A 72089-nucleotide genomic window follows, 5' to 3' on the forward strand; every position below is an offset into this window, starting at 1 on the left:
GGGTTCATAAATCCACTTTCTAGATTTGACACGATGAAAACTTATAAGTTTCTCAAAAAGGCATATCAATCAATCTCTATAACGCGACATGGATTCTATTAACTAACTTATTATTTCACCAATATATATTACTCCCTCCGTCCCATTTTATGTGGCACCATTTCCTTTTCCGTTAATCCCAAAAAGAATGTCACATTTTCTTATAATATAAGTATTTAAACATACAACTCTTCTTTTACCCTTGTTAGTCCCACTTCATTTTAAACATAGTACTCTAATACATTTATGAGGAGAGAGAAAAGTGAATTTACTTTTTTGAAGGGAAATTTGGTAAACATTTCAAAGTCTTCCTTATTTGTTAAACTCCGTGCCCGGTCAAATGTTACCACATAAAATGAAACGGAGGGGGTATTATCATCCACTTACCTGGCATATTGACCCATCTCAAAATCTTGCATTTTAATAAATTAAAACGATAATTAATACTTACAGATCAAAATAGTTATATAAGGATTAAGAATATAAGTAAATTTGATAGTTTAGAGAATATGTTTTTGTCAGTCAATCTAAAAAAACTATGTCTACTCGGTCCTGTTCATTACATACAAAATGTACTAGCACAAGAAGTTAGAACTATAAATATTCTGATAATCAATCAAAATTACATATAATTTTGTGCTTCAATCATACCCGATGGCATGTCATATTTTTATCTTAGATTGTGAACAAAAAACTTTATACTTATAAGAACAGATGATTTAATGCTCTATGTATAGGATAAAACTCTACACACTAAATCATCAACTATATAAGTAAATAAACACCATAAACGAATATATGATCTATTAAAATTGAGAAAATATTTATTCTGTAATAAATACTATTTCTTAACATGAGGTTAATAGTATATATCCCAACACAAGAAACAATCCAAGATCATTTATAATAAGAACAAAATTGTAATGGACAAAAAGAGAACTATATCATATCAAAGAGCTAAAGATTTTAAATCTAAGAATCCATTCATTATATATTTTATGCAACCATCATATGTCTCCATACCATACCTTCTAGTAAGCTACAAGCTATAAACTCTGTAGACTTTCTATAATCTTTTCTCTATCCATATGGATGCATGTTGTTATACTCATGTAACATCTCGTAACTTGTAATAGCCAAGAATAAGAAAAGAGACAACAGTTTATCATTTTTTTCAAAAAAGGGAAAATCTGAAAAATTTCCTAAATGTAAAAAGTGAGTTTTTGGTCATTTTCAAACGACCATAATTCCTAATTCATTTTAAGCATTTATTAGGGGTAAATCAGAGCCTTAGGTAAGTTTTAGAAATTAGAATACGCTTAGGAATTGGGTGAAAAGAGAAGAGAAGAAGGAGAAAGTATAAAATGACAAGGTGAAGAATGGCAAGATAGTCGCGTGGAATTTGTCTGGGGTGATGCCTATTAAGGTATGTGGGATCTTTCGTGTTGGGATAATTCACCCACACACCAATTTATTTCAATTCAACAATTCAACAATTCACGGGTTGATTTCATGTTACATTTTTCTTAGTTTGGTTGTTGAAAGTCTTTCTAAGTTGCATTAAAATCTTCTAATGATTTTTATTACTTCAAATAATTTCTAAGCACATAGAAACACTAAAGAACTCAAGTCATAAACTTGAATCCATAATCTGTTCAAGGGAAGTTAAAGATTAAAGTCAAAGAAGTTAAGTGTCAAGTCTAAAGGTAAGAAGCTAGTCCAAAGCAAAGTTCAAAAAGGTTTCAAGAGTCTTTATTAAATATTTAAACTTCTTTTTAAGGCTCAAGTTTCAAGTTAAAGTGAAGAGTAAAAGTTCAAGTCTTTTCTTTAAATGATATATAAGGGAACTAAGTGTTTCATAAGAGTTGATTTAAGTTTCAATTTCTAGTTAAGAAAAAAGTAAAGAGTTAAGTTCATTTCTCAATAGTTATAAGGGAACTAAGTATTCCCTAAAAATTTATAAATGTTTTCACATTTAATTTAAGAGGAAAATAAGATTTCCCAACTGAGTTTTGGAAAAGAAAAGGGAAAATTGATTCCTAGAGGGCTTTATAAAGCTAAAAGGGTTGAAAAATTATCTCGACCAATAGGAAGGAAGTTATTTGAAAAGCATGAGCTAAAGTATATTTTTGGGGAAGTATTAAGAGTAGATATAGAGATGAGAGTTTATTTCAACTAAGGTCTCCATGTAAACCATGTAGTCATCATGTGTATCAACGAGTCATACATTTTAGATGATCACAGTTAAGCTAGTGGATCCACTAGGTTGAGGATGTTTTATGCGAATACAAAGTATAGGACAGTTTTGGCAGCATGAGCGAGACGTTGTATCACCACTTAAGATCATATTGGTTGTTGTTAGTTAGAGAAACTCCCACACAAAGTATTCTACTTTCATGTATAAGTAACGTTGAGTTTGTTTCTGCATTTCTTTAACGAACTAAGTTATTTTACTGTTTTACAATCTTTATTTATATTGCATGGGTTTTAAATTTGTTTATATACATACATCAAGTTGAGTAAATTCTTGAGTTGAGCAGAACCAAGGTAAGTTTATCTTATTCTCATCAAGCTTAAGTTGTTGTTAGCATTCCAACTTGCACACTTGTACGTCCAATGTACAGATGCCAGTTGGCCTATATCGTCTAATGATGCTGATGCAGGTAACTATGATTAGCATTTTAGCGCATTGTTGATCCAGAGAGCAACTCAGAGTCAGTTGGTGAGCCTCCCTTCATTCAGAGGACATCTTTACCATTAGTTAATTGTTTTTTCTAGCTTTCAGTTATTAGCTTTCAGTTATTTGGATGATTGGGGGTCCTGTCCCAACATCTAGCTTTATTTTAGAGTCTTCATAGATAGAAAATGTTAGTTTTATGTATTATTTTCATCTAATATGTAAACAATAAGACTTCAAGTTTCCATATTGGCTACGTATTACATTTAAAATTATTCTTGAGTTATTTCTTGAGTTCAAGTCTTCTGCTGAGTCAAGTAAGCTAGGCCAAGGTTCGTTCAAGACAAGAAATGGTCATTGGGTGTCGGCCACGTCCAGGGTGTAGGCTCGGGACATGACAAACTTGGTATCGGAGCAGAGAGTTCAAGAGTCCTACGGGGTGTATGAATTAATGTGTGTAGATTCCTAGTTTTCAGTGTGAAGCACACCACATCTATAATTAGAAGCATGCAACATTTAGAAATTTCTTCACTTTTTTATACTAATTTCGTGCGTTATAGTTTTATCTCGGAAAAAGTGCTAATTCGTGCCTGCATGTGTTTTCAGAGAATCATGCCTCCATGAAGAGAAGTTAGAGGTCATCCAGTTAGAAGTAATGTCGGAGAATGAAAGTTAGTGCAACTACAAGGAGAATTTACTAATGTTGAGTTTAGAGAGGTAATTAGGATGCTGAGTCAAGTTGTGACTAACCTGGTTTATCAACAAATAAGAGCTCGACAAGAGGGCTGACACTTAAAGGATTCATCAGTCTTGAGGATGAATCTCCCAAGTTTTACTAGTTCAAGCACTACTAAGGATCCAGAAAACTTTAATGAGGAACTGAAAAACGTATTCGAGGTGATGCATGTTGTTGACACTGAGAGAGTTGAGCTAGTTGCATATCAACTAAAGGGTGTTTCTAGGACTTGCTTTTATCAGTGGAAAGAGAATAGAGATGAAGATACAGTACTTGCTAATTGGGCTTGTTTTGAGGAGGCTTTCTTGGGGCATTTCTTCGCCCGGGAACTCAAAAAGGCTAAGTTATGAGAATTCCTCACACTTAAGCATGATTATCTAGGTGTTCATGAATATGGGTTAAAGTTCTCCAAACTATCTCGTAATGCAAGAGATGGTTAAAAACATGAGGAGTAGGAGGCCCGACTGCAATGCTTATTAGGGACATGGACATCTCAAGTTTAATGGTCTATGTGCAGCAGGTAGAGGAAGAGAACCTTAGGGATAGATAGGAGTTCAAAAATAAGAGGCCCAAGAAAGGGAATGAATTCGGGTAGCACAAGAGTTAGCATCGATCCATTTAGTATTCCATATTTTTGTGTTGAAGAAGTGTATGTGTGATCCTTCATTGATTATACCAACTGAGAATGTTGGGATTAAGGTATCTCATCCTACGAAGAGATTCTAGTTTAAACTTTGGATTGTCAATGTCACGACCTAAAGTACACATTAGAAGATTGAGCAAACTTTAAGTCATCACACGGCGTACTCAACCTCTCGGATGTCTTATACAAGGCCTTAAACAGCTTTCATTGCATAATTGTAATAAAAATAGCGGAAAATTTTAAAATCTATATAGCACATCATATACTAGAATCATTACTTCATATATAAACATATACATATATATATGTATATATATATATATATATATATATATATATATATATATATATATACATATATAAACATATATGTATACATATATATGAAGTAATGATTCTAGTATATGATGTGCTATGTAAAGTTTAAAATTTTCCACTATTTTTATTACAATTATGCAATGAAAGCTGTATAAGGCCTTGTATAAGATATCCAAGAGTTTGAGTACGCCGTGTGATGACTTAAAGTTTGCTCAATCTTCTAATGTGTACTTTAGGTCGTGACATTGACAATCCAAAATTTAAACTAGAATCTCTTCGTAGGATGAGATACCTTAATCCCAACATTCTCAGTTAGTACAATCAATGAAGGATCACCCATACACTTCTTCAACACAAAAATATGGAATACTAAATGGATAGATGCTAACTCTTGTGCTACCCGAATTCATTCCCTTTCTTGGGCCTCTTATTTTTGAACTCCTATCTATCCCTAAGTTTCTCTTCCTCTACCTGCTGCACATAGACAATTAAACTTGAGATGTCCATGTCCCTTATAAGCATTGCAGCCGGGCCTCCTACTCCTCATGTTTGTAACCATCTCTTGCATTACGAGATAGTTTGGCGAACTTTAACCCATATTCATGAACACCTAGATAATCATGCTTAAGTGTGAGGAATTCTCATAACTTAGCCCATATATGTATGTGTATATATATATATATGTGTGTGTGTGTATATATATATATATATATATATATATCTGTGTGTGTGTGTGTGTATATATATATATATACATATATGTGTAAATATATATGTATGTCTATATATGTATATATGTATATATATATATATGTGTGTGTGTGTGTGTGTGTGTGTGTATACATATATGTGTAGATATATATATATGTCTATATATGTATATATGTATATATATATACATAGGTATGTATGTATATATATATTCATACATACCTATGTATATGTATATATGTATATATATACATATATACATACATACATATATATATATACATACACACATAGATACATACATATATATATATATGTGTGTGTGTGTGTGCGTGTGTGTGTGTGTGTGTGTGTGCGTGTGTATATCTGTGCGTCTATGTGTGTGTATATATATATGTGTGTCTGTGTTTGTGTGTATATATAAATATAAACATCATAAGTACATAATTCGACTATAAGTCTCTTTGTCATCGTAAGACACAAATCAATATAATAGAATAGGGACACGACCTTTAAGAACATAAAATATAAGTCTGCTCTATTACATCAACATAATGAAACATCTTGACATAGGCAATCCTCGAATCATAAGGGTTCCTTTACTTGAATTTGGGAGATCTATCCAAGCTCTTGCATTATGAGAAATCCTCTAGCCATGAACACCTACACTTTGTGTAAAAAGATGAAGAAGAATGGTATTAGTACAAGAATGCACTATGTATGGCAACCATGCTTAAAAATTCATTTAAAGAGGACATTTCATTTGAAATCATGCAACATGTCTTTTTTAGTAAACTTCATAGGCTTAATAACCACAATATAGTTTACACACATTACATAGACATGAATACTACTGATATTAGCACATAGAGTCATTTATCATACTTTGTGGCATATTCAGTACATACAATACATTACTTCTCTTTTGTATTACTTCTTTCCTTAAGATATCTTCTAGTGTACTTAGAACAATGTATCACCTTGAGGTCACCTTACAATAGTCTTTCATAGATATACTTCATTAAAATTTCTACATATATTAATAAGTCTTAAGCACATCATACATATAACCTTCACATAAGAACCTTCACCTATGACACACTAGTGCAATATGTAAGTAGCATCCCATAATACTACTTCCACCACATGTACCTAAGAAGTCACCCTAGACTTGTCATATCATACTTAATAAGTCATAACACTTTCATTTATAACTAGACAAAACGTATGTAGTTCATAGTATCATATAAGGACTCTTTCATTTACTACAACCTTAGCCATAACTCACTTAGTTCATATCATAAGTAAACCACCCTCACAACCCCTTCAAAAGCTTACTTGTGCAATGCACACATGGAATCCCATAATCCCACATATACTAAGTAAACCCATTTAGAAGCCATAAGTGCAATTCACATACATAAGCATAATTCATGTCTTGACATGACAAAGTCACTTAACATGCATTCATACAATTCATACATAACATAAAATAATTCTTACTTTCATGGATATACTAATCTTATCCTTTGTTGAAGTTCACATGTGCAATGCATAGGTAGGGTCCACAGTCTGACCTATGTTGTGTAATCTTCTAAAGGAGTTATGATGAGAGTGCATATTCTTATCTTAGTTATTTCTTACTTTGAGAGACATAGTCATAACCAATATAGACCATGTGAGATACGTGGAATCCGGTGTTATCCTCCCACACTGAAAAGAGAGGGTAACAATTGCCAGAGGTGTAACAAATGATACATAGCTATCTAGGGAAAACCACAAGCTATAACCGGGGGGGGCACGTAGTTATGTAACATGGATATTGACTCTAGAAACCTTAACTTACTAGTGTGGAGGTTTTCATCTCATAGGACAACATCTATATTGACAACTCAGACTTACTTAACCAGAAGGTTCTTTTGTGGGAAGTCAGACTTACTAAATGTGAACACCCACTCTCATTTGTCATGTTCACTCGGTTCTAGGCTCAAACTCCCATTTTAAGTATATCTAAGACTTTGATGAATTAGTTCATAAGAATACTTTGGGATCTTAACGCTTCATACATTATATTGTTGAAGGGATTCTAATATGATAATGTCCTTTCATCATTGACTTTACTTTTTGTGGCAATGTCCTTTGACATATTCATACAATCATACTTCAATTGAGTGTATACAATGTGAGATCTACCTTCACATAAATACCTTTAATCACACATGTTTATTACTTAATTAACTTCACATGAATAGAAATAGGTAATTATGCATAGGAGAACTATTCTTTCCTTGGTCATCATGAATCTATCATATTGTAACACTCTGAAAGTCTAACAGCTAAGCTAGAGCCTTACATGTGGTTCTAAGGTTAGTAAAAATGTTTAAGGACCTAAAATAATTGTTATAATTCATACAGGAAGCTTTAGATTAAAGACGTCAAGAAATTTCCATGACATCCGGAAACTAGCGAAATTGGACTAGTAGACGTATCTATGTTGTGTTAAGGTTTAGGAGTGTCATATGAGGCATAAACTTATAAAAAGACTTTAAATAGGTAAAATATAGTATATAGGGTCCAACGTCTAGTAGCAACTCCCCAAGGATTGAAAGAAGGGTCCTTGAGAAGGACCCAAACCTTGGCAAGCAAGCTGCTGAAGCAGCTTGTGGTAGCCAAGATATGGAGGCCATTGCGCGTAGCGCAGCCAAATCGAAGAAGGAAAAAATTTTCCTCGCAAATAAGTGACTCAACGAGATCCACTGCTTTAACCTGTAATTTTTTAAAGAATTATATTAAATTACCCCCGCGATGAAGCAACCACTTCCCAAATTTGTTCATGTCGTTTTTAAGTCAATTTGACTTCACAAAAAGACCGAATTAAGTAAGGGGTATTTTGGTTAATTTAGGGAGAGTATATATTGGTTCTAGATCAATTTTAATCCATTTTAACTCACTCAAATCAAATTACAAAATCAAAACCCAAAAGCTCTCACCTCTCTGTACTTTCTCTCTCAATTCAACCTCCATTGAAGGATCAAGGAAGCTTGGAGAAGAAGACCAAGTTCTAAACTTTTATTCTCAAATTTTGTGTAAAAAGATTCATTAAGGTATGATTTCTTCACTCTTGGTATTCCTTTCTCCAAGAGGTCCTTTCAAAGTTGATTTTCAAATAACCCAATTCTAAAGGTTTCCCTCTTCTAATGGGTTTTCTTTTATACATGAAATTGATGGTTAATTGTGATTACATAAGGCTAATTGAGTGTATATTGTTGAGTAATTGATATTGATTATGGGAATTTCGTATGGATCATGTCCCTTTCCCCAATTTTTCCAAGCATTGGATCTTGCTTATAAATTGATAGGAATTGAATATGTTCTGATCATTATACTTGCTTTATCTATTATAATTTATTTAAGGACTTGAAAGGATAATAAATTGTTGGGATTGGATCAATTTCTTGATGAATTCACGATGAACCCTATTTCCTCTAACCATAGGTTGTGAGTTGATGTTAACTTGGGCAGTGATGATGCAACTAACGTAGTTATTGTGTTAATACCAATGATGATGGATATTCAAGGAGAATTGGTAATACTTTGTGATCTTAAACCTTTACATATATGGTGATGGCTTTTACTTGGTAATGAAGTTCAATTGAAGCATGCCTTATGATTGAATTGGATAGGTGTTGGTATTATGATGAAATTGAAATGTCTTGATTATGTGAATGTGAGATTATGCTTAATATGTAATTATATAAGGTTGGTTATGAATTGCCTATGTGCCTTATTATGACATGATGATGATGATAATGTGTTAATCTCACATATGAGGGTTGCATTGAAAGGACATTCTCATACAATTTCTATTGATCTAAATGAGTATGATATACAAGGGGTTAGTCTCTTATAGACTACACTAAGTTATTATGATTAATAAAGGTTTAAAAACATTTCAAAAAGGGACTCTAGCTTAGCACCAAGTGAACTAGTAGTGCTGAGTGTCCCTTCCCAAGTAGAGAAGGTAGGTTCACTATTTTACTCATGAGATTAGAGACAATAATGCAATGTGCATAAAGAGGGTCCCAAGCATATCTCCTAGTTCTTGAACTATGTTTCCGCCAAAGGAATACTAGATAGTGGATTCACCTAGAATGCTATGATCATAGTTTGGTACTACCTTCGCAAGTAGTCCACCTTCTTTCGGTGTAGGGTTTAATGTCACTGAATTTCATATTTAGCTCTTGTGGTCTATGTCAGTTAAGTCAAGTATTCCCAAAAGTAAAATGAAGTAAAAGAGTGAACACTCACTAGGGTCACTTAAGGGGTTTGACTTAGTATAGGTTGGGGTACGGGACTCTGCCTAGACATTGCACAGGTTGACTCCTAGTGGATCCCTAGGAGGTTGTTCTTATGTATAATGTTATGACATGTAATGATGTTTACTTTAAGATGATACTCTTACATGATGATGACTACATCTGATGAACATGATATTGGTCTAAAAATCTATATATACTGATGACTATTAATGATAATATGTGACATGCATCAAGGCTTTACTTATGATCTCTTATCTAGTTTACTTGATTGTGTGGGGTTATGGGATTTCAAATAAGCATTGCACTTGTACGCTTGGGATGATATTATTGGTAAGGTTCTTGTATGATTGATGCTATGAACTAATGACATGATATGTTGAGGTGACTTTATGATGATGTTGTCCTTATTTATGAATATGTCTTATGTTGTTGTAATTCCTTTTCATGTATATCTTATCTTGTATTTTCATTAAAGGCTTTCAAATTACTTAGCATGACTTCTAAAGCAAAAGTCCCTTTAATGCAAGTTTAAAATGTTTTATGTGCATATTCCTATACTTCGTACAAGTGATGTACTAACTCATGTTTCTATGTTTACTACAAAATGTAGGTTTTGGCCATTGTGTTTCTAGAAGGCCCTTGAATAATACTTGGATTCTCATTCTCCGAGTTCAGTAGGTCCTCACTCTTCGAGGACGATTCCACTCTCTTGGTACTTGATATTATTTAGTCTTAACCACCCTTTGGTTCATTCTCTTTCATTTAAAGACTAAGATTGGATATTCTTTCAATTTTGTACTCGTTCTAGATGGCTTTTAATATGAGATGTATACTAGACTTCTTATGAATCTGTATTGCTATCGTATGCATGTGAAATAAAAGTAGAAACCTATGCAGTGCTTCCTATGGGAGGAGTCTTTGTAAACTCTCTCTCTCTCTATATATAATGTGTATACGAGAGGTCTATATAAACCTCAATGTAAAAGTAATTAAAAAATTTTAAGTTTTCCGCAATTTAACATATGAAATGTATTGTCGAATGTTAGAAGGTTAGTCTTAGTCATTTCTGAGGACAACGACACCGGTTACGTTTGAGGCTGCTCCCCGGATGTGACAAGCTTGGTATCAGAGTATGAGGTTTAATATCTTTAGGATGGATATCTCATTAAACTACGTCTATGAAGATTCTTATTCATAATTATGAATGCGCCACACTTCTGAATGAGAGACTATTTGATGCTTAGAAAATTCTCATCTTTTGGTACTCCTATGTCGTGCCATTAGAGTCTACTACATGTGTGCTTTGACATAATACTTCGATTGTGGTTATAGGTATGAATACTTGAAGAGTAGTTGCATGAATTACCAATGAAGGGATCGGTAATGCGGAGGCTCAAGGCAACCAAGCTCCTACGAAAGACAATCAAGTCCCTCCACTTGAAGAAGTTTCTATGGGTGATCAAGTTCCAGTTGTTCCTCCATCAAAGACCGACGGAGCGATAAGGGAAACTTTTATCAATTTTTCTCAAGACATGACTTCAAAAGCCAATGTCGTCACTTCTCAAGTCCAAGCCATGACGACCCAAGTGGATTGGAATGTTGGACCCTGTGTGCCTTAACTTGCTAGTACTATGGCATCTTGTTTGAGAGACTTTAATAGGATGAAACCTCCTTTATTCTACGAGTTGAAAGCGGATAAAGAACCTCGAGATTTCCTAGATGAGGTCTATCCGATCCTATTTTCTATGGGTGTGACTATGGGTAAAAAGGCCGAGTTGGTCGCCTATCAACTCAAAGATATGACGCAAACTTGGTACACCAGAGATATAATAAGTCCGGTGACTTGGGAGATCTTCAATAGAGCTTTCCTTGATCTGTTCTATCCTAGAGAGTTCAGGGAAGCTAAGGTGGAAGAATTCATCAACCTTCGCCAAGGAGGTATGAGTGTACATGACTACTCCTTGAAGTTTATAAAATTGTCTAAGTATGCTCTATCCTTGGTGTCTAACCCAAGGGATGATATGTGTCATTTTTTATGGGAGTGTCCGATCATTTGGTGGAAAAATGTTGTTCGTCTATAGATCTTGATAATATGAATATTTCTCGTCTAATATTCATGCTAAACAAGTGGAACAAAGTAGGTTATGGAGGAAGAATAGAGAGGCCAAAAGGGCCAAGTCTTTTGGAAGTGGTTCTTCAGAAGGGAGGTTGGAAATTCAAGATAAGCCTAGATTTAAGAAGAGGTTCTCTAATCAAGTTTCTTGTAAGTTCCCTAAGGCTCGTGATGATAGGGTGCCTAACCCTTAGTCTCAAAATAGAAGAGGTATAACTTCACCAAGGAAGAACCCAACTAGTGGAAAGTATGGCATGAAACATTCGGGTGAGCACCTAGTTGGAAGCAAAAATTGTTTCAGATGTGGTAAAAGGTCACAAGGTTAGAGATTTCCCTAATGTGAAGAGATTTCCCAAATGTTGATGCTCTGAAAAAGAACTACTTTTATGCTCTACGTTCTAGGGGTGAACAAGAGAGTTCTCCCAATGTGGTGACTGGTATGTTACAAGTCTTCTCTTTAAATGTTTATGATTTACTTGATCCGGGTGCTACCTTGTCATTTGATACTCCTTTGGTAGCTAGAAAGTTTGATATTTTGCCTGATATCTTGAATGAACCTTTCATGGTGACTACCCTAGTAGGTAAGTTGTTGGTTGCAAAAAGGGTATATAGAAATTGTCCTATAATGTTGCTCAATAGAGTTACTCATGTTGAATAAGAAGAACTCAATATGGTTGATTTTGATGTTACTTTGGTTATGGATTGGTTGAATGCTTGTTTTGTTTCCATTGATTGTAGGACAAGAGTTCTCAAGTTTAACTTTCCTAATGAACCTGGCGTAGAGTGGAAGGGGGAAAGTTCTATACCTAGAGGTCATATTATTTATTGTCTATAATCTTTTAAAATGATCTCTAAAGGTGTCTATATAATATTGTAAGATTCAAAGATTTAGACTCTGAGGTTCCTACCATTGAGTTAGTCCCTGTAGTTAGGGAATTTCCAGAAGTCTTTCCTAATGATCTTCCTGGAATTCCTCCTGAACGGGAAATTAAATTTGGTATTGAATTGCTACCGGATAAGAATCCATTTCAATTCCTCCTTATCGGATGGCTCCGACCGAATTGAAAGAGTTGAAGACTCAACTCAAGGGTTTACTAGACAAAGGCTTCATTCAACCTAGTATTTTCCCATGTGGTGCTCCAATTTTATTTGTGAATAACAAGGATGGGTAGCTTAGGATGTGTATTGACTACGGACAACTCAATAAAGTGACCATTAAGAATAAGTATCCTCTCCCTTGGATTGGCGACTTGTTTAATCAACTCCAAGGGGCAAGATACTTTTCCAGAATTGACTTAAGGTTGAGATATCACCAACTTAGGTTTAGAGATGAAGATATTCCAAAAATGACCTTTCGAACCATATATGGTCACTATGAGTTTAGGGTGATGTCTTTTGGGTTGACTAATGCCCCAGCAGTATTCATGGACCTAAAAAATAGGGTGTTTCAAAACTAACTAGATTTTTTTCTCATTGTCTTCATTGACAATATCTTGGTGTATTAAAAAAATGAGGGTGATCATATAGGGCATTTAAGAGTGGTGTTACAAGTCTTGGAGGAACACCAACTATTTTCCAAGTATAGAAAGTGTGAGTTTTTGTTAAGGTAAGTGGAGTTTCATGGTTATATCATCTCTAGTGAGGGTGTAGAGGTTGATCCAAAGAAAATTGAGGCGGTTAGAAATTGACCTAGACTTTTGGATCCAACTAAAATAAGAGGTTTCTTGGGCCTATACGTGTATTATAGGAGGTATGTGGGTGGTTTTGCGTCCATTAAATTTCCTTTGACTACTTTGACCCTAAAGAATGTGAAATTTGAGTGGTCGAATGCGTGTGAAAGAAGCTTCCAAATCTTGAAAGGTAGTTTTACCACGACTCTAGTGTTGACTTTAGCAGAGGTTACTAAGGGTCTCATGGAATATTTCAATGCATCCCTGTTGGGATCAGGTTGCGTCCTTATGTAACACGGGAAGGTAATACGATATGCCTCTAGGCAACTCAAGGTTCATGAGAAGAACTACCCAACTTATGATCTCGAGTTAGCGGTCGTGGTGTTTGCCTTAAAATTTTTGAGGCATTACCTATATGGTGTTCATGTTGATGTGTATACCAACCACAAGAGACATTAATATGTGTTTACTCAAAAGGATTTGAATCTCCGACAATGAAGGTGGTTAATAATGTTGAAGTTTTACGACATGAGTATTCTCTACATCCACGGCAAGGCCAACATTGTTGTGGATGCTCTAAGTCGGACCATGGGTAGTGTGTCTCATGTTTAAGAGGGCAAGAAAGACCTAGTGAAAAATCTCCATAGGTTGGCTCATTTGGGTGTTAGATTGGAAAATTCTCCGAATGGTGGTTTTATTGTCCATAATAACTCTGAGTCATTTTAGGTGGTTGAGGTGAATACTAAGTAACACCTTGACAAATCATTGATGGAGTTAAAGAAATTTATTCTTGGCAAGCTCAATGAATTATTCTCCTTAGGAGGGATGGTGTTTTGAGGTGTACTAAGAGAGGTTATCTGTACCCAATATGCATGATTTGAGAAATCGGATCCTAGAGGAAGCTCAAGGTTTCTGTTATTCAATTCATTCGGGTTCTACGGAGATGTATCATGACCTTAGAGAAGTATTTTGGTGGAATGAATTAAAAGGACAAATAGCAGAATTTGTTGCAAAATGTATTGTCAACATGTGAAAGCTGACAACCTAAAGCCGAGTGGTTTACCTCAATAAATCCAAATTCTCACATGGGAGTGGGAAGTCATTAATATGTACTTCATAGTTGGTTTGCCTCGGACACGAAGGCAAAATGATTCTATATGGGTGGTTATTGATAGATTGACGAAATCAACTCACTTGATCTTTATTAAATCCACTTACTCAGTGGAGGATTACGTAAAGATCTATATAGATGAGATTGTGAGTGTTCATGGTATTACATTATCCATCATATCGGATAGGGGCACAATTCAAATCTACATTTTGGAGGTCATTTAAAAAAGGCCTTGGTATAAGAGTAAGGTTAGGCACCACTTTTCATCCAAAAACGGATGGTTAAGGGAGCATACTATTCAAACTCTTGAGGATATGCTTAGATCCTGTGTCATCGACTTCAAGGGGAGTTGGCATGAGCACTTGCATTTGGTGTAGTTCTATTATAACAATAGTTACCATTCGTCTATATCCATGGCTCCTTTCGAAGCTTTGTATGATAGGAGATACAGATCTCCGGTGGGATCATTTGAGGCTGGAGAGTCTTTACTTTTTGGTCCCAAATTTGTCTATGATGCTTTGAAAAGAGTTTGTATCATAAGGAACTGATTGAAAACAGACTATAGCCATCAAAAGTCTTACGTGGATAATAATAGAAGAGAATTAGGATTTGAGGAAGGTAATAAAGTGTATTTGGAAATTTCACTCATTAAAGGGGTGGTGAGATTTGGCAAGAAAGGGAAGTTAAGTCCTTTTTATTTGGGTCCCTGTGAAATTTTTCAAAGTGTTGACAAGGTTGCATAGGAATTGAGATTACTTAGTGATATAGCTTCAGTTCACCCGACATTCCATGTCCATGCTTAAGAAGTGCATTGATGACACCAACTCCATTCTTCATATTGAAGGTGTAGGAGTGGATAGAAACCTCTCTTATGAAGAGGTTCTGGTGGAAATCCTTGATCGACAAGTGAAGAAGTCCAAGAACAAGAAGGTGTCGTCCGTAAAAGTGTTATGGAAGAACCAATTAGTTGAGGGAGCAACATGGGAGGTAGAGGCCGACATGAACTCCCTATATCCTCATCTATTTGATAATTAAGGTTATTTTTTCCTACTAATAACTAAAATAATGAGTAAAATTGAATTTGACTTGTTTTACAAAGATATGCATATTTATGATAAGAGTCTATGTCAAAATGACTTTTTATGGAAAAATTCTCTTTTAATTGACTTACACTTATTTGGTGTATTTGGTATGTTGTTTACTTCATGAAATGATAATGATCATGTTGCTGTGTGTTGAAAGGAAATTTTGGCATAAGTGACTCTATATTTTTTATCGAGCTCATGTTATTGTCGAAAAGGAAAAATCCTCATGTTGTGATGTTCAGCTCTTGTATGTGGAAGTTGATTCTTTGAGTTTCTATATGTAAATGCCATGTTATGTTGATTTGAGTTGTAACTCCTGTTGTGATATGTTGTTGTTTGTTGGGCTTCTAATATTGAGTCTATCCTTTCCCTTCAAAAGATTTTAGTGTCTTTCAGGGAAATACTCCTAAGGGGAGGATAATGTAAAACTACGAAAGTATAATACCTAAGCTAGAGACCTACATGTAGGTCTAAATTTGGTAACAAAGTTTTATGACCTAAAATAACGGTTATAAGTCATTTAGGAAGTTTTTGAGTTAATACGTCAAGAAACCTCAATGACGTCTGGAAACTAGCAACATTGAGCTAGTAGACGTCTCTATGTTGTGTGAAGGTTCGGGACTGTCATATGAGGTCTAAAACTTGTAAAAAAACTCTAAATAGGTAAAATATAGTATATAGAGTGCAAACGTCTAGTAACAACTACCCAAGGACCGCCCAAAGGGTCCTTGAGGAGGACCCAAACCTTGGAGAGCAAGCTGCCGAAGCAGCTTGTGGCAGCAAAGAGATGAAGGCCACTGCGCGTGGCGCACACAAGGAAGGCAAAAATTTTCATCACAACGTGGGTTCTCCATGATGTTAACTGCCTCAACACGGATTTTCAAAACAAAATAACGAAATTGTCCCCACGCTGCGCAGCCATTTCCCATATTTGTTGGCGTCGTTTTTATGTCAATTTGATTTCTTAAAAAGACCCAGTTAAGTGAGCGGTCTTTTGGTTAATTTCAGCGACAAGTATACATTGGTTTTAAATCAGTTTTAAGACACTTTCACTCGATCAAATCAACTCCGCAAATCAAAACCCAAAAAGTCTCACCTCTCTCTACTTTCTCTTTCAACTCAACCTCCATTGAAGGATTAAGAAAGCTTGGAGAAGAAGACCATGTTCTTAAATTTTATTCTCAAATTTTGTGTATTAAGCTTCATTAAGGTTTGGGTCATTCACTCTTGGGATTCCTTTCCCCAAGAGGTCCTTTCAAAGTTTATTTCCAAATCACCCAATTCCAAGGGTTTTCCTCTTCTAATGGGTTCTCTTTTAAACTTGAAATTGATGGTTAAGTGTGATGAATTGTAATTGCCTAAGGCTAATTGAGTGTATATTATTGAGTAATTGATTTGATTATGGAATTTTGTATGGATCGTGTCCCTTCCCTAAATTTCCCAAACCTTGGATTTTGTTTATGAATTGATTGGAATTGAAGATGGATTGATTGTTAGACTTGTTTTATCTATTATAATTCGTTCATGGACTGCCTAGGATTATATATTTTTAATATTGGATCAATTTCTTGACGAATTCATGATGAACCCTATTTTCCCTAACCCTAGGTTGTGAGTTGATGTTAACTTGGGTAGTGATGATGTAATCGACCTAGTTCTTGTATTAATTACGATTATATGATGTTATTACACCTATTAATGGATAAAATTGAATTGGTTGAGGGTAATACCAATGATTATGGCTTTTGAAGGAAAATTGGCAAGACATTGTGATCTTAAACCTTACTTAAGTTGTGATGGCTTTTACTTGGTTATGAAGTTTAATTGAAGCATGTCTTCTGATTGAAATGGATAGGTGATGATATGATGATGAAATTGAAATATATAGGTTATCTGATTGTTAGATTATTCTTAAGATGTAATGATATAAGGTTGGTTATGAATTTCCTATATTCCTTATTATGACATGATGATGATGATGATGATGTGCTAATCTCACATATATGGGTTACATTGAAACGACATTCTCATGCAATTCATAATGATCTAAATGGTTATGATATACAAGGGGTTCATCTCCTATGGACTATACTAATTTATCATGATGAATAAAGGCTTAAAGACATTTTAAAAAAGGATTCTAGCTTAGCACCGAAGGAACTAGTAGTGAGGAGTGTCCCTTTATAAGTAAGGAAGGTTCACTATTATACTCATGATATTGGAGATAATAATGCAATGTGCATAAAGAGGATCCTAAGCATATCTCATAGTTCTTGAACTATGTTACCATCATAGGAATACTAGCTAGTGGATCCACATAGAATGCTATGTTCATGTTTTTGTACTACCTTGACAAGTAGTCCACTTCTTTTAGTGTAGCATTTCATGACACTGGATTCCAAATTTAGCTATTGTGGTCTATTTCGGTTAAAGAAGGTGTTCTTTAAAGTAAAATGAAGTAACAAAGTGAACACTAACTAGGGTGACTTAAGGGGTTTGACTTAGTATAGGTTGGGGTATGGGACTCTACCTAAACATTGAAGAAGTTTACTCTAAGAGGAGTCCTAGGAAGTTGTCATTATGTTTGATGTTGACTTTTATGATTATACTTTACATGATGATGACTATATTAATGAACATGATGTTGGTCTAAATTGCTATATGTAGTGATAACTGTCTATGATGATATGTGATGTGAAGATAGGATTTATTTATGATCTCCTATCTTTTTTACTTGATTTTATGGGGTTATGGAGCTTCACATGAGTATTGCACTTGTAGGCTTGGGATGGGATTGTTGGTAAGGTTCTTGTATGATTAATGATATAAACTAATGAACATGATATGTTAAGGTGACTTTATGATAATGTTGTCCTTATTTATGAACATGCCTTATGTTGTTGTGATTCCTTTTCTTGTATATGCTATCTTGTATGTGCATTAAAGGCTTTCAAATGACTTAACATGCCTTCTAAAGTAAATGTCCCTTTTTCATGCATGTTTCAAATATTTTATGTGCATATGCCTATACTTAGTACAACTGATTTACTAACCCATTTATTTATGTTTACTACAAAATATAGGTTACCTCCATTGAGTTTCTAGAAGGCCATTGAAGAAGACTTGGATTCTTATTCTGCTAGTTCGATAGGTCCTCACTTTTTGAGGACGATGTCACTATCTTGCTATTGGATATTTTTTAGTCTTATAGACACTTTTGTTCATTATCTTTCATTTAAAGACTAAAATTGTACATGCCTATATGTCATTTTTATTGTAATGATGTATAGGCTACGCCTGATATACCGTGGTTTCACAGTATTTTTAATGTTTTTTCCTTAATTTTAGTGTATGTCCAAAAGCCTTTTTCTATTGATCTTTATATAAGTTTCTCTTTATTTGCAGGAAATCTGTCTAAAGATGAACACGAATGTTTTTGAGCAAGAAATGCAGAAAATTTACCACCTATGGAGGTTTTGACGTCCCGTCGAGCTTGTGACGGTCCGTAGGTGGCATCGTAGTGAAGCTGCAGAAGGAAGATGGGAAAGTCTGACCTAAGTGTGGGATTACGAAGTTCATGACGGACCGTCATTGCCATGACGGTCCATCCTACTGGTTCGTTGTGATGATAAGAGAGTAGTCCCAAGATCCAAATTCCAAGAAGTTTAAGTGTTATGAAACGGAGACCCTCCACAGACCGCCGTGCTTGGAACGGTCCGTCATACCTGTCATTGAGGGTAATGAAGAGAGCAGCAGAAGAATCTGCAAAGAATGGGACGACGGAGGCCATGACGACCCGTCATAAGCGTGATGGTCTGTCACGAGGTCTGTAGACCCAGCCGCATTTTTGCAGATTTTCAACAATTAGAGTCCCTCTTTTATTAGCTTTTTGTTTTTTATAAATAGTTGTAAAAACCTCATTTTTGGAGTTAGACTCTTTGATTGTTAGACTCTATTATAGTTAGACTTTTGGTGGTTTATGTTAGATTCTTTATTAGTAGATTATTTTGGATATTAGACTTTGGATTGTTACACTTTTCTATGGAATTGATTGTTCGTGATTTTATCGATTAATCAAATAAATTTCTAGATTTTTTTCTTTCTCATTGAACTAAGTGCATGAATTCTTATATTACATATATGAATATTGTGATTATGACTATGGGTAACTAAACTCCATAACCAGGGTTGTGGGAACCATAGGATAATAATAAGGTAAAATCTAACTAAAATAACAATTCTAGAATAGTATCTTCCATGTATTGATAATTCTTTCGTTTAGAAGTTTTTTTAATGGATGGCCAACGTTAGAACTCGCCTTAATGCTACATGGAGGACCAAGGATTTAGAAATGCATAACTTATGACTTTGCATGCAAGATACTAGGAAAGAATTATTATAGTTAGAATTATCAAGTCAGGAACCTGTGGGGAACACTTAAGCCCTAGTTACTTTTATTAATTGATTAAACTCCAATATTTGATTATGTTAGTTAATTATTTTAATTTAGTTAGTATTTTTTCATTCATCAAGAAATATAAAAAAAACCCTTTTATTGTTTTTTGGTTTTCTAAGGAAATAATTGATTAAATTATAGTAATAATAGATTAAACTAAATTTGAACTATTTTCCTCATGGGAACGATCCCAACCTCATTAGTTGGGTTCTTTACTTGATACGACCGCTTTACTTCTTATTTGAAAAGTAAGTTTGAGAGTATCCAATTTTGGCGTAGCTGTCGGGGGGAAGTAGCTTTTAGATTAACTTAAACTTATTACTAAAGTTTAGTCAATATTTTCTTGATATTACTTTTGAATTGTTTTTTATTCTTGCAGAGCTATCTTCCTTGTATTCCAAAGTACACGAAGAGGAAGAGTACCCTTGTTTCCCTACGATCACGATTTAGAACATACACTACGCAATATGAATCGAAACTTGGGTATTAATGATGATGATCAAAACCAGAACATCCCTGCTCCGGTTGATGTTCATGGTCAGTTATTACTCGATGCTCTGGGTGAAAATCAACAGAGGGGATAAAGTCCCGCTCCATGTCCTCAAGAATACTACGGAGGTTATCACAATATAGAAGACTCCGATGGGCCACTTGTCTTTCCCCCTCTACCACCTGGCCACACCTTTGTGGTAACTAATAGCCTGATGCTAATTCTCACTGCCAGAGGTTTATTTTCAGGGCTACCTTCAGAGAATCCACATTCTCATATAGCTAAGGTAAGGGTAGTGTGTAAAAGTTGTGTAGGGTGGCCTGATTTGGATTTGGATGTAATAAGGATACGAGTATTTCCTTCTCTCACTGATGGGGGAGGATGCTATTTGGTTAATTCAGCTTTCTTATAACTCAATTTTCACTTGGAACCAACTAAGGGATGTTTTCTTAGCACGTTACTACCCGGTCTCCAAGAAACTAAACCACAAAGACAGAATGAAGAACTTTGTGGCACTACAAGGAGAGTCAGTTAGTAGTTCTTGGAATAGATTCACCTCATTTTTTAGAAGCGTCCCCAATCACCGTATAGATGATGAGTCACTAAAGGAATACTTTTATTGGGGACAGGATGATAATAATAAAGCGGTGTTGGATACTATAGCGGGTTGTTCTTATGGGGAATGTCCTTATGCTGAGATTGCCGAAAAGTTAGAGAAATTCTCCCGGAACAATAAAGCTTTGAGTACTAGGAAGTCAGATACTGGGATATATACCTTCGCAGTGCAATCCACTCACAACCCAGCCACAGATGAGATTTGTGAAGAGATGGATCAGATGAGAACTGAGATTGGGTTTGGTATTAAAACATTTTAGTGGGGGTGAAGAATAGAAAAATGCAGTTAACTACTTGTCTAATCCACCACCACCAAATGATGAATGTTATTATGAGGAGAATTCCTATGCGGTAAATGAATAGGCGAGGGTTTCCGACCTAGTGCTCAAGGCTAAAATCAGGAGAATTGGCGCCTAGGTCAAGGAAACCAAGGTCGGATCTATGGTAACTAAAACCCTGAGGGTCATTATGTCTGAGATGGAAACTCCATACCGCGACAACACCTTCAACAGGGGTAACTATGGTAACAAAAATGATAGGAATGGGCCCTATGTCCCTCCTCAAAATCGTGAAGTTACTCCTAGGGATGGTGGAGATAGTACGGCGCGAGTTGAGGATATGTTACACAAAATGATGAGGAGGTTCGATGCTATTGATTAGCACACTAAAGACTTAAGGAGTGATTTAGCAGGTATTGGGCAGAAAGTCGATACACATGCAATATCGTTTAAGATGATTGAATTGCAAATGGTCCAATTATCTGCGACTGCGAACACATGACAATAGGGCACTCTTCCTAGCAACATTATCCAAAATCTGAAAAATGATGGACATTGTATGGCAATCACTACTCGTGGTGGTAAGAAAACCATTGACCCATCTATGCCATTTAATGAGAAAAAGGTGAAAAAAGATGATGATAAGGTGGTAAAGGGTAGTGGTGAAGCAGAAGAGAGCACTAGAAAAGATATATAAGTCCCTATGAAGGTAATTCTCATGCCTAAACCAGCACCACCCTTCCCTCAGAGATTGGTGAAAAAGACCAAGGATGGTAAATATCGGTGTTTTATAACAATGTTGAAGCATCTTTATATCAATATCCCTTTGGTAGAAGCTCTAGAACAAATGCCAGTTATGCCAAGTTTATGAAAGATCTGGTTACAAAGAAAAGATCGGTCACTTTTGAGGATGATGAATTGAATGCAGCATTGTAGTGCTATTGCTACAAGATCTCTTTTACAAAAGAACGAAGATCCGGGTGCGTTCACTATTCCTTGTACAGTTAGGTCATTATATTTTGCAAAAGCGTTATGCGATCTGGGGGCAAGCATAAATCTCATGCCCCTCTCGATTTACAAGAAGTTGGGTTCGGGTGAACCAAAACCCACTGCAATGCGGTACTGATGGTTGATTGAACAGTGAAAAGGCCTATAGGGATACTCCACGATGTGCTAGTAAAAGTGGAGTTGTTCATATTTCCGGCAGATTTTTGTTATTCTTAATTGTGAAGTCAATTGTGAAGTGCCTATTATTCTTGGGAGGCCATTTCTTGATACAGGTAGAGCCTTAGTTGATATGGAAAATGGGCAGATGACATTTTGGTTGAACAATAAAGAAATGACCTTCAACATTTGTAGGTCCATGAGGCAGAGTGGTGAGCTCCAATCGGTATCTGCTATATCCTACAAAGAAAAGATGAAGAAGAACCATGAACTAAAAAGTGAAAAACGAGAGTTTATGGTTGGGGATTTGGTTCTTTTAGACAATTCTAGGTTGCGTTGGTTTCCGGGCAAGCCCAAGTCCAAATGGACTGGCCCTTACTTGATTACTTAACTATTCCCTCATGGAGAAATTAAGTTAGAAAACAAGGAGGGTGTAATGTTTAAGGCAAATGTACAACGAAAAAAATTTATTTTGGGCATACTGAATTTGTGAATGAAGTGATAGAGACATAACATCTTGATGAAAGCTGAGTAATCAAGTGTCTTCAGTCGTGCGCGACGTTAAATCAGGAGCTAGTTGGGAGACAACCCAATACTTATAGTTTTCTTTCTAGTAATGGTAGCATTTTCTACTAATGGGTTTTAAATTTGCAGACACATCACCAGGAAATTCTGTAGAAAATCACACTGCAACAATCACTGACAAACACATCGATGGACCGTCATGCACCCGATGGACTGTTGCATGAATCCGTCGAACCAGGTACGTCTTTCATTTATTTTCAAAACTAGGGCACACATGATTGAACTTACGACGGACTTCCGCATCTGCACGGACCATCATCAGGGACTCGTTGCGTCATTAATGAAATTAGTAACATCTAAAAAACCCACCCCTTCATTTCACCCATTTACTTCCCTCTTTATCCCATTCCCCCTCCCCCCCAACTTCCAACTTCCTACCTTTCTTCTCTATCAACTGATCACTTCCTCAGTTCCCCAAATTCCTAAAATCTACTCTCTACTAGTCGGATTCTGCTGTTGTGGTTCTGTTCTTGCTAACCAAGTGCCTCACTTGCTTGTCTTTCTCCTGTTATGAGGTATGTGTCTCTAATTTCTACCCATTTACATTGCATTTTTGTTTATCAATTAGTATTAGCCTATTTCTTATTGATGGGTCTTCATTCTTTAATCCAATTTCGTCTGACCTAGGTTGAGAATCCTCAAATTGCCTTGTCAAAACTCTAGAAATAGGCGCTTCAGCATTACTAGTTTACTAGGTATTTGTGTTACAAACATATAGGTTATCACTAAGTATTCCATCTGAATCACAGAGGATGAATGTGGCATCCTCAGATCTATCACTGATTCACCGAACGAGACCCCGATGACGGACCATCATACCCATGACAGACTGTCATAAGGTTCGTTCCAACACCCCAACCACCTCACTGTCCAATTTTCTCCAAGTGTCCCTCAACGGACACATGCGACGGACCGTTAATCCTACGACGGTCCGTCCTGCACAACCGTTCTGGTTGTTAGAGACCCTATTCCCAAACTTTTCTAAGTGTCCTCTTACGTACATTTACGACGGAACGTCATACCCTCGATGGTCCGTCCTGCATAACAATCATGACGGTCAGAGATACCTCTCGTTAGGGTCTTCATACTTTTTTCTAAGTAACCCACGATGGACATTGACAACGGACCATCATTATCACGACGGTCCGTTCTGCTTAACCGTCACACTTGTCAGAGACTTTCCTTCAGGGGTCTCCACATTAACATAGTTGAAGTAAGACATGACGAACCCCATGACGATCCATCGTACTCATGAAGAGCCATCACCTGATCCATCGTGTTTTGCTGCTACTACAGAAATGTCATTACAGCTTAGCTCTTATATTTATTTTGTTTTGTTTTTGCTCGTCTTGTTTGTTCCTTCAAATACTAATATTGACTTTTTACGTGTACTATCTCTTATGGCACCAAAACAAGATCAATTTTACGCACGTGGGCATTCAAAGTCTATCGCCCCATCTTCCCGCCTCGTCATAGACTCTGATGATGAGTATGACCCCGAGTACGTGATCCAGGCACTGCAACTCCATCACACGCTGCAAGTGCTACCAGAGCTACGCCAAAAAAGGTTGTGTCCGGCGTAGTCACTGCCTCCCAGTCTGATGAGGAGCACACACTCACCGGCACGCCTTCTGGGTCATCTACACATGAAGAAGGAGCGTCTGTCTCCTTAGGAGTTTTGTGGTCGGAGGAAGACTCAGGGTCCGCTGAAGTCCCTACACCCGCCACAGCTGCACAGTCTACCTCTTATGATGAGGCTGACAGTTCTGATTCCACTCCTGGCTCACCAACACGTGCTCTCACCCCGATTTTCGACCAGTCCAACCGGTGTTGTATTGATAGGAAATATAAAGTTTATTAAGACACAAAGTGTCTAGATGATAAAGGAGTCATGACACGGACCCTTACACTGGAAAGGCGGGTCCTTACGGGAAGTGTCCCTACCATGCCAAAGATCCACAATTTCTTCACCAGACACCGACTAGAGTGGATAGCTCATGTTGTGGGCCGCTACTGTGAGGAGATGGTTCGAGATTTCTACGCCTCTTATGTGGTAACTCTCAGATCACAGAGATATAGGAGGGTTTCCCCTGCCAAACAGACCCCACTTGAGCATGTCCGAGTACGTCGCATTTAGGTTGATATCTCCCTGCCTGCGATCTGCCGCTATCTATACGGCGAGGATGTTGATGCCAATCGGACCCCTCTCACCGCTGAGTTCGACTAACATTGGAAAATTGTAAAAGATTGCCAATTCTTGTGTGAGCCATTCCTTAGAGAAACAACGAAGAGGTGGATGGCCCTGCACTTGTCTGTTGATGGAGAGGGTGCCGAATGAGTAATGGAACCGAAGGGATTCATCAAGAAGGATAACTTGACCTTCATGGCTAAGTTATTATGGTTTATTATCCGCCACTGCCTTTCCCCCACGGCCGCTGATAATATAGTAACATGGGATCGTGCATTTCTGATGGCGGCGATGATAGTCGAGTTTGAGGTGTACTTCGCTTGGCTTCTACAGGCGGTCATGCACGAGAGGGCTTTCCAAGTGAAAACTACTTACCCTTTTCCGTGCATGATATTTACCCTATGTAGGTCCGCAGGTGTCCCATCTGGCACATTGATCAGCTCAAGACTCAGTTGGGCACTGTTGATATCGGCCTCATCAGGGATGAGCCCAATGAGTTGGCTCTACGCAGAGGGCCCCATCAAGAGTTTCCTCCACTTGGTGAAAATCTGGCTGATACAGTAGCACATGCTCGCACGGCTACGCAGGCTCCTTTTAAAATACTAACACTACCCTGGTCGAGTCTATCCTTGGTAGTAGCACTGCCCCGAGCTCCTCTCGCTCGGCCCCTTTCCTCGCTCTGGTCCAGCTTGCTAGGGTCCAGAAACTAGAAGAACAGATGGCTACACTTCGGCATCACATCCAGCCTTGATTGCAGCGGTCTATTGCTGAGGCAGAAGAGCACTTGGAGTGAAAAATGGTCCAGCACACCGAGCGGAAGATCGCTGAGGTTCATCAGTGCTTGGACGCTTTTGAGTTCTGGGTGCTAAACCGGCCAGACACTAAGGTGTACATTTTGACCCTTCAGGCTGTGGTCGAGAGTCTTTGAGTGAACATTAATATAATCCTAGAGGCTAGGGTTCCTGAGTTTGAGGCCCTCTGTGCAGATCCTGCTGAGGACACAGTGATGGCGGCCTTATTCGCCACTTCAGAGATTCCACAACCTCCCCCTCGAGAGCATTCCAAGAGGCGCAAGGGTTGAAAAGAGGATTATTCTAGAGCACGGAAGAAGGAGCATCGTGAGATGGAGGTTGCAAGGACAACCTCGCTTGCTGATGAGGAGGCGCGTCGGATCAGGGCTTTAGAGTCAGCTGCTGGGGCATCTAGCTCCAGAGATGTGGCGATAGCAGGAGGCACTTCTGATAGTGTTGTTGCTTATGAGTAACTACTGAGGGTGTCCAGACTATAAAAGTAGTGGGTTCCGGGGAACCAGACCCACTAGCTTGCTGATCGTCAACACTTTGCGCCCCAGGTTTGCTTCACCTACCACTCTCGTATTTCAATTTTTTTATGCATTGGGGACAATTGCATGTCTTTTTGTTAGGGGTGGGGTAAATGGAAAGTGAGTGCTAGGGTGAAGTCTGAGTAGCCAAATTCACTATCCTCTTTTGGGGTTTTCTTGCCTGTGTTCTTTTTCCTCAAGAGACTGATTATTTTTATTGTTGAACCGGCATGTCTGTATCTTGTGTACATTGTTTAACTCTGAATCATGATGGCTAAAATTATATCCTAATGAAATGAAAATGATGCATGACTAGGCATAGTAATTGATAAATGTGTGGCTCCAAGCATGACATAGAGATATACCACTGAATGAACCTAAGTGTAAAATTTGAACTAGGTGTCTGATAATCTAGTGGAGTAATGAGATGTCAAGTGAGTGTGAGGAAGATTTGAATAGTCCACTATTTGTACTGAGTTAGAACTTGCCTGGTTAGTCCTGCTAAAAGTAAGTTGTAATAGACAATTAGGAAAGGATCATAGGCCCTTGTTCAATATAGCCAATTTTTAGCCTAAATAAAAAACCGAATGAAATTAATCCCTCTTTGATTCAAATGATTTGAGCTTAAAATAGACCTTTCTTTTTCGCCACAACTGATCTTTTTTGGGAATAATGTGTTGGCCCTGGTCCTTCCTTGGGCATGTGCACATCAGTTTAAGCCAAAAGCATAAGTTAAGGGTGGCTAATACAGTAAATAACATTTTTATGGCCCTGACCCAACTTTGGGTATTATATACTTTGACTCATGGCAAAGCCATGAGTTGAGGGTGGCTATTATGAGGAATGCTCTGGAAAGTGGGGTTGAAAGAACAAAGAGAGAGAAAGAATAAAAGTAAAGTGACTCAAGAACCGGTTGGAAGAAAAGTGAAATAATAAAAAATAAAAAAAATGCAATAAATAAAAGCAAGAAAAAAAGAAAGTCACTTGCACAAATGAAGAAAGAAGGAAAAATAGCAAGGTGAAAGAATATGAGAAATTGGGCGAAATAAAATGATAAAAGGTGGTATGTTTAGTCGATATGTCAAGGAGGGAAAAAGTCACTAAAGTGTACCTAAATATACCCTACTTGATCCTAAGCCTTTGTTACAAGCTAAGAAAGTCCTATCGTGATCCTAAAAGTTGTATAGGAAACTTAAAGCAGTGAAAATAAGGGCAAGCTTATGGCAATATGTATGAATGAGTTGTGAATTTATTCTGAGAGTGAGTTTTGAAAAGTAATCCTTATATTCAAAGTTAAATCATTGTGTGAAATATGAGGATGTTGTTTTGAAGTGAGGACACTAGTTGCAATACCAGAAATATTAGCACCTCGGTGAATTGAAGAGGTAGGTGTTACTGCGTGGTGAGTGTATGTCATGGTATGATTCCACATAATTCAAGCCTAATAATGATAAAATGCATAAACATGATGAGACTAATCGGGATTGATAGCCAAATGATTGTGAAAGCTAACACATGGATACAATTGTACAAAGATTGTGTACTGAGTCATAGTCCGTCGCTTGAGGACAAACAACAAATTTAAGTTGAGGGTGTTGATGTACCGTGGTTTCACAGTACTTTTAATGCTTTTTTCTTAAGTTTAGCGTCTGTCCAAAAGCCTTTTTGTATTGATTTTTATGTAAGTTTCTCCTTATTTGCAGGAAATCTGTCGCAACATGAACGCGGAAGTTTTTGAGCAAGAAATGCAGAAAAGACCACCTACAGAGCTTATGAAGGTCTGTCGCATCTGTGACGGTTCGTGGGTAACATCGTAGTGAGGAGAGAAGCTACTGAAGGAAGATAGGGAAGTCTGACCTAGTGTGGGATTACGGTAGTCCATGACGGACTGTCATAGCCACGACGGTCCATCCTACTTGTTCGTCGTAATGATCAGAGAGTAGGGGACCCAAATTCCAAGAAGTTAAAGTACTATGGAACGGATACCCTCGACAGACCATAGTGCTTGGAAGAGGTTCCGGTGGAAATCCTTGATCGACAAGTGAAGAAGTTCAGGAACAAGAAGTTGGCTTCCGTAAAAGTGTTATGGAAGAACCAACTAGTTGAGGGAGCAACATTGGAGGTAGAGGCCGACATGAAATCTCGATATCCTCATCTCTTTGATAATTAAGGTTATTTGTTCCTACTAATAACTAAAATAATGAGTAAAATTGAATTTGACTTGTTTTGCAAAGATATGCATATTTACGATTAAAGTCTATGTTAAAATGACTTTTTTTATGGAAAAATTCTCTTTTACTTGGCTTGCATTTATTTGGTGTATTTGGTATGTTGTTTCCTTAATGAATGGATAATGATCATGTTGATGAGTGTTAAAAGGATATTTTGGCATAAGTGACTCTATATTTTTATGAAGCTCATGTTATTGTTGAGAAGGAAAAATCCTCATGTTGTGATGTTGAGATCTTGTATGTGGAAGTTGATGCTTTAAGTTTTTATATGTAAATGCCATGTTATGTTGATTTGATTTGTAACTCCTATTGTGATATGTTGTTGTTCGTATGGCTTCTAATATTGAGTCTATCCTTTCCCTTCAAAAGATTTTAGTGTCACTCGGGGACGAATACTCCTAAGGGGAGGATAATGTATAACTCCGAAAGTATAATACCTAAGCTAGAGACTTAGATGTAGGTCTAAATTTGGTAACAAAGTTTTAGGACCTAAAATAACGGTTATAAGTCATTTAGGAAGTTTTTGAGTTAATACGTCAAGAAATCTAAATGACATCCGTAAACTAGCAACATTGAGCTAGTAGACGTCTCTATGTTGTGAAGGTTTGGCAGTGTCATATGAGGTCTTAAATTTGTAAAAAACTTTAAATATGTAAAAATATAGTATATACAGTGCAGACGACTTTTTTTAATGCTTTTTGCTTAAGTTTAGTGTGTCCAAAAGCCATTTTGTATTGATTTTTATGTAAGTTTCTCTTTATTTGCAGGAAATCTGTCTAAAGATGAACGCGGATGTTTTTGAGCAAGAAATGCAGAAAAGTTACCACCTATGGAGTTTGTTACGGGCCGTCAAGCTTTGTGACGGTCCGTATGTGGCATCTTAGTGAAGTTGCTAAAGGAAAATGGGGAAGTCTAACCTAAGTCTGGGATTACGAAGTTCATGACGGACCGTCATAGCCACGAAGGTCCGTCCTAGATGGTTCGTCGTGATAATCAGAGAGTAGTCCCAGTATCAAGATTCCAAGAAGTTTAAGTATTATGGAACGGAGACCCTTGATGGACTGTCCTGCTTGGAACGGTCGTTATACCTGCCATCGAGGGTAATGTAGAGAGAAGCAGAAGAATCTACAAAGTATGGCATGACGGAGGCCATGACGGTCCATCATAACTGCGATAGTCCGTCACGAGGTCTGTCCACCCAGCCGCGTTTTCGCAGATTCTCAGCAATTAGAGTCCTTCTTTTATTAGGTTTTTGTTTTTTATAAATAGTTGTAAAAACCTCGTTTTTTGGGTTAGACTCTTTGGTTATTAGACTCTATTATAGTTAGACTTTTGGTGGTTAGAAACTTTTATGTTAGAGTCTTTGTTTGTAGATTATTTGGATATTAGACTTTGGATTATTACACTTTTCTCTAGAGTTGATTGTTCGTGATTTTGTCGACTAATCAAGTAAATTTCTGGATATTATTCTTTCTCATTGATGTAAGTGCATGAATTCTTATATTACATATAAGAATATTGTGATTATGACTATGGTTAACTAAACTCCATAAGTAGGGTTGTGAAAACCATAGGTGAATAATAAGGTAAAATCTAACTAAAATAACAATTCTAGAATAGTATCTTGCATGGATTGATAATTTTTTCATTTAGAAGTTATTTTAACGGATGACCAATGTTAGAACTCGCCTTAATGCTATTTAGTGGACCAAGGAGGTAGATAATAGGAAAAGAATTATCAACATAGATTTAGTGTATACTATCTAATAGGCTAGTAGTGGTTGGTACGAGGTAATAACTTAGCCAAATATCGAATAGAATGTTTAATATGAGGTAACGATAAGGGTTAGTATAGCAACACACGAAGCCGGTCCAAGGTGCGGAGTGAAATTTTCTATAAGTCGGACCAAGTATTTAGAAATACATAACTTATCACTTTGCATGCAAGATACTAGGGAAGAATTGTAATAGTTAAAATTATTAAGTTAGGAACCTGTAGGGAACACTTAAACCCTAGTTACTTTTATTAATTGAATTAACTCCAATATTTGATTCTGTTAGTTGGTCATTTTAATTTAGTTAGTCTTTTTCATTCATCTAGAAATAAAGAAACCCCTTTTATTGTTTTTTTGTTTTCTAAGGAAATAATTGATTAAGTAATAGTAATAATTGATTAAAGTTAAGTCTGAACTATTTTCCTCATGGGAACGATCCCAACCTCACTAGTTGGGTTCTTTACTTGATACGACCGCTTTACTTCTTATTTTAGAAGTAAGTTTGAGCGTATAAACACCCAATGTTGTACTCGTTATAGATTGTTTTTAATATGAGACGTATCCTAGACTTCTTATGAATCTATATTTTTATATTATGTATGTGAAATAAAAGTAGAAGCCTCTGTAGTGCTTCCTATGCGATAAGTCTATGTCAAGTCTTTATGTATATATTATGTGCGTGCGAGAGGTCAACGTAAACCTTGATGTAAAAGTAATTTAAAAGTTTTAAATTTTTCGCTATTTAACCTATGAAATGTAATGATGAATGCTAAGAGGTTGGTCTTAGTCGTCTTCAAGAAAGACAACACCAGTTACCTTTAGGGGTTTCTCCAAGGATGTGACACATATTCATAGTCATGCATGAAATACGTGCACACATTGGTTAAAATGATCACACAATGGCTATAACATAACCTTCAGGAAGCCACCCTCTAAAGATCACAAAACATGTACAACATTCCTCAAGTCTCAAGTCATACACACATATAGAGTATTAAGGACTATAGACTACACAGAATCATATTACATCATAAAAGACAAGAGCATATTCAACATTCGACTAGAAGATTCTTAGCACACTTTGCTCACATGCTACACGAATATTCATCATTATTAGCAATTTATACCAAACTAACCCTAACATGATCATCAAATATACACAACATCAACCACACACCTAAATCATGCAACTAGTGTGGAAGACTATTTATATACTTCACATGGCATCAATTGACTTAGAACATGATATAAGGATCAAGGCTAAATCCTTCAACTTCCTAAACATGGAAATCATCATATCAATTAATCTTGCATATAATGCCTTCAAATTCATGATCATAATACATAAACATGTATAATAATGTAAACACCATCATCATAAGTGGATCATACCAATCATCACTATTTTAATGTACATTATAAGCTAATTAGAATAATAAGGTCAACTTACCAAATCTCCAAGCTAATGATCATTTTTATCAATTCTTAACAATTCATAATCAATTGAGATAAAGGAATATAGAACTAAGTAATTCATTATAATCTAAGAATAATATAATCATCATATCATCAATATCAAAAGACCCGCATTATAGGTCAATTAGAGGAATTAGGAGGATTATAGGTTATTCATGAAGTTGTATTGAAATTCATAATTAAAATAGTAATTAAACGTAAACCCATCATTAGAATATCTTTGAAATCAATTTGACAATGAATCCATGGCTAGATTGAAAATAGGGAATTTTGGTCTTCGAATCACTTTTAAAAATTATTGATTGAACTCCTTAAATGGAATATTAAATAAGGATAAATGATTAACATACCTTATTTATTGAAGACCCATGAAAATTGGATAGGGAACCATAGAAATCCAGCCCCTAGATTGAACATGAGTTTTGGTCTCCAATGGAAGTTTTGGGGTTTTGGGAGAGAAAAGGGTTTTGGGATTTTTTATTTTTCTTATTGGGTGTTGGGGTTTTAAATTGGTAAAGGGTTTAAAATAGGTCTTAAAAAAGTTTACGACCGCCTCCCAAAATACCAAAAACACCCCCATACTTATTTGAACTTTAAGACATGTCAAACTTAACTTTCATTTTCAGAATCTTCATCGGAGAACAAGTCCACTTTGCAGAGCTGTTTCCACATGATTTTTGGAATTAGTTCTTGGGAAAGTATAGTCTGTGTTGCGTCCGCCATGCGGAACAAACTTTATGTCTATGAAGTAAACAGTCCGTGATGTGGACATGTTTCATGCAAGAATAAAAAGCTTGGCTTGGGCAGCTTGTTGGCCCAACATTGGGTCCTCCTCGAAGACCCCTAGGTCAGTCCTTGGGGATTCATGCCCATACATTTTGATTCTAAATAGGTTCATTTATATGTTAGGGTCATCCCCACTGACTTTAGACTCCAAAAAACATATAAAACATATAAAGGCACACTAGAATACACTAGTACGACTAAAGACTAAATTTTGAACGTCTTGGACGTTTGACCTCCAAACTTCTTCAAATTAACTATACAAGATTTAAAAAATTTATTGACATGATAATAACCGCTTTAGGCACATGTGAGGCTCTAGACACCTTAGATCATTTTGAGGGTCTTGACTGTCAAGTTCGCAAGTTAAGAACAAAGTAAGTTGCATTAGTTAAAGTCCATTAGAGGAATCAAATTGTTGAAGAAGAAACATGGGAAGATGAGGATCGTATGAATATAAGATATCCACTTCTCTTTGAATATATATATAATGCAGATAAAGGTACGAAATTATCTTCTTAGCACTTTATAAGACTATGTGTAAGCAAGTCATTACTTGTTTTTATTTGTTGAGTACTGAAATGATTTTACTATCCTTACCTTAGTGAAGAGTTATCATTTGATGAATAAGGTTCCCAAGGGGGAGATGATGTAACATCTCATAACCCATAATATCCAAAAACAATCGAAGACACTAGTGTTTATCATTTTTGGAAAAAATAAAAAAAATATGGAAAAATTCCTTAGTGTAAACAGTGAGTTTTTATCCATTTTTAAACTAAGATAACTCATATATCACAATAAGTTAGAGTAAATATTTGTATGGTTGGAAATCACTTGGATAGATATTTAAAACACTTCCTAGTTTGCGCATTTTCGATATCATATGAGGGAGATACACCAAGATAAGGTCAATGATTCATCAAGAACACCATGATCGGCACGTGGAATTAATCGTGGGTTGTCCTTATTAACGTATTTGATCGTTCATGTTGGGCTTATTCTCTCGCACATTTGTTTCGATTTAGCAATTCATGAGTTGATTTCATGTTAGAAGTTGAGTTCTTGACAGAAAGTTTTGATTTTTTTGTTGATTGAATTTTTGGCAGCCATTGTTGGTTGAACTCTTGTTTCTCTAGGTTACTTTTGAGTTGAATTTGATAGTTATGAAGAGTATCAATAGTCCCAGGGGTTCGGTGAAGGACTTGGAAGGTTTGGAGGATTTAGAGATGCAAAACAAATTCAAAAATTTGTCATACTTACCTGTGTAGAAGAAGGCACAGCGCGCCTACACTGCGCCAAAATTTGTCGCAACCAATTGAGGCCTGATGCGGCGCGCCACTAGTGCACCCAGTTCGATGTTTTTTGCCCATTTTTCGTAATTTAGTTGTCGAAGTCCTTCTAAGGTGCATTAACACCTTCTGATGATTCTAATTACTTTAAATGATTTCTAAACACCTAGGTATCACTAAAAAACTCAAGTCATAACCTTGAATCCAGAATCCATTTAAGGAAAGTTAAAGATCAAAGTCAAAAAATTAAGATTCAAGTTTAAAGCTACGAAGTTAGTCTAAAGGAAAGTTTAAAAACGTTTTAAGAGTCTTTATTAAACATTTTAACTTCGTTTTAAGGATCAAGTTTTAAGTTAAAGTGAAGAGTAAAAGTGGAAGTCTTTTCTTCAAATGAGATGTAACGGAACTAGGTATTTATTAATAGTTGATATAAGATTCAAGTTCAAGTTAAGAAAAGAGTAAAGAGTTAAGTTCATTTCTCAACAGTTATAATTAAAAATTCCCTAAAAGTTTATAAATGTCTTCACATTTTAGTTAAGAGGAAACTAAGATTCCACAACTGAGTTATAAACTAGAAAAGTTTTAGCAAATTATCTCAACCAAGAGGAAGGAAGTTATTTGAAAAGAATGAGCTAATATATATGTTTGGAAAAGTATTGAGCATCGATGTGTGTATGAGAGTTCATTTTAACTCAAGTCTCCATGTAAACCATGTAGCCATAATGGTTATTAACGGGTCATACATCACGTAAGTAAAGTCAGTGGATCCACTAGGTTGAGGATGTTCTATGTGACGGCAAAGTATAGGACAGTTTTGGCAGCGTGGGTGAGGCGTTGTATCACCACTCATAGTGGTGATTGTAGATTAGAAAACCTCCCACAAAAACTATATTACTTGTATATGTATGTAAAGTTCAGTTTTTTATTGCATTTCTGTAACGAACTAAGTTATTTTACTGTTTCCAAGCTTTATATATATCGCATGTGTTTTAAATTTCTTTGTATACATACATTGAGTTGAGTAAATTCCTGAGTTGAGTAGAGACAACGTAAGTTCATGTTATTCTCATCAAGCTTAAGTTGTTATGAGCATTTTAACTTGCATACTCATACAATCAATGTACCGATGCCAGTTTGCAGAAATCATCTTATGAAGCAGACACAGGTAACTAGGATCAGCATTTCGACGCATTGTTGATCCAGTGAGAAACTCAAACTCATTTGGTGAGTCTGATACACTCAAATTATACTCCCCTAAAAATGTATAAGTGGTCGTATCAAGTAGAGAACCCAATTGTTAGGTTGGGGTCGATCCCTGGAGGAAAATCGTTTAGACTTAACTTTAGTCTACAATTACGTCTATTTAGTCATGTCCTTTCCGAAAACAGTTAATTAAAGGAGGGGTTTGTGAACTAGAAGTGTTCAATTATTTCTAAGTAAAACAAATAGCAAAACTAAAACTTTGGTTTTTATCAAGTGATGAGAAAAACTAGGGTATAAGTGTTCCGCATAGGTTCATAACGTGGTAATGCTAGTTATAGCAATTCTTTTCTAGTGTCTTGCATGCAAAGGGGTAAGTGAGGTATCTCTAATTCCTTAGTATAGCAACTAGATATTTTCACCCTGCACCTTGGTCCACCTATGTGTGTCTAATTTACTAAACTTTACCTTTATCTCATATTAAGCATCATATTCAATGTATGGCTAAGTTACTACTTCGCATCAATTGAAACTAGCCTATTAGATAGTGTCCACTAAATCTTTATTGATAATTTCTTTCCTATTAACTACCCCCTTGGTCAGGCAAGTAGAGATATGGCAATTTCTAATGCGTGCACTTGTTAAAATCACTTCTAAACAAAAGAATTATCAATACATGCAAAAATCTATCCTGAAATTGTTATTTAGCTAGTTTTACCTTGTTAATAACCCATGGTTCCCACAACCCTAGTTGTGGATTTAGTTACCCATGCCTAAAAATACATAATTTGTGGTTCTTAAACAATTATTCATGTACTACTTTGATAAGTTTGAAGAAAATCCAGTAATAACACTTAAAATAGCAAAATTCACATGTAATTAATTCCAGATATTTGATATAATTGCCCAAGTTGCAAAATCAATTCCAAAGAAATAAAGTATGAAAAATAATAAAAAGTCTAACCCCAAAACCAAGGTTTTTAACTCTTTTTATAATAAGAAAGTCCTAAATTAAAAGGAGTTCAAAATAAAGAAAGTTTGTCCAGAAACACGTCTTCAATCGATGACTCCACTAACGGTTCGTTGATTGAAGGACAAACCGTCGAATACCTCCGTTGGTGCATACTTAGCATCTTTCATCCTTCATCCTTGCATCTTCTCTGATCCAATCGACAAACCAACCGGACGGCCCGTCGATACACTTACGGTTTGTCGATGCCTTCGTCGTTCCATACTTAGTTATTTCTTCAACACCGGGTATTGGAACTAATCTCTGATCTGCTCGAGGGTTTGGTGATATACCGTGGTTTCATGGTATTATTAATACTTTTTCTTAAGTTTAGTGTGTCCAAAAGACTTTTTGTGCTAATTTTTATATAAGTTTCTCTTTGTTTTGCAGGAAATCTGTTCAAAGCTGAATGCGGAGATTTTGAGCGAATAAATACAAAAGAGACCACCTACGGAGCTTGTGACGGTCCGTCATGCTTGTGACGGTCCGTCGTGCTTGTGACGGTCCGTAGGTGGCAGCGTAGTGCAGCTGCTGAAGGAAAATGGGGAAGTCTGACCAAGTGTGGGATTATGAAGCTTGTGACGGTCCGTCGTGGCTCTGACGGTCCGTCCTGCAGGTTCGTCGTGAAGATCAGAGAAGTGATCGCAGTACCTTGATTCCAAGAGTTGAAGTGTTTTAGAACGAAGACCCTCGACGGACCGTTGTGCCTATGACAGTCTGTCATACTTGCCGTCGAGGGGAATGATGAGAGCAGCAGAATAAAGTGCACAAGTATGGGACGACGGAGTCCACGACGGTCCGTCGCGACCACGACGGTCCGTCGCGACCACGACGGTCCGTCGCGACCACGACGGTCCGTCGCGACCACGACGGTCCGTCGCGAGATCCGTCAACCCAGCCGCGTTTTGGTAGATTTCCAGCAATTAGAATCCTTGTTTAATTAGGTTTTTGTTTTTTTATAAATAATTCGAAAAACCTCATTTTTGGGGTTAGACACCATATAGTTAGACTCCGTATTATTAGACTTTGTGTATTATTGTTAGATTTTGAGATTCTTGCAAGTGATTTTTGGAGATTAATCAAGCAAACTTTGGATTTTATTCTTTCTCATTGAAGTAAGTACATGAATTCATATTTAATATATTTGAATATTGTGTTTATGGCTAAGAGTAACTAAACTCCATAACTAGGGTTGTGGGAACCATAGGCAAATAATGAGATAAACCCTAACTAAAATAACAATTCTAGATTAGTGTCTTGCATGTATTAATTATTCTTTCGCTTAAAAGTCTTTTTAACGGAAGGCCAACGTTAGAACTCGCCTTAATGCTATTTGCCGGACCAAGCAGGTAGATAATAGGAAAAGAATTATTAACATAGATTTAGTGTATACTATCTAATAGGCTAGTAGTGATTGGTACGAGGTAATAACTTCGTCAAATATCGAATATGAGGCTTAATATGAGGTAAGGATAAGGGTTAGGATAGCAACACATGTAGCTAGACCAAGGTGCGGAGTGAGATTTTCTAGATGCCGGACCAAGGATTTAGAAATACATAACTTATCACTTTGCATGCAAGATACTAGGAAAGAATTGTTATAGTTAGAATTTTCAAGTTATGAACCTGTGGGAACACGTAACCCTAGTTACTTCGATTAATTGATTAAAACCCAACATTCAAAGTTGTTAAGTGTCTCTCTTAAGTTCGTTATTTATTTTCACTCGTTTAAAAATAGAAACCCCCCTTTTTGTTTTTTACTTTCCAAGGAAGTCATTGACCAAACAATAGTAATAACAGGTTGAAGTTAAGTCTAGACTATTTTCCTCGTGGGAACGATCCCAACCTAACTAGTTGGGTTATTTACTTGACTCGACCGCTTTACTTCTTATATAAGAAGTAAGTTTGAGCGTATCAAATTTTGGCGCCACTGCTGGGGAATCTAGATTTTAGATTAACATAAAATTTATTACTATAGTTTAGTTGATATATTCTTGATTTTACTTTGTTTTATTGTTTTTGATTTCTTTTCAGAACTATCCTCCTTGTATGCCAAAATATACGGAGAGGAAGAGAACCCTTGTTTCCCTACTATCACGAGCTAGAGCGTACATTGTGCAATATGAATCAAAACTTGGGAATAAATGATGAGGATCCGACCAGAACATCCCAGATCCAGTGGATGTTCATGGTCAGATGTTACCCGACGCTTCGGGTGAACATCAGCATAGGGGACAGAATCCAGTTCCATGGCCCCAAGCATACTACAGAGGGTATGATAACATAGTAGACTCAGATGGGCCACTTGTCTTGCCCCCTCTACCCACAGGCCACACTTTTGTGGTAACTAGTAGCCTGATGCAAATGCTCACTGCCAGAGGTTTGTTTTCAGGGCTACCTTCTGAGGATCCACATGCCCATATAGGAAAGGTAAGGGCAGTGTGAAAAAAGTTTTGTGGGGAGGCCTGATTTGGATCTAGATGTAATAAGTCACAGATGGTTTCCTCTCTCACTGACGGGAGAGGCTGCTATGTTGTTCACTGAGCTCCCATACAACTCCATCTTCACTTGGAACCAACTAAGGGATGTCTTCTTAGCATGCTACTATCCGGTCTCCAAGAAATTAAACCACAAAGACAGAGTGAACAACTTTGTGGCACTACCAGGAGAGTCAGTTAGTAGTTCTTGGGATAGATTCACCTCATTCTTGAGAATTGTTCCAAATCACTGTATAGATGATGAGTCACTGAATGAATACTTCTATTCGGGACAGGATGATAACAATAAAGCGGTGTTGGACACTATAGCAGATGGATCTGATGGAGAATGCCCTTATGCTGAGATTGCAGAAAAATTAGAGAAAATCTCCCGAAATAACAAAGCTTGGAGTACTAGAAAGTCCGATACAAGGAGAAACACCTTCACAGTGCAGACCACTCATAACCCAGCCACAGATGAGATTCGTGAAGAAATGGCTCAGATGAGAACTGAGCTTGGGTTGGTACTAAAACATGTCACTGGGGTGCAAAAAAGATAAATGCAGTCAACTACTTGGCTAAACCACCACCTCCAAACGATGAGTGTTATTATGAGGAGGATTCCTATGCAGTAAATGAATAGATGGGGGGTTTCCGACCAAGTGCCCAAGGCTCTAATCAGTAGAATTGGCACCAAGGTCAAGGGAACCAAGGTCGGAACTATGGTAACTACAATCGTGAGGGTCATTATGTCCGAGATGGAAACTACAATCGCGACAACAACTTCAACAGGGGTAACAATGGTAATAGAAACGACAGGAATGGACCCTATGTTCCTCCTCAAAATCGTGAAGTTACTCCTAGGGATGTTGGAGATAGTATGTCGCGAGTTGAGGATATGTTGCATAAAATGATGAGGAGGTTCGATGCTAGTGATGAGCACAATAAAGAGTTGAGGAATGATTTAGCGGGTATTGGGCAAAAAAAATGATACACATGCAATATCGATTAAGCAACTTGAATAACAATTGGCCCAATTATCTGCAACTGTGAACACACGGCAACCAGGCACTCTTCCTAGCAACACTGTCCAAAGTCAAAAAAATGATGGACATTGTATGGCATTACTACTCGCATTGGAAAGCAAACCATTGATCCACCTATGCCATCTAATGAGAAAAAGGTGACAAAAGATACTGATAAAGTGGTAGGTGTTGATGCTGAATTAGAGGATAACACCGAGAAAGATGCTGAAGTGGCTAGAAAGGTCAGTCCTATGCCTAGGTCACCACCCCCATTTCCTTAAAGATTATTGAAAAAAACTGATGATGGCAAATATCGGCGTTTTATAACAATGTTGTCAATGTCCCTTTGGTAGAAGCTTAAGAACAAATGTCCAGTTAAGCCAAGTTTATGAAAGATTTAGTCACAAAGAAAAGATCAGTCACTTTTGAAGATGATGATAAAATGAAGCATTGTAGTGCTATTGCTACAACATCTCTGGTCCAAGTGCTTTCACTATTCCTTTACAATCGGGCTATTACATTTTGTGAAAGCATTATGTGATCTGGGGGCAAGCATAAATCTCATGCCCCTCTCAATTTACAAGAAGTTGGGCTTGGGTGACCCAAAACCCACTGCAATGTGGCTACTAATGGCTGATCGAACAGTAAAACGGCCCATAGGGATACTTCATGATGTGCTAGTAAAAGTGGAGTCATTCATCTTTCCAGCTGATTTTGTTATTCTTGATTGTGAGGTTGATTTTAAAGTGCCTATTATCCTTGGGAGGCCATTCCTAGCTACAGGTAGAGCCTTAGTCGACATGGAAAAGGGGCAGATGAAATTTTGGTTGAACAATAAAGAAGTGACCTTTAATATTTGTAGGTTCATGAGGCAGAGTGGTAAGCTCCAATCAGCATCTGCTATATCCTACAACATGGGTGAGACATTTGAGACACAAATAGAAGAACGTCTAGGTGTCGAAGCATTAGCGGCAGTGATAATGAACTTTGATAGCGATTGCATTGAAGAGTATGAGTCATTAGTCGCGGCTCTCGACCGAGGTGATGTTCGGTTTAAACCGAAGAAATTTGAGCTTGATATGAAAAATCACGAGTCCCCACCCGCGAAACCATCTATAGAGAAGGCCCCAAAAGTTGAACTAAAAGCTCTCCCACCTCATCTTAGGTATGAATTCTTAGGAAATGGTGACACGTTGCCAGTAATCATTGCATCAGATCTGGATGAACAACAGGTTCAGAGTTTGGTGAAAGTACTAAACGGGTTCAAAAGAGCTATTGGATGGACTATTGCGGATATTATTGGGATCCCTCCTGGTATCTGCTCTCATAAAATCCAACTCATGCCTGATCATAAGTCGATTATTGAGCACCAGAGACGCTTTAATCCTCCTATGCAAGAGGTTGTGAAGAAGGAAATCATTAAGTGGTTGGATGCCGGAGTAATCTATCCAATCGCCGATAGTAGTTGGGTATGCCCGGTTCAGTGTGTACCTAAGAAAGGGGGAATGACTGTGGTCCCCAACGAAAGAAATGAACTTGTTCAAATGAGACCGGTTACTGGATGGAGGGTGTGTATGGATTACCATAAACTGAACTCACGGACTGAAAAAGACCATTTTCCTATGCCCTTCATGGATCAGATGTTGGATAGACTTGCCAGAAAAGGGTGGTATTGTTTTCTTGATGGATATTCGGGGTATAATCAGATTTCTATTGCACCAGAAGATCAAGAGAAAACCACTTTCACTTGTCCATATGGGACCTTTGCGTTCAAAAGAATATCGTTTGGGTTGTGCAATGCACCTGCAACATTTCAGAGATGTATGATGTCAATATTTTCTGACATGGTGGAGGATACTATAGAAGTTTTTATGGATGATTTTTCTGTGGTTGGTGATTCATTCGAGCGGTGTTTGACCAATTTATCTGAGGTCCTTAAGAGATGTGAAGACTCCAATTTAGTACTAAACTGGGAAAAGTGTCATTTCATGGTGAAAGAGGGTATTGTGTTGGGTCATCGCATTTCAGAAAAGGGTATAGAGGTTGATCGAGCTAAAGTCGAGGTAATAGAGAGACTTCCCCCACCGATCTCTGTGAAAGGTGTGAGAAGCTTTCTTGGGCATGCAGGTTTTTACCGGAGATTCATCAAACACTTTTCAAAGATTGCACACCCATTGTGCAAACTGCTGGAGAAAGATTGTAAATTTTGTTTTGATGAATCTGGTCTTAAAGCATTCGGTGAGCTAAAAGAAAAGTTAGTGCCTGCGCCTATCAGTATTTCTCCGGATTGGAACAGTCCATTTGAAGTAATGTGCGATGCTAGTGGGGTGTCTCTTGGTGTAGTATTGGGACAGAAAAAAAAAATCCTTCACCCAATTTACTATGCTAGTAAAGCCTTAAATGATACTCAGAAGAACTACACAGTGACTGAGCAAGAACTCCTTGCAGTAGCCTTTGCTTTTGAGAAATTTTTCTCCTATTTTCTAGGCACTAGAGTTATAGTGCATACTGACCACTCAGCATTGAGATATTTGATGGCGTAGAAGGATGCGAAACCTAGGCTGATTCCTTGGGTATTACTGCTACAAGAATTTGACTTTGAAGTGGTGGATAGAAAAGGAACTGAAAATCAAGTTGTTGATCACTTGTCTCGTCTAGAGGATGAAGCTATGAGAGAGTTAGGGGATAATACTGACATTGATGATACTTTCCCCGATGAACATGTATTGGCTGCTTCACAAGACTTGATTCCATGGTTCGCAGATTTTTGCAAACTATTTGGCTAGTGATATTGTTCCATCAGACTTGTCCTTTAATCAAAGGAAAAAGTTCATGTACAATGTGAAGAAGTTCTTTTGGGATGAACCATACTTGTATAGGAGTTGTGCCGACAGGCTTATTCGGCGTTGTGTGCCAGAATGTGAAATGTTGAGTGTGTTGGAGGCATGCCATTCCTCACCCTTGGTGGACATCACAGTGGTATCCGAACCGCGCATAATATATTACAATGTGGTTACTATTGCCCAACTCTTCATCAAGATGCTCATGGGTTTGCTAAAGTATGTGACAGATGTCAACGAGATGGTGGTATTTCAAGAAAGCAAGAGCTCCCTCTAAACCCCATTCTTGTGATTGAGTTATTTCATGTTTGGGGTATTGACTTTGTGGTCCCCTTTTGTGAGTTCTCATGGCATGAAGTACATTCTAGTAGCAGTCGATTATGTATCTAAATGGGTCGAATCCATAGCCCTCGCAAACAATGAAGGGAAGAGTGTCACTGCATTCTTGAAAAAGAATATATTCTCTCGTTTTGTCACCCCAAGGGCCATTATTAGTGATGAGGGCTCCCATTTCTGCAACAGATTGTTCAAGGGGTTATTGGAGAAGTACGGGGTTCGCCATAATGTGGCCACTCCTTACCACCCTCAAACTAGTGGGCAAGTTGAAGTGTCTAATCGGGAAATAAAACAGATGATGTCAAAAACAGTGAATGCTAGTAGAACAGATTTGTCAAGGAGGCTTGATGATGCTCTTTGGGCCTACTGGACAGCATATAAGACTCCCATAGGTATGTCTCCATACCAACTTGTATATGGGAAAGCTTGTCATCTTCCAGTTGAGTTAGAGCATAGAGCCATTTGGGCTATGAAAAAGTTAAAAATGGATTGGAGCGAAGCTGCAGAGCAACGGTTAAATGGGTTGAATGAACTCGATGAATTTCGCCTAAAAGCCTATGAAAGCTCAGCATTATACAAAGAAAAGATGAAGAATTACCATGACAACAAAATTGAAAAGCGAAATTTTTTGTTGGGGATTTGGTGCTGTTATTCAATTCCAGGTTGCCCTTGTTTCCGGGCAAGCTCAAGTCCAAATGGACTGGTCCTTACTTGGTTATCCAACTATTCCTTCATGGAGCAGTTGAGTTGGAAACTAAGGAGGGTGTGCGGTTCAAGGTTAATGGACAGCACATAAAAATTTATTTCGGGCATGCTGAATCGGCAAATGAAGTGACAGAGGCATACCATCTTGATGAAGTCTGAGTAATCAAGTGTCCCCAGTCGTGCCGCGACATTAAATCAGGCGCTTGTTTGGAGGCAACCCAATACTTATCATCTTTTTAGTAATGGTAGCATTTTTCTACTAATGGGTTTTAAATTTGTAGGAACATCACCAGGAAACTTTGTAGAAAACTACCCTGCAGCAGTCACTGACGGATATATCGACGGACCGTTGCGCTTGCGACGGACCGTTGTATGCATCCGTCGTACCAGGTTCGTTTTTTCTGTTACTTTGAAAGTAGGGCACACACGATCGAACCAACGATGGGTCGTCACAACAGCGATAGACCGTCGTCAGGGAACCGTCCCGTGATTAATGAGTATACCCGACCCGACCCGGCTGGACCCTTTTTCAAAATCAGACTGTTTAAACTCCCAACCCCTCATTTCACCCCCATTACTTCATTATTTCTCCCATTACTCTTCCCTTCTCAACTTCCACAACCTATTCCTCTACCAACCACCGATCAGTGCCCTCTCACAATTCTCCAAAGCCCTGAAGTGTTATCTACTAGTTGAAACTGCTGCTGTGAGTGTCTATCTTGCCATCGAATACTTGTGCATCTGTTTTTCTCTATTTCTAAGGTATGTGTCTCAAATTTATACTCATTTATCTTGAATTTTTGTTTACTAGTTAGTATTAATCTTAGTTCCTCATCGTATTTTGTTTACTTTATATGATTCTTTCTAACCTAGGGTACAAATGTTAGAAATTGTCATGTTTACCACCCTAGACATAGGTGCTTTTGCATTGCTAGTTCCCTAGGTAGTTGGGTTAGACACATGTAGGTCCAAAACAATACAAGGTTGATACGGGTTCATCGGGGATGCTTAGAGTATCCTTACTTCTGTCACTGTCATTCAGAACGAGATCCCGATGACGGACCGTCTTAGGGTCCGTTGCAAAAGCCCTAGCACCTGTCCCGACGGCCACATGTGACGGATCGTCGTACTCACGACGGTCCGTCCTGCACAACCGTTTTGGTTGTCAGAGACCCTGATTCTAAGGGTATCTCATTTTTTTCCCAAGTGTTCCCCAATGGACACATGTGACGGACCGTCGTCTTCACGACGGTCTGTACTGCACAACCGTTCTGGATGTCAGAGACCCTGTTTCTATGGGTCTCACTTCTTCTATGTGTCCTTCAATGGACCAACGTGACGGACCGTCGTACCCACGACGGCCGTCTTACAAGACCGTCATGATGGTCAGAGACCCCTCTCTTAAGGTTCTCCATATTTTTTTTCTCAAGTATCCTACGACGAACGTTTACGACGGACCGTAGTACGTGTGACGGTCCGTCCTGCACACACCATCATGCTATTGAGCGACTCTCCTTAGGGTTCTCTATGTATACATAGTCTATGTAGAACACGACGGACCTCAAGACGGTTCGTCGTAGTCACGATGAGCCGTCACCAGGCCCGTCGTGTGTCATTATTTCTACAGCAATTACATATTATTTTCACTATTTTATTTTGTATGGTTTCGCTTGTCTTGTTGGCCACTACTTGTACTAATAGTGATCCTTTGTAGGTACTATCTACTATGGCACCCAAGCAAGACCGAACCTACACACGCGGACGATCAAAGTCTGTCGCCCCGTCTGCACGCATGATCATCGGCTCTGATGATGAGCAGGACCCTGAGTATGTGCCCCCAGGCACTTCCACACCTTCCCATGCTGCATGTGCTCCCAGAGCCACACCCAAAAAGGTGGCGTCCGGCGTAGTCACTGCCTCCCAGTCTGATGAGGAGCGCACACTGATCATCGGCTCCAGCCACTGACCAGCCCAACCGGTGGTGTGTCGATGGGCAGTTTCAAGTCTACTCCGACGCCAAGTTCCTGACTGATAAAGGAGTGATGACTCGAACACTCACTTTGGATTGGCGGGTACTTACAGGGAGTCTCCCAACAATGCCGGAGATCCACAACCTCTTCACTAGGCATCGCTTGGAGTGGACAGCACGTCTGTTGGGGCGATACATCGAGGAAATGGTCCGAGAGTTCTACGCATCTTACGTAGCGACTCTCCGATCACAGATCGATAGGCGGGATGCCCCCGCTAAACAAGCCCCACTGGAGAAGGTCCAAGTCCAGGGTGTGCAGGTTGACATTTCCCTGCCAACCATCCACCGGTTTCTATACGGCGAGAGTATTGATGCTACTCTGACCCCTCTCACTGCTGAGTTTGACTACCGCTGGCAGATAGTCAAGGATGGCCAGTTCTTGCGCGAGCCAGCACTGAGAGAGACCACCAATAGGGGGATGGCCCTGCACCTTTCAGTAGATGGAGAGGGTGCCGATTGGGTCACTGAGCCGAAGGGGGCCATCAAGAAGGAAAACCTCACGTTCACAGCAAAGTTCTTTTGGCTGCTCGTCCGTCACTACCTTTCCCCCGCAACTGCTGATAACATCGTTACCTGGGATCGAGCAGTGTTGATGGAGGCGATGATAGCCGGATTCGAGGTGGACTTCGCATGGCTTCTCCAAGCAGTCATACACGAGAGGGCATTCAAGGTCACTACTACCTACCCCTTCCCGTGCATGATCTTTGCCCTTGCAGGTTTGCAGGTGTGCCCATATGGCACGTAGATTAGCTTAAGACCCCGCAGGGCACTGTAGACGTCGGCCTCATCAGATACGAGGCCAATGAGTTGGATCCACGCAGAGGGCCCCATCCAGAGCTGCCCCCACTTGCTGATGATCTTGCTGACACGGTAGCCCAGGCCCGCACAGCTACACAGGCGTCCACTGACACTACCCCGGTCGAGTCTATCCCGGGTAGTAGCACAGCACCAAGCTCCTCCCACACAGCCCCTCTACCGATACTGGTCCCGCTTGCAAGGGTCCAAAAACTAGAGGCACAAATGGCCACTCTTCTGCATCATATCCAACCGTGGATGCAAAAGTCGATTACTGAGTCCGCAGAGCGTCTAGAGAGGAAGATGATGCAGTTTACAAAGCGGAAGATCGCTGAGGTTAACCAGCACCTGGACGCCTTTAAGTTTAGAGTGCTAGCCCGACCAGCCCCTCCAGTGGATATGTCGACTCTTCAGGCTGCAGTCGATAGTCTTCGTGCAGACATTGACACGATGTTAGAGGCTAGGTTGCCGGAGTCTGAGGCCCCTTCTGTCGAGCCTGCTGAGGACACCGTGTTGGCGGCCCGTTTTGCTACCTCTGAAATTCCACCACCTCCTCCTCGAGAGAGTGCCAAGAGGCGTAGGGGTCGAGCAGAAGACGAGGCGCGAGCACGGAAGAAGGAGAGTCGTGATATAGAGGCTGCAAGGAGAGCCTCCCTTGTTGAGGAGGAGGCACACCGACTGAGAGCATCTGAGTTAGCGGCTGGGGCGTCTAGCTCCCGCACTGTGGAGATAGCAGGAGGCACTACTGATGGTGCGGATGTTGCTGAGGACACCACTGAGGGTGTCCAGATTGCAGAGGACGTGGGTTCCGGGGAACCGAACCCACCATCTTGCTGATCGACGGTGCTTTGCGCCACATGTTTGCTTCACCTACCACTCTTGTATTTACATTTTTATGCATTGGGGACAATTGCATGCCTTTTTGTTGGGGGTGGGGTAAATGGATAGTGAGTGTTAGGGTGAAGTCTGAGTAGCCCAAATTCACTATCCTTTGGGGTTTTCTTGCCTGTGTTCTTTTTCCCCAAAAGACTGATTACTTTTTATGTTGAACCGGCATGTTTATATCTTTTGTACATAGTTTAAGTCTGAAGCATGATGGCTAAAATGATATCCTGATAAACTGGAAAATAATGCATGACTAGGCATAGTAATTGATAATTGTGTAGCTCTAAGCATGAAATAGAGTTACACCATTGCATTACCCTAAGTCTCAAATTCGAACTAGGTGTCTGATAATCTGGTATAGTGATGAGATGTGAAGTGAGTGTGAGGAAATTTGAATAGTCCACTATTGGTGCTGAGCTAGAACTCGTCTGGTTAGTCGTGCTAAAAGTAAGTTGTAATAGACAAATAGGAAATGATCATAGGCCCTTATTCAATGTAGCCCATTTCTAGCCTAAATAAAAGAAACCAAATGAAATTTATCCTTCTTTGATCCAAATAATCTGAGCTTAAAATTAGACCTTTCTTTTTCACCCCAACTGATCTTTACTGGGAACAATGTGTTGGCCCTGGTCCCTCCTTGGACATGTGCACCTCAGCTTATGCCAAAAGCATTAGTTGAGGGTGGCTAATGCATAAACAACCTTCGTTATGGCCCTGACCCAACATTGGGTATTGTGTACATTGACTCATGGCAAAGCCATGAGTTGAAGGTGGCTACTATGAGGAATGCTCTGGAAAGTGGGGTTGAAAAACAAAGAGAGAGAAAGAACAAAAGTAAAGTGACTCAAGGATTAGATGAAAATAAAAGTAAATAAAAAGAAAAATCCACAAGAAATAAAAGCAAGAAAAGAAGAGAGTCACTTACACAAATGAAGAAAGAAAAGAAAATAGCAAGGTGAAAGAATATGAGAAACTGGGTGAGATAAACTGAGAGACAGTGCAAGGTTTAGCCGATATGTCAAGGAGGGCAAAAATTCACTAAAGTATACCAAAATATACCTTACCTAACCCCGAGCCTATGTTACTAGCTAAAAAAGTCCTATCGTGATCCTAAGGGTTGTACAGCGAACTTAAGGTTGTGAAAATAAGGGCAAGCTTATGGCAAAACGTATGAATGAGTGTGACTTTGTTTTGAGAGTGAGTGTTTAAAAGTAATCCTTATACTCAAACTGAAATCATTGTGTGAAAAAGGAGGATTTTGATTTAAAGTGAGGACACTAATTGTAATACCAGAATTGTTAGCACCTCAGTGAGAAATTGAAGAGGATAGGTGTTAGTGCATGGTGAGTCTGTATCATGTTCTGATCCCACAATATTCAAGCCTAATAGTGATAGCATGCTTAGATTTGATGATATTAATCGGGATTGATAGCCACATGATTGCAAAGGATAAAACATGGATACTATTGTAGAAAGAGTGTGTAGTGAGTCATAGTGCGTCGCTTGAGGACAAACAATGAATTTAAGTTGAGGGTGTTGATATACCGTGGTTTCACAGTATTATTAATACTTTTTCCTTAAGTTTAGTGTGTCGAAAAGCCTTTTTGTGCTAATTTTTATATAAGTTTCTCTTTGTTTTGCAGGAAATCTATCCAAAGCTGAATGCGGAGATTTTGAGCGAAGAAATGCAGAAGAGACCACCTACGGAGCTTGTGACGGTCCGTCGTGCTTTTGACGGTCCGTAGGTGGCAGCGTAGTGCAGCTGCTGAACAAAGATGGGGAAGTCTGACCAAGTGTGGGATTACAAAGCTTGTGACGGTCCGTCGTGGCTCTGACGGTCCGTCCTGCAGGTTCGTCGTGAAGATCAGAGAAGTGATCCCAATACCCAGATTCCAAGAGTTGAAGTGTTTTAGAACGAAAACCCTCGACGGACCGTTGTGCCTATGACGGTCCATCATACTTGCCATCGAGGGGAATGAAGAGAGCAGCAGAATAAAGTGCACAAGTATGGGACGATGGAGTCCACAACTGTCTGTCGCAACCACGACGATCCGTCGCGAGATCCGTCGACCCAGCCGCGTTTTGGGAGATTTCCAGCAAGTAGAATCCTTGTTTAATTAGGTTTGTGTTTTTTTATAAATATTTCTAAAAAACTCATTTTTGGGGTTAGACACCAGATAGTTAGACTCCGTATTATTAGACTTTGTGTATTATTGTTAGATTTTGAGATTCTTGCAAGTGATTTCTTAAGATTAATCAAGCAAACTTTGGATTTTATTCTTTCTCATTGAAGTAAGTACATGAATTTGTATTTAATATATTTGAATATGGTGTTTATGGCTATGAGTAACTAAACTCCATAACTAGGATTGTGGGAACCATAGGCAAATAATGAGATAAACCCTAACTAAAATAACAATTCTAGATTAGTGTCTTGCATGTATTAATAATTCTTTCGCTTAAAAGTCTTTTTAACGGAAGGCCAACGTTAGAACTCGCCTTAATGCTACTTGCCGGACCAAGGAGGTAGGTAGTAGGAAAAGAATTATTAACATAGACTTAGTGTATACTATCTAATAGGCTAGTATTGATTGGTACGAGGTAATAACTTAGTCAAATATCGAATACGAGGCATAGTATGAGGTAAGTATAAGGGTTAGGATAGCAACACACGTAGCCGGACCAAGGTGCGGAGTGAGATTTTCTAGATCCCGAATTAAGGATTTAGAAATACATAACTTATCACTTTGCATGCAAGATACTAGGAAAGAATTGTTATTGTTAGAATTATCAAGTTATGAACCTGTGGGGAACACGTAACCCTAGTTACTTCGATTAATTGATTAAAACCCAACATCCAAAGCTGTTAAGTGTCTCTCTTAAGTTCGCTATTTATTTTCACTCATTTAGAAATAGAAACCTTCCTTTATTGTTTTTACTTTCCTAGAAAGTCATTGACCAAATAATAGTAATAACAGGTTGAAGTTAAGTCTAGACTATTTTCCTCGTGGGAACGATCCCAACCTCACTAGTTGGGTTATTTACTTGACACGACCGCTTTACTTCTTATTTAAGAAGTAAGTTTGAGTGTATGATTTTGCAGGACGGTCCGTCAATCAGTCAACGGATCATCGATCCTTCAGTAGCCCCACAATTGGTCAGAATTCCTCGAGTTGCTTTCAGATGTTCGAACCTTCAGACGACATTGCTACCTATGGTCCATCGATGGCTTGAGGAAAAAGCATTGAAAGTACCGTGAAACCACGGTATATCAACACCCTCAACTTAAATTCATTGTTTGTCCTCAAGCGACGCACAATGACTCACCACAACACCTTTGTATAAAAGTATCCTCTTTTAACCTTTCGCAATCATATCGATATCAATCCCAACTATTTTCATTGCTTTAATGCATGATTTCACTTTTAGGCTCTCTAGGATCATTCATGTGGATCAAACCATGACACAGACTCACCACGCCGACACCTCTATTCTTTTATCTCTCACAAAGGCACCAACTTTTCAATATTGCAACTAATGTTCTCACTTCAAAAGATATCCTCCTTTTTCACTCACAAATTTGGTTATAAGGATCATTAGTCAAAACTAACACTCAAAACAACTTCACAGCTAGCTGGTACTTGTCGCTATAGGCTTTCCCTTATTTTCACTACTTAAGTTCACCATATTAGACTTTTAGGATCACGATAAGACTTTCTTGTATTGTAACGTATGATCAAGGTCAGTTATGGTACATATGGATACATTTTAGCGACTTGTTGCCCTCCTTGATATTACGGCTAGGCATCCTACCTCTTTCATTGTCTATTATGCCCTGCTCTCTTTCGTGTATTATTTCCCTTGTTTTCTCGTTTCTTTTTCGTTTTGTGCAAATGACTCTTCTTTAAACACTTCTTTTATTTATTTAATTTTTTTTTGAAATTTTTCACTTGATTTCTACTTTGATTGAGTCACTTTTGTTCTTTACTATTTCTTTTCTTTTTCCTTTCACGTTAATCCTTTCAGCCCCACTTTTAAAACCATTACTCATAATAGCCACCCTCAACTCGTGGATTTTAAATGAGTCGAGGTACACAATACCAAAGGTTAGGTCAGGGAAAAGATGAGATCGTTTCTGCATTAGCCACCCTCAACTTATGCTTTTAGCCTGAGTTGAGGTGCACATGTCCAAGGAGGGACCATGTCCAACAGATTATACCAGTGAAGATGAGTTGGGTTAGAAAAGAACTGTCCATTTTAAGCTAAAAATATTTGGATCAAAAAAGGATCAATTTCATTTGATTTTCTTTTATTTAGGCTAAACATTGGCTAATTTGAACAAGGGTCTTATCCTTTCCTAATTGTCTAACACAGATTACTTTTTGCAGGACTAACCGGGCATGTTCTAGCAAGGTACCAACAGTGGAATAATAAACTTTCCGCACTCTATTATTGCCTCATTACCCTACCAGATTATCGAACACCTAGTTCGAGTGTTAGATTAAGGATCAGGCAATGGTGTATCTATATGTCATTCTTAAAGACAACAAATTCAACATTCACTATTCCTAATCATGCAAGCATTCTTTTTAGGATTTGATATCATTCGTATTCAGTCATCATGCTTATGATTTCACATTCATACTTTGTAGAAGATACTAAACATGCCGATTTAATAGTAAAATAACTTGTCTCTTGGGGCAAAAGAACACAGGCAAAAAAACCCCAAGAGAGGATCGTGAGTTGGGATACTCAGACTTCACCCTACCACTCACTTTCCATTTACCCCACCCCAACAACAAAGCATGCAATTGCCCCCTATGCATAAAAAAAAGGTGGTAGGTGAAGCAAACCTGAGGCCCATGGAGCCGAAGATTAACAAGTTGGCGAGTCTGGTTTTACGAAACCCGCTCCATCAGTAGTAGGGACACCATCAGTAGTGTCTGCAGCAATGTCAGCACCCTCAGTGATTCTCCTCTTAACATCATCAAACCTAGAGCTACACGCCCCAGAAGCTAACTCAAGAGCCCTCATTTGTCGGGCTTCCTCATTGACAAAAGAATCTCTCCTCGCGGACTCCATCTCAGTGTGCTTCTTCTTCCGAGACCGAGCCTCCTCATTCTCTCTGGAACAGTGCCTCTTGGAATGCTCACATGGTAGGGGAGGCGGTGCAGTAAAGATAGTGAACAGTACAGCAAGCACCGTATCCTAAGGAAGCTCTACAAGTGCGGCCTCAGGCTCGAGCACCCTCATGTCTAAGATAGCATCAGCATCCGCTCTCAGACTCACCATATCAGCCTGGAGAGTCATCAAATAAATATTTGGGGTTGGGCATGCAAGGACTCTCAACTCAAAAGCATCGAGGCGCGTGGACTCCTGAATCCTCTTCTCAATCTGCTGATAAACCTTCTTATCAATCTGGTCCTCAGCCTCGGCAATAGCCTTTTGCATCCAAGGATGGATATGGTGCAGCAACGTGGCCATCTGGACTCTAGCTTCTGGACCCAAGCAATCAAGACCAGTATTGTTGATGGTGTAGACCGGGAGGAACTCGGGGCTCCACTACTTCCCAAGACTGACCCAACCGAGGTAGTGTCGATAGGCTCCAAAGTAGCATGATCAGCCCTTTGGGCTTTCTCTATCGTACCTGCGAGGTTCTACCCAACGGATGCACATCCACTCGGGGCCCTCTATTTGGTGCCACCTCATTGGACTCTTCCCTGATGAGACCTATGTCCACTATCCCGGTAGTTACGAAAAATATCTATGTGCCAAATGGGCACTCCTGCAGCCCTGCACAACTTAAAAATCATACAGGGAAAAGGTTAAGTGGTAGAGGCCTTAAAATCTCTCTCATGGATGACAGACAGCAACAGCCTCGGAAAATCAATCTCGAACCCGACTACCATAGATAGCAACCAAGACCGCTCTATCCCACGTTAGTATGTTGTCTGTAGCTGTGGATGATAGAAAGTGGCGGACCAAAAGCCAGATGAACTTCGCTGCAAACGTTAGGTTGACCTTCTTGATAACGCCTCTAGAGTCCATCACCAATTTGCGCCCTCACGGTCTACGGATATGTGCTGGGCAATCCAACTCTTAATGGTCTCTCTCAGATTTTTGTCTCGATGGAAATGGCCCTGCTTAATCACATCCCACCTATATTCAAACTCGAGGGGTAAGGGGGACCCTGTTAGGATCAGTATCTGCACCATATAAGAAACGCCGAATAGTAGTCAAAGAGTTATTCACCAGGGATTAGACCGTCTATCTAAAGAACCCGCGGAGAATTGGTACGTAAGAAGTGTAGAATTCGCGCACCAAATCCTCCCTGTAGCGTCCCACACTCTTAGCCATCCACTGGAGTTGGTGGTGTCTGAATGGGTCATGTATTGTAGGGACAGTGTGCAAACTCCTTGTAAGAACCCGCCGCTAAACTATCAGAGTCCGAGTCATAACCCCTTTATCATTAATCAGCTTAGCGTCCCTGTATATCTGGTGCTTCCCCTATACGTACCACCGATTAGGCTGATCAGCAACCGGTGTATGATCCTCATGTCGGAGTGTCGGAGAAAACTCAAAACTCTGGGACTCATCAGACGAGTCATGGTGTACAGCAGTGGATCCCTGTGAACCGAAACCTGAGGCAGTGGCCTCATTCGACTCTGCAGAGTGGGCATACTCCGAACCAGAAGACTCCTTGGAGCCATACGCTCCTTCATAACCTAAGGTAGACCTACATGGTGTGCCAGTCAGTGTACACTCCTCATCAGACTCGGAGGTAGTGACTACGTCGAGTGCCACCTTCTTGGGCGTGCCCCAAGTTTCTCGAACAACAGGTGTTGGAGTCTTTTTGCATGGGGGCACATACTCAAGATCTAGCTCATCATTGAAAGAGACAATCAAACGCCAGGATGGTGCCACGGACTTGCACTGTCCCCTAGAATAGACAATATCTAGCTTGGAAGCCATTGATACATGCAAAGGAGAGTTATTAGTTTTATTGTAATCATCCTACAGACACAACAGAAGCAAAAAAAATTGGAACAAAAGACATAGTAGAAGTGTAGAACTTCAGAACTGGTCGACGGGCACTATCGATGGTCCATCGATGGAATGACGGTCCATCGATAGGGTCTATCGGTGGACACTTAGCACATTTCATAAGCTACATGCCCACAAAAGTTGCAGTTAAAAACGGTGGACGTGCAGAATGGCCCATCAATGAATCGACAGACAGCAATAAACTTCCATCGTCCCAGGGTTAAGCAAATACGTGGTGCAACTATTGACAAACCCTATCGATTGAATGATGGTCCGTAGACGGGGTCTCATACTTCCGGTTAGAGACAGGTTTCTCAGACATCCATTGCACCCCACAACTAGACAAGTTAAAGCACATCAAGACACACAACTATCAATAGCAATCATCAAACAATTTCTTCATTCCTAGGGCTTCGAATATTCCAAAATTGATAAAAAAATTCTAAGAGATTATTAAGTCCTAAGTCAGAAACCACAAATCAAACAACACTCAAAGTTTACTTAGACAGTTATCACCGCGAACCCATTCACTTTCCGTCATTCTAAGGGACAAGGAACTCAATTTTAACTAGTTAATCAAGTAAATTTGTCCCTACGTCAAGACCCACATACAATTTAATCATATTCGTATACAAATAAATGAGAATTCAGTTAGCGGATGAGAATGACATACTTGTACGATGTAGTGGAGTGAATGTGAGGGTGAAATTTGTAACAACAAGTGACAAGCCAGCCTTTAAACACCGATCGGAAAATAGAAGAGATGGATATGGAATTTGGGAGAGTAGGGTTTAGGGAAATTGGAGATGGTGAGAGAGTGAGAAATCAGAGAGGAATTGTGATGGAATGAATTAGGGAGTGAATGGGTGAATAAGGGAATAAGGGGACGAAAATGTTTGGGGGAGAATTTGAATAGGTGGGGAGTAACTTAAGGGGTGATTTTAAATATATAACCTGGTCGGGTCGGGTCAGGGTTTTAGGGAACTTATGATTTCCCATCGACGGACCGTAAGTCGGTCGACTGTCTGTCGACTACTCCGTCGATTGTGCCCTAACTTAGACAATATTAAAAATCATACATGGGATCCACGGACACCATAGATGGTTCCTCGATGGAGACGGCTTGTTGGTTGGTCCGTAGATCAGTGCACCAGACCAATTTCTGCAGATTTCCTTAGATTTAGTACCTGCACATTGAGCACCCAATAAGCCTTTCTTTTTTTGTATTTTCTGAAAACTTTTTAGAAACGGACCCTAAACTAGTCTCTAGCCAACAGACTTAAGAGAAATAAAAGAAAATTCACACATGACATTTAGTAAAGACCGAAATAATGCAACTATTCCTACAAAGAAAAAAACTATTATTGGCTAGAGGATACATATTGGGTTGCCTCCTAATCAGCGGTTGATTTAAGGTCGTGGAATGATGCAAGTCTCTTGATTACTCGGACTTCATCAAGATGGTGTTCCTCAACCACTTCATTCTTATTTTTTGTATGCCCAAGGTAGATTTTGATTCTTTGCCCATTTATCATGAACCTTGCACCGTCCTTGTTCTCCAACTCAACTGCACCATGAGGGAATACTTTAGTGATCAAGAAAGGACTAGTCCATTTGGACTTGAGTGTGCCAAAAAAAAAGCACAACCTAGAGTTGAACAAAAGCACCAAGTCCCTGACCGCAAATTTGTGCTTATCTATATTTTGGTCATGGTACTTCTTCATATTTTCATTGTAGAAGGTTGAACTTTCATATGACTTCAAGCGAAACTCATCAAGCTCTTTTATCCCATTTAATTTCTGTTCCGCAGCTTCATTGCAATCCATCTTCAATTTCTTCATCGCCCACATGGCCTTGTGATCTAACTCAACTGACAAGTGAAAAGCCTTCCCAAATACAAGTTGATATGGAGACATTCCTATAAGAGTCTTGTACGTTGTCTGGTAGGCCCAAAGAGCATCATCAAGCCTCTTTGTCCAATCCGTTCTACAAGCATTCACTGTTTTTGCAAGAATTTGCTTGATTTCTTTGTTTGACACCTCAACTAACCCACTAGTCTGTGCATGGTAAGGAGTGGATTCACTTTGGCGAACCCCATATTTCTCCAATCACCCTTTGAACAACTTGTTGCAAAAGTGGGATACGCCATCACTAATAATGGCCCTAGGGGTGCCAAACCTAGAAAATATATTATTTTTCAAGAACGTGGTGACACTCTTCCCTTTATTATTTGCAAGTGCTATGGTTTCCACCCATTTTGACACATAATCAACCCCACAAGAATATACTTCATCCCATGAGAACTCACAAAAGGGACCATAAAGTCAATGACCTATACATCAAACAACTCAATTACAAAAATGGGATTCAAAATGAGTTCTTGCCTTCTAGAAATACCTCCATCTCATTGGAACCTATCACATGCCTTGGAGAACTCATGAGAATCTTGGTGGATTGTTGTCCAGTAGTACCCACGCTGCATTATGGGCAGTCCGGATACCACTATGATGCCCACCCACATGCGAGGAGTGGCATGCTTCCAAAACACTTAGCATCTCAACTATCGGCATACAACAAAAAATAAGACCATCAGCACAACTCCTATATAAGTATGGCTCATCCCAAAAGAATTTTTTCACATCATTCATCAACATTTTAGTTTGATGAAAGCACAAGTTCGATGGAACAATATCACTAGCCAAATTATTCACAAAATCGGTGAACCATGGAATCAAGTCATGAGAAGCGACCAATACATGATGATTAGGGAAATTATCATTAATTTCAAAACTTTTCACCCAATTCTCGCATAGCTTCATCCTCTAATCTTGATAAGTGATCGGCAACTCTATATTCAGTCCATTTTCTATTTTTCACTTAATAATCAAATTCTTACAACAGAAAAAAACCCATTTGATCAACCTTGGTTTCGCATCCTTCTTTGCTATCAAATATCTCAAGGCATAATGAATAGTTTGCACAATGACTCTCGTTCTAAGAAAGTAGGAGCAAAAATTTTTGAAAGCAAAAACCACCACAAAGAGCTCTTGTTCAGTCACAGTATAGTTTTTTTGAGCTTCATTAAGGGCCTTACTGGCGTAATAAATGGGGTGAAGATTTTTATCCCTTCTTTGACCCAAAACTACACCAAGAGCAACCCCACTAGCATCGCACATCACCTCAAATGACTTAACCCTATCCAGGGAAATAATAATGGGCGTAGACACCAACTTCTCCGTCAACTCACCAAACGCCTTTAGACAGGATACATCAAAATAAGACTTACATTCTTTCTCAAGTAACTTGCATAGAGGATGTGAAATTTTTGAGAAATCCTTAATAAATCTTCTGTAGAAGTCCGCATGCCTAAGAAAACTCCTCACACCTTTTACAGAGATGGGAGGTGGAAGTCTCTCTATCACCTCAACTTTTGCTCAATCAACCTCTATCCCCTTATCTGATATGTGATGACCCAATACAATACCCTCTTTCACCATGAAGTGTCATTTTTCCCAATTTAGGACAAGGTTGCAATCTTCAAACCTTTTGAGACCCTCAGCCAAGTTACTCAAACAACACTCAAAGGAGTCTCCAACCACTAAAAAATCATCCATAAACAGCTCAATAGTGTCTTCCACCATATCGGAGAATATCAACATCATACATCTCTGAAAAGTAGTCGGTGCATTACACAACCCAAAAGGCAATCTCTTGAAGGCGAAAGTTCCATAAGGGCAACTAAAGGTGATTTTCTCTTGATCTTCTGCTGCAATAGAGATTTGGTTGTAACCCGAATAACCATCAAGAAAATAATACCACCCCTTTCCAGCAAGCCTATCCAATATCTAATCCATAAAAACTATCCATTCGGTCACCGGTCTCATTGGAACAAGTTCATTCTTCTCATTAGGGACCATAGTCATTCGCCCCCCCCCCCCCCTTTTGGGCACACACTGGACAGAGCAAACCCAACTACTATTGAAAATCGGATATATGAATGCAGCATCCAAACACTTGATAATCTCTTTCCTCACTACCTCTTGCATAGGTAGATTTCACCGTATTTGATGCTCAATACTTAGGTTATGATAGGGCATGATTTGGATTTTGTTTGAAAAAATATCATGTGGAATCCCAATAATGTCCGCAATAGTCCAACCAATGGCTTGTTTAAACCTTTTTAACACTTCTACAAGACATTCCACATTCAAAACCGATGCAATGATTACTGGCAAAGTATCATCTTTTCCCCAGAAAACATACCTCAGATGAGCTTGTAGAGCCTTAAGCTCCAATTTTGGGGCCTCCTCAATAGATGGTTTCGCGGGTGGAGACACGTGATGCTTCATATCTTACTCTAACATCTTTGGTTTCAACCTCCCATCACCTCGATCAAGTTCCTCAACCAATGACCCATACTCTTCAATACCATCACTCTCAAAATTAATGATCACTGCCGCTAGTGCCTCAACACCAAGGCGCTCTTCTATTTGTACCTCAGACGAACTCTCAACCCTGTAGGATATCTTCAATACCGATTGGAGCTCTCTACTCTGCCTCATGGACCTACAAATGTTGAAATTCTCTTCTTCATTCTTTAACCAATACTTCATCTACCTTTTCTCTATGTCAACCAAGGCAGGACCTGTAGCAAGGAACGGCCTTCCAAGAATAATAGGCACCTCAAAGTCCACCTCACAGTCAAGAATCACAAAATCAGCCGTAAATATAAACGACTCCACCTTCACTAATACATCATGGATTATCCTAATAGGAATCTTCACCGTTCGATCGGCCATCAGTTACCGCATCGCATTGGGCTTTGGGTCACCCAAACCCAACTTCTTGTAAATAAAGAGAGGAATGGAATTTATGTTTGCCCCAAGATTACATAGAGCTTTAGCAAAGTGTAACAACCCGATTGTACATGGAATAGTGAAAGCACTCGGTATTTTATATTTTGCACAGGAGACCTTGTCGCAATAGCAGTATAATGTTGTATCCGATCATTATCCTCAAAACTAACTGGTCTTCATAAACTTGGCATAACCAAGCATTTTTTCAATAGCTTCTATCAAAGGGACCTAGATGGAAAGCTTTTTCAACATAGTAATAAAAAGCCGGTATTTACCATCCTCGTTCTTTTTCACCAATCTTTGCGGGAATGGAGGTGGTGGTCTAGGAATGGGAGTCACCTTTTGGGTATCTCATCTTTTTTCCCCGATTTGTCTACCAATTCACCACGAACTTCCACTACCTCATCATCTCATCTTCTACGCTAGACGGCATAGGTGGATCAATGGTTTTCTTACCTCCTCGAGTAGTAACTACCATGCAATGTCCATCATTTTTTGGATTTGGGATGGTATTGCTAGGAAGAGAACCCGATTGGCGTGGGTTCACAGTAGAAGACAATTTGGTCATTTGCATCAAGATGCTTGATTGAGATTGCATGTGCATCCATCTTTTTCCCAATATAAGCTAAATCACCTCTCATTTCTTTGGCATGCTCATCACTAGCATCAAACCTCCTCATCATCTTTTGCAACATAACCTCAACTCGCGCCATACTACATGTGTCATCCCTAGGAGCAACTTTCCAATTTTAAGGTGGAGCATAAATCCTAATCCGATCGTTTCTGTTACTATATTTTACCCCGGTTGAAGTTGTTGTTGCGGTTATAGTTTCCATCTCGAACATAGTGACCATATTTGTTGTTATTCCCATAGTTTCGACCTTGATTTCCTTTACCGTGGTGACAATTCTCCTTATTGGAGCCTTGGAAGTTCGGTCAGAAACCCCCCGTCTGCTCATTTATTGCATAAGAGTCTTCCTCATAGTAAAATATATCTACCGGCGGTGGTGGCTTAGTCAAATAATTCATCGCATTCACTTTCTCTGCACCCCAGTTCTATACCAACCTAAGCTCAGTCCTCATTTGAGACATCTCTTCACGAATCTCATCTGCGACTAGGTTGTGTGTAGCTTGCACTGCCAAGGTGTTTATCCTAGTGTTCGACTTCCTAGTGCTTCAAGCTTTGTTACTTTAGGAAATTTTCTCCAACTTTTCTGCGATCTCTTCATAAGTGCACTCACCATAAGAACCACTCGCAATAGTATCAAGTAACGCCTTATTGTTATCATCTTGCCCCATATAGAAGTACTCTTTCAATGATTCATCATACATGCGGTGGTTTGGGACACTTCTCACAAATGAGGTGAACCTATCCCAAGAACTACTTACCGACTCCCCAGGAAATGCCACAAAGTTGTTCACCCTATCTTTGTGGCAAAGGTTTTTAGAAATTAGGTAATACCTTGCTAGGAACACATCCCTCAACTTCTCCCAAGTATAGATCAAATTATAAGGCAACTCAGTAAGCCAAATTGCGGCCTCTACCATCAGTTAGAGGGGAAACACCCTTAATCCAATGATATATATGTCCAACTCCGGCCTCCCTATACAAATCTTGCACACCAACCTCAATTTGGCGATTTGACATGTGGATCCTCAGATGGTAGCCCCGAAAACAAACCTCTAGCGGTGAGCATCTGCATCAAGCTACTAGTTACCACGAATGCATGACCTTGTTGCAGTAGAGGTCCGATAAGAGGTCCATCCGAATCGGCGATGTTAACATTGCCCTTATAATACTCTTGAAGGCATGGGGTAGGAGGTTTTCTCCTCAAAGCGCCCTCATCGGGGTTTTCCACGATGAGCATCAACGGGTGGAGGATGTTGACGGTTGATCCCATCAGCAAGGTTAGCAGGATTCTGTGGATCGTTCGTTTTGCATAGTGTATGATTCAGTTCTTAATCAAACCGAAGTGTTGGTTCTCTTCGACTACGTGTACTTGGCATACACTAGAGCTAGACCTAAAAGACACAAAAAAACTAAGAAACAAAGTAAAATTAGGAAATTATTGACTAAATTTTGTAATTGCACTTAAAGTTAATCTAAAGGCCACTTTCCCCGGTAGCGGCGCCAAAATTTGATACGCTTAAATTAAACTTTCCTAAAGAAGTAACTGTTACCCAGAGGTTCATTTAATTATTTCTTAGTAAAATAAGTAGCAAAACTAAAACTTTGGTGTTTATCAAGTGATGAGAAAAACTGGGGTGTAAGTGTTCCCTAGAGGTTCATAACACGGTAATCCTAGCTATAACAATTCTTTTCTAGTGTCTTGCATGCAAAGGAGTAAGGTAGGTATCTCTAACTCCTTGGTCCGAAAACTAGAAAATTTTACCATGCACCTTGGTCCGACTACGTATGTCTAATTTACTAAACCTTACATTTACCTCATATTAAGCATCACTCAATGTATATCTAAGTTACTACTTCGCACCAATTGAAACTAGCCTATTGGATAGTGTCCACTAAATCAATGTTGATAATTCTTTTCCTATTAACTATCCCCTTGGTTTGGCAAGTAAAAATAGGGCAAGGTCAAACACGTGCACTCGTTAAAAATACTTCTAAACGAAAGAATTATCAATACATGCAAGAATTTATTCTAGAATTGTTATTTAGCTAGTTTTACCTTGTTAATTACCCATGGTTCCCACAACCCTAGTTGTGGATTTAGTTATCCATTCCTAAGAATACACAATTCATGATTGTTAAGCAATAATTCAGGTACTTACTTTGACAAGTTTGAAGAAAATCCAGAAATAACACTTGAAATAGCAAAATTAACTTGTAAATTAATTCCGGAAATTTGACATAATAGCCCAAGTTGCAAAGTCGATTCCCAAGAACTAAAGTATGAAAAATAATAAAAATTCTAACCCCAAAACCGAAGTTTTTATCCCTATCTATAATAACAAAGTCCTGAATTAAAAGGAGTTCAAAATAAGGAAAGTCTCTCTACAAACGTGTCTTCAATCGACAACTCCACTGACAGTCGGTCGATGGAACGACGGGCCGTCGACTGCCTCCGTCAATCTATACTTAGCATCTTGTTCAGCCTTCATTTTTTGCATCTTCTCTTATCCAATCGACGGACCGTGCTATTGGTCCATCGATGCATTTACTATCCATCGATGCCTTCGTTGTTCCATACTTATTTATTTCTTCAACACCGAATATTGGACTAATCTCTGATCTGATCGACGGTCTACCAAGACGGTCCATCAATCATTCAACAGACCATCTACCCTTCCGTAGTCCCACAGTTGGTCAGAATTCTCCGAGTTTCTTCAATATGCTCGAACCTTCAGATAACGGTTGCCACCTACGGTCCATAGATGGCTTCGTGGGTCACCTGTTCTGCACAATCTTCTGGATTTCTGTTTTGGACAACTTTTCTGGAAAAACACAAATAAAAACACATCAAAATTACTACAAAAAGCTCCTAGACACACATTAAACTTAAGAATAAAGCATTAAGAGTATCATGAAATCAAAGTACATCAGAGCCTCCCTTCATTCAGAGGATATCTTTATCATCGGTTAATTATTTTTTCTTAGCTTTCAATTGTTAGGATTATTGGGGGTCCGATACCAACATCCATCTTTATTTTATAGGCTTCATAGACAGAAATTGTTTGTTTTATGTAGTCGTTTCATTTCATTTGTAAACAATAAGAAGTTTCCATATTGGCTAAGTATTACATTTAAGGTTTTTTTTTTTGAGTTATCTCTTAAGTTCAAGTCTTTGGCTTTGTCAAGTAAGCCAAGTCAAGGGTTAGCTCAAGACCAGCAATGGTAATTGGGTGCCTGCCATGTCCAGGGTGTAGGTTCGGGGCGTGACAACTCATTTCAATGTGTCCATCTCTTTTGGAAGAAAATACATTCAGAATTTGCTAAGAAGTATTTCCTTGAGCCCAATAAAATTTAATGCTTCATATTCTAGAGGGTGGATCTTGGTCTATCATATGCACTATTAGAACAGGAAATGCTAAAGTTTATTCTGGTTGGAAGGCATTCGTCCTAGAAAATAAGGTGATAGTTGATGATGTTTGTGTATTTGAATTGATTAAGGGCGCTCAGCTCTGTGTAAACATCAAAATATTTTGTGCAGCTGGGAGCACACTAATGTACGATATAGTCACAAAAGTGCCAGGAGTTTATGATAGTAAAAGGAAGGTTATCAAAGTTAATAACTATATTCCAAGTTCTCAACCCAAAGTAGTCCGAATCAAGGAATTAAGACACCAGGCAAGGGGTTCATCTGGTCTCAACTCAAAAACAAAAGGTGATAAAGTCAAATTCTCCTAAAGATAGTCTTAAGCATACAACATTCGTTGTACTATTAATTTTTTTGATCATTTAATTATAGTTATATTGGTTTTGAATTTTTTCAGAAGAACATGATAAAGGAACTGAGATTGGTCATTCTGTTAAGATTTTGGGTCATTGTCGATTGGGACATGGCAGCAAAAGAAAGAAACCAGAAAAGGAGATAGTGGATGATGTTTCGGTTGACGTTCACACCAAAAGTATCAAGGTGGAACAGTCAGAAGAGGATGTAGATTCACTGTCTTTCTCAAGAAAACTCAAAAGTATGTTTACTCTGGCTTACTAATAGAATAGATCATCTACTTCCATACCATTTTAGTACCAATATATTGATTTTGAGTTTCTATTTGGAGAAAGCGGAGAAAGTTTTAGGATGCACACACAACAAACTGAGATGGCTTATGCTAAGAGAATGACAGTACTGGACAAAGTAAGGACAATCGCATATCAAAGAGCAAGCTTTCAAATACTAGAATGTATTTGTTTTAACTTTTATGGAGCCATCATATGTCTCAAAACCATACAATCTGGTAAGATACTTTACATACTTGTCAATACTTTGATTTTTATTCAATCCATATGGATGCATCATCTCATGCTCTATTTACCAGCTACATCTCTTTTGACAGCACATATGTTTATTATTTGCTTGAAAATATTTTCAAAAGAAATTTGGCGATTTAGTGTGTCATGTTCCTGGCAGGGGATCTTGGTATGTCAAATATGACCTTGGGATATCAGAAGAAACAATCGCCTTACTTGGAGATCGTTTGGCTAGACAATAAGTTAAAAATTGGTGATGTTTGTGCATTTGAATTGATTAAGCGTACTCAACCCTTTTTAGATGTCACTATATTTCGTGCAGCCGAGAAGAAACCAACACATAAAATAGATGAAGGTGTTTCTGATTTTAAAGATAAGATAACCAAAACTAGAGTATAGAAGTTTATGTTAGTTGATGAAATGTCTGATTTACTTTGCAAGACTAAATGAGCATTCAACTCAAAAATATCATTCAAAATAGTTCTATCGAATATTAATATTCATTTTAATTTACTAACCTAAAATAAGAAAGATGTATTGTTGTACTACCGGATTGATAATTCCATATTTCTTTTAGTAAGTGTTTTATATTGATTGTTTTAAACTTTTTATCACTATCATTGCAATTGAAACTTAATGAAACTAAAGTAATTTCTTGTCCTTAAGACATGAGATTTGGAAGGTATATTCATTACGTACTTTTTCTTAGTGCCTCTTGGTTTAGTACGAAACTAGGCAAAAGAAAAACCTACTCATAAGGGCCAAGGGGAGTGTAGTATATGTTTTGATTTTAAAAATGTTCATATAGTACATATACCTTTTAAATAATTCACATCAATGAATTAACTCAAAAATATAAATTGCTTAAAATTTATTTCAATATACTAAAAAAAGATGATTCTAGAATCGCGTCAAGCGCGGCAAATTTCACTAGTTAAAGAGAGTAAATAAGTGGTATTTAATAGGGTTAGGTGAATGAGTCTTAAATCATATATCATATATATTATTATAAGAGGGAAGAATCTAAGTAAAAATTTAAATTACAATTTTACCCCTACATTAAACTAAAATCATATATTATTATAAGTGGGAAAAATCTAAGTAAAAATTTGAATTACAATTTTACTCTTATATTAAATTAAAATTTTAAAAAGTATTTGATAAATTAAATAAATTTAACATGATAGTTAATGCATACAATATTTTTTTCATCTTCCTCTAATGAATGTTTGACAATTTATTCTTTAAAGAAAACTTCTATAAAATGATAATTTTGATGCAATAACTTATCCAACTCCCATTTAATTTAATTTTAGCAGAGTATAATAAAGGGTAAGTGTGGAGGATTATTCATGTTGTAATAGTCAGTTTACTTTTCAGTTTAAATGATTTTGGCTTTTGATCTTCCTCTGGTAATACTAATAATTATGAATAGTTTCTTATATCTTTTATTATGGTACATAAATGAATAATTTATACTTTACATCTTTTTTATGTCAGAGTTATTACCCTATACAAACTATTGACCCTTCTCATTTGAACTTGCTATGCTCCATACCTAATTTTGCATTGTATAGCATCATTTGGACGTGTACGTAATCAATTATTTTTCATGTTAAACCAGTTTTGTGTTCAATTTATGTTTAATATGTACTATTTAAGTTGTGTATTTATGTGTATATTATTTCTATGGAAAAAGAATATTGTACTTATATATTTTTTATGAAGTCTTTCCAACAGGAAATGTTATTTTTTTTCAATTGTTTCTTGGCATCCGTATGATAAGATGATGTAGTGATACAACCCGTGTTAAATAGGTGTAGTATGATTTATTTATTTTTCCCTCTTTCACTTTTGATGATCAATCTCTCATAATTTTATGGTTTTGGTTGGTTAATGACCATGTCATTTTTTTTCTCGGGTGGATAAAAATATGTGCTTTAGACAATTATCCAAACATGTGAGTGTAATTATAAACTAAGAAATCTATTTGACAGGTACGGAAGCTTGATAGCCTTGTGCTTAGCTCCAAACCTTTGCTTGATATATCCTCTGTATTATCCAATTAAATCTTCTAGTTTGATCTCATGGTCTCTCCTAGAAAAATTATGAATCGAATCAAATGGAAGGCTATAATTATTGTTTAGAGATATTGAAGTACATTATATATCGTAATAGGTTAGAACATAACATAATATTGTTTCAATTTTATTTCTAATGGTTTAACGATGTATATTTATGTTAATTCTTTTAATATCTTTAACATTTAATGTATATAGCTCAATTAAATAATTTAAACGTATAGCATTGTAGCTATAAACATACAGTTGAATAATAATAATAATAATAATAATAATAATAATAATAATAATAATAATAATAATAATAATAATAATAATAATAATAATAAGGGATGATGCACAAATGTACAAGTACCCCGTCAACCTATGCCCGAAATATCAGAGACACACTTATACTATATTAAGGTCTTATTACCCCTTAACTTATTTTATTAGTAATAATTTTCTACACCTTTTCAGCCTACATGGAACTATCTTGTGGGTCCAACGATGGTTGAATTTTTTTCAAGCTAGTGTCAAGTAGGCCGAAAAGGGGTAGAAAATTACTTCTAAAATAAGTTCAGGGGGGAAATAGAACCTTAGTATAGTATAAGTGTATCGCTGAGACTTCGCGCATAGGTTGAGGGGAGGGATACTTGTGCATTTTCCCAAATAATAATAATAATAATAATAATAATAATAATAATAATAATAATAATAACAACAACAACAACAACAGTAATAAGAATAACAATAATAATAATAAGAACAACAACAACAACCATAATAATAATAATAAGATGGAATACACATGCAAAGCACGTGTCCAAATACTAGTAAAAGTCAAAAAAAAGGAATTTTCTTATCATTCCAAGACAAAGCAATATATAGTAGTCATCACAGGCATCATGTGAGTGAGATATATAATACAATCCTCGTGAGACAAGCATTGCATTGTCCTCGTGAATCACAATTCTATATATAATAACTGGTTCTTCAACAATTTCCCATCCTATCGTCGATCATGGTAAAGTCTTCTCCAACAATCATAAGTTCATCCAAACGATTATTTTCTCTGATGAATTATGTCATATCATAAGTACTACTTGTAAAACTCTTTCAACTATGGAATCTGAATTGTGGCTTGTGCATCTGCAGTGCAAAAAGTTGTTTGGTTAAAGAGATTATTTGAGCATTTGAGTATTGCAAAGAATTTTAAGGGTCCCATGATTCTATATTGTGATAATCAAGCGGTTATCGCATAACAAAGGATCCTAAGTATAACAGCAAGACCAAACACATTGATATCAAGTATAACTTTATGAGAGACATGGTGGCAAGTGGAGAAATAACTTTGCAATACATTCCTACACGTGAAATGATAGTTTATCCTTTTACGAAGGCCATTTCTAGAGACTTTTTTTAAAAAAACGTGTTAAGTCTATAAGTTTGTGTAGAACATGATGATATTAGTATTGTAAATTAACTTGATTGTTATAATATTCTTCTATATAAAAATATTGAGTTTAAGTTCAAATGTAGTATGCATGTGATATTTTATAAGAAATAAAGTATGTCAAACAAGTCGCATGATTGCCTCTATCACACTAGCAATCACCTCTTATGTCGAGGAACATAAAGAGATGAATTTCACCACCATATTATGACTTTTTTTATGAGTCACACAAATATTTCTATGAAAATATGTGTTTATGGATTACTGGAAAAGAGAAAGTAGGATTCAACATCTTGAGGTGTTTAAATCGAGGTCTGTACAATGTTGGATACTCGAAAAGATGAGATACATACACCAGTTTAAGGTGAAAAATTTGTAACACGTGTTTCATACCACGTGTGTCAAGCGATACAAGTGTCAAAGAAAAAATATTCTCTCCTTCTTCATTGTGTGAGACCCAGAAAAGTCAAATTGACTTTTCAATTAAATATCATTTGACCTTTTGCTATTTGAAGTTTCAATCATTGTTTCTACTTTAGCATGTTACTAATAGTTATGAATTATTTGGCAATGCAGTGCATGCCTAAGAAAGCAGATAGATTCGAGTAGAAAGGAAAGACAAATAAATAGATAATAAACTTATATACACAAGTCGGCTATTGCACTACTCATATTGATATTAAGTGTGAATGTGTGTATTAAATTTAACTATAAACCGATTAATGTCCTTGAGTGGATGAGGGGTCAAATAAGTAAAACTGAAGTAGTGAATGAAGTCTGGGGTATTGTGAGTAATAATATTCTTATATAAGTAGTGAATTCCTTTCATATGTGATTGGATTCCTATGCGGGGCTTGTATAACCATAAGGGTAAGCTCTTGATACTCACAGGTCGCACTATGTATTTAATGTATAAAGTGTGTGTCTAATTGATGTTTTGTTGTCTTAGGTCTCGTTCACCATGTGCGAAGTGGGACATGTAAGTTTTGGCTCATGAATCTCCAATGTGGATCGACCCGACCCGATCCAAAATATTATGTGTAAATTAGAGATATGATTTATTTTAAAATAAAGGTGGAAACAGTTACTACATAATTGTTCCAATAAAAAAAAACCTTTTTTTAATATAGAAATCTTACGCTCAGAATACCATATGGATAGAAACAGAGAAAAGGGGAAAACTCTTAACACAACATTTTTCTTAGAAAGGGACACTAACCAAAAACATACTTAGTTTGTGGATCATTTCTTGTTTCCTTGAACTCAAATATTGCTTGGAGCAATTCTTCAAAGAAATAGATTCCGTCGATTTTTCTGCTTCAAAATAAGGTACACAATTGTCAACTCCGTTCTAAAAATTCTACAGTAAGGTTTATTTATACATTGTGTTTTCGGATTTGCTAAATTATTCATTCCATTACATACTAACTATGTTTTTCGAAAATCTAATGATTGATGAATATGTTTAATAGACTATACCGTTGAGATTCTCCCAAAGTACAGACATAATCTACACGAAGAATATGACGTTGGTTAATGAAGAAGGAGTAGAATGGAGAGTGGAAATAGAGTATAGTAGGAGTATGGTGATCATAAAATAAGGATGGACTGCATTTCGAAAAGATAACAAGATAGATAATGGTGAAACTTGTCACTTTAAATCGATTCAGGGCCATATTGCAAATGTTATGCAGATTCACAAAATCCAACACCACGTTACTTGCAATAAATTAGCTACAATTTCTTTGGATTGCATTCTGGGTATTTAAGTTTGTCTTAGGAAGATGCTAGGAAAATGTTATATTTGTTTGCTTTAAAAAAGACAGATAAACTTGCACTTAATTTGTTTCTGCATAAATTGTCTTCATATTATTACAAGTATATGCATTCATCAAGTGCTCTATCAAGCATTTTATTTTGCAAACGTTATGAAATGTTACTCTTGGCTGGTTTGGGCTTATATATGTTAAAATCTTTTTTTAGTTGTTAATTATTTATAGGAAATGAATTACTATTTTGCCGCTTTCTGAATAATTATAAGTTATGATGGAAGAAAAAATAAAACAATCACCTTATCACTTACGTTAATATCACCTTCGTCTTAAAATGGTTATCATGTTCTGTTTATCGAGACCTAAATCCACTAGCCCCACAAGATAAAGGAGGATTAGAATCAAGCCAGGATTGAGGGACCATAAAAGAGAAAAAACTCTTTCAAAACATACTAATATCTTTCTATTCCCTTCAAGATGGAATCACCTAAGAAGGCCCAAAGCATTGTAAAAACTATGCTCGTAGATGAGCAGCACACAAGCCTTAAAAAGGATGAGCAACAAAAAATATAAGAAACTACCACAAGAGGATGAAAAATGTGACCACATATTATTCTACAACAAGGACCTTGATTCATCAGCATATACATTTTATATGTCAAAAGTGAAATTCGAATTTTGTTGCCTCCAAACCCTAAGAAAATTTTCACCTTACTTATTCCAATAATTTCACCTTTCTTTCCATGTATAAAAGTTACACTGGCCCTTGGAACTCAGTAGACCAAGGAGAAATTGGGTTCGCCTATAATACTCATTTCAAATTCACTACTCGGCAAAGTTATGATCATATTTTCACATCACCTTTATTAGGGCCTCTCTTTTGATTAATAAATACTTTAGTAGTGAAAATAATAAGTAAAAAATATACTAATTAAAAATAAGGATAAAATGACAATGACAATGAAAATAAACATCCAACAACTCCATACATGATTACTATTTATAGATTCATACAAGAATTTGATAGAAGAAAATTAAAGAGACATGTAATTAATTAAGTGAAAATACAAAAGGATTGAGGTTTTATATAACTCGTGAGAGTTAATTTGATGTAATATTTTGTTTGATTGTCAAACGAATTGAATAATGAAAGTAATGAAGTAAAAACTTCAAAAAAAATTATAATATAAAAGATAATTATGATTTTCTAGATCATAGAGAGGTGTCATACCACTTTGTGTATATCTAACTTTATAATTATGCATATAGTTTATGGTCGTTTTTTCTCCTTATCAGGGTGAAGAAGAATATAAATTTCTTCTTCCGTTTGGGCATAAATTTTAAAGTAGAAACTTGAAAATATGAGTTAACGAAATTGTCATATTTTGAAATTTAAGATTTAAATTTATGTTTGGACATAAATCTTACCTGGAAATAAATTGAATTTTTTTGTGAGTGAAAGTAAAAATTCTCTCAAAAAGTGATCTAAACCAAATTCTGAAACTTGAGATTTTCAAAATTTAATTCAAAGTTTATGATCAAATAGTAAATTTATTTCCTCATTGAATCTATTAGGGCAAAATCTTAGGTCTACCTCTTTTGTCTCGTGAATCATGACCACATAATTAGTTTGTCCAATCAAAAAATTTCGATAATAAAAACTTTTTTTTTTTGCCTAAACATGGTGTAGTTGTATATTGGTATCTCGTAAATGTTTTAATCTCATCTTCTTTAATTATTTTCTCTTTTTAATCTTGAATTCACCGATTGATTTTCAACTCTATGTTAGTGCAACTCCTCTTTTTATTTTTTATTTTTTGTGGTTTGTTAATCTGAATATAAGATATAACACTTTTTTAGACGCTTTTTTTCTAAATGATTTTTCAGATAAATAATTTTGAAAAATAAATAATATTTGATTAATTTATTTGAAAAGCGTTTTTTATAAGTAACTGCGTGTGACTGATCTTTTTCTAAAAGCACAAAAAAATCTTTACGAGTCAAATTATATATGTCATATATTACTAAAAGTGAAAAGCTTTAAAATGCAATATTGAATTAACATTTTATCCTTTACACTAAATAAAAATTGTTATAAACCATCTCATTAATCTTAATTTAATATTAATTCATTTATATAATAATATACTTTTTTATACCTTAGTAATAAAACAAATAAAAGAAATCGTTGGTATTAATTGGGTAAATGAAGGTTTGGCTGGGTGGGTGGGGGGGGGGGTCTTTACATTTACCATAATTATATAAGCTATATATTTATTTGTTTAATCCTTTGAACTTTCCCGAGTTCCTTCTATTAATACCATTTATGGATGGGGTAAATTAAATGGCACGATATTTTTTTGGCATGACCTGACAGGACAATCTAGATAAAAGAAATACCTTTTGGTTCTTGGATTCAAAATCATCTAAATTTTCTTTAAAAAAAAAAAGAAAATTACCTTTGACTTTTTTTTAATTTAATTTACTCATTTTATTTTATTTTATTTCATTTCATTTACTTTACTCTAACTTAATTCGTTTTATCTCTCATTCTAGAAAATGTTTCTTAACTTTCTCATGTTTGATTGGCGTAT

At 37.6% G+C, this 72089-nt stretch overlaps 1 protein-coding gene and 1 long non-coding RNA gene across 2 annotated transcripts; one reads left to right on the plus strand and one right to left on the minus strand.

Annotated features, from left to right (window-relative positions):
* Positions 1–26321: 26321 nt before the first annotated feature.
* Positions 26322–41946, plus strand: LOC138337311 (transposon Ty3-I Gag-Pol polyprotein; the record flags this gene model as incomplete). The annotated part of the gene is made up of 6 exons (XM_069287217.1): positions 26322–26444; positions 28223–28297; positions 39059–39286; positions 39907–40029; positions 40852–41037; positions 41197–41946. Coding segments are annotated over exons 1-6 (1485 nt in total), but the record flags the coding sequence as incomplete, so codon positions are not given.
* A 26782-nt stretch (positions 41947–68728) lies between these two features.
* Positions 68729–69423, minus strand: LOC138337576 (uncharacterized). The gene is made up of 2 exons (XR_011210872.1): positions 69203–69423; positions 68729–69037 (listed from the first exon to the last, which is right to left on the minus strand). It is a non-coding gene; the product is annotated as an uncharacterized lncRNA (long non-coding RNA).
* Positions 69424–72089: the final 2666 nt, after the last annotated feature.

The sequence above is a fragment of the Solanum lycopersicum genome, chromosome 7 (assembly GCF_036512215.1).
Source record: "Solanum lycopersicum chromosome 7, SLM_r2.1".
Classification (NCBI taxonomy): Eukaryota; Viridiplantae; Streptophyta; class Magnoliopsida; order Solanales; family Solanaceae; genus Solanum; species Solanum lycopersicum.